Source organism: Hordeum vulgare, chromosome 5H (genome assembly GCF_904849725.1).
Source record: "Hordeum vulgare subsp. vulgare chromosome 5H, MorexV3_pseudomolecules_assembly, whole genome shotgun sequence".
Classification (NCBI taxonomy): domain Eukaryota; kingdom Viridiplantae; phylum Streptophyta; class Magnoliopsida; order Poales; family Poaceae; genus Hordeum; species Hordeum vulgare.
Genome location: NC_058522.1, coordinates 480342150 through 480414238, shown reverse-complemented (window position 1 = coordinate 480414238; position 72089 = coordinate 480342150). Strand labels below are relative to the sequence as shown.

The 72089-nt window shown below is 45.6% G+C and overlaps 3 protein-coding genes across 3 annotated transcripts; all 3 read right to left on the bottom strand.

The window, feature by feature from the left end:
* Positions 1–22202: 22202 nt before the first annotated feature.
* Positions 22203–23072, bottom strand: LOC123397595. Its single transcript, XM_045092130.1, has one exon. It carries the CDS (start codon positions 22990–22992, stop codon positions 22360–22362), a length of 633 nt encoding a protein of 210 aa, XP_044948065.1. The 5' UTR covers positions 22993–23072; the 3' UTR covers positions 22203–22359.
* Positions 23073–27992: 4920 nt separating this feature from the next.
* Positions 27993–28869, bottom strand: LOC123397594. The gene has a single exon (XM_045092129.1). It carries the CDS (start codon positions 28803–28805, stop codon positions 28152–28154), a length of 654 nt encoding a protein of 217 aa, XP_044948064.1. The 5' UTR covers positions 28806–28869; the 3' UTR covers positions 27993–28151.
* A 7434-nt stretch (positions 28870–36303) lies between these two features.
* LOC123397596 lies at positions 36304–37213 on the bottom strand. The gene has a single exon (XM_045092131.1). The coding sequence runs from the start codon at positions 37093–37095 to the stop codon at positions 36541–36543; it is 555 nt and encodes a 184-aa protein (XP_044948066.1). The 5' UTR covers positions 37096–37213; the 3' UTR covers positions 36304–36540.
* Between the last annotated feature and the right edge of the window lie 34876 nt (positions 37214–72089).

The following is a 72089-nucleotide window of genomic DNA, read 5'->3' as shown; positions in this document are numbered from 1 at the left end:
TTAGCCGCCGGGTTCATTGTGGAAGTCTTTCACCCCAAATGGCTGGCTAACCCGGTGTTAGTACTCAAGAAGAATGGCACTTTCCGTATGTGTATTGACTATACGGACCTCAACAGAGCTTGTCCCAAAGATCCTTTCGCTCTTCCCCGCATCGACCAAATCATTGACTCGGTGGCGGGATGCGAACGATTGTGCTTTTTGGACGCCTATTCAGGTTATCATCAGATCAAAATGGCCGTGGAAGATCAGGAGAAGCCAGCCTTCATAACCCCCTTCGGGGCCTTTTGCTATGTGTCCATGCCATTCGGGCTCAAGAGCGCAGGGGCGACTTATCAACGCTGCATCTAGAATTGTCTTCATAACCAAATTGGCCGCAACGTCCATGCTTATGTTGACGACATTGTGATCAAGACCCGTCGGGGGGAGACACTTTTGGAAGACCTTAAGGAAACCTTTGATAATTTACGGGTATATCAGATGAAGCTAAATCCTACCAAGTGCGTTTTTGGCGTACCTGCGGGAAAACTATTGGGTTTCTTGGTATCAGAGCGCGGCATCGAGGCTAACCCAGACAAAATTGAAGCGGTTACCTCCCTCGGGAAGCCGACGAATGTTAATCAAGTTCAGCGACTGGCAGGTCGCATTGCGGCTCTAAGTCATTTCGTGAGCCGCCTTGGGGAAAAGGCGATTCCTCTTTATCAATTGTTGAGAAAATCCGACCGATTCGTATGGACAGAGGAGGCAGACGAGGCGCTTCAGGCCTTGAAGCATCAATTGGTTAACCCGCCGGTCCTGGCAGCCCCAACCGAAAAGGAGCCTATGCTCCTGTATATCGCGGCAAATTCCAAGGCGGTCAGCGTGGCTGTGGTCGTCGAAAGAAAGGAGGAAGGAAAGGAATACCCGGTGCAACGCCCGGTATACTTTATCAGTGAGGTGTTAACTCTTTCCAAACAGCGATACCCACATTGGCAGAAACTGGTCTATGGGGTGTTCATGGCGAGTCGAAAGCTTAAACATTATTTCCAGGAGCACCCGATCACTGTGGTCAGTTCCGCCCCCCTCGGTGATGTCATCCAAAATTGGGAGGCAACAGGGCGAATCGCCAAATGGGCAATAGAGCTTGGGTCTCATCACATACAATATACCCCCCGCACGGCCATCAAGTCCCAGGCACTAATTGATTTCATTAACGATTGGACAGAACTTCAGGCTCCGGAAGATCGGCCTGACCTTACCTACTGGACTATTTACTTTGATGGATCCAGGCAGTTGGAGGGCTCAGGGGCTGGTGTGGTGTTGATACCCCCCAAGGAGATAAGTTCTTCTATGTTCTCCGGCTCATGTTTCCCTGCACAAATAATGCGGCGGAATATGAAGCTCTGCTTCACGGTTTGCGACTGGCGAAAGAGATGAACCTAACCCGAGTCAGATGCTTTGGGGATTCAGATTTGGTGGCGCAACAGGTTTCGGGTACCTGGGATTCTCGGGATCCTATGATGGCGGCTTACAGGCGAGCTGTATCTGATGTGGCGGGCTATTTTCATGGGTACCAGGTTGATCATGTTGATCGGCGACTCAACGAAGCAGCTGATGCCCTCTCGCGACTCGGCTCACAGAGAAAACCGGTCCCCCCTAATGTTTTTTTGGATATCTTGCATAAACCGTCTGTGACTATACCCACGGAGGAGGAATTGGCGATACCGGATCCCGAGTCCCAGCTTGTGGCGGCTCTCCATGTCACTCCGGATTGGGCTCTTCCTTATCTGGCTTATCTCACTCGTGGTGAGTTACCCACCGACGAAGTTTTGGCTCGCCAGATCGTTCAACGTAGCAAATCCCTGGTCATCATTAATGGCGAGTTATATAAACGAAGTGCTTCAGGGGTCTTTCAGCGGTGTGTTTCTTCCGAGGAAGGATGCGTAATCCTAAATAACATCCATTCTGGGGACTGCGGGCATCACGCCGGGTCACGTTCTTTGGTATCAAAAGCTTTTCGACATGGTTTCTTCTGGTTGACGGCTCATGCAGATGCAGAAGATATAGTACGGCGGTGCAAGGGGTGCCAACGATATGGGAGACAGGCTCATGTGCCGGCTCAAGAATTGAGGATGATTCCCATTACTTGGCCTTTCGCGGTCTGGGGGCTGGACATGGTCGGTCCCTTTAAAATGTCCTCTAACAAGAAAACTCACTTATTGGTGGCAGTTGATAAGTTCACTAAATGGGTTGAGGCGGAACCCGTTGGAGCTTGCGATGCCGAGACCGCGGTCAAATTTCTGAAAAAGCTGATTTTCCATTTTGGATATCCGCACAGTATTATCACGGACAATGGTACTAACTTATCCCAAGGAGCGATGCTGGATTTTTGTCGTCGAGAGCATATCCGGCTCGATGTTTCTGTAGTTGCTCACCCGCAGTCCAATGGGCAGGTAGAGCGGGCGAATCAAGAAGTCTTGCGAGGGATTAAACATCGGCTCATGGTTCCCCTGGAAAGGACTCCAGGGTGTTGGGTTGAGGAATTACCTTCGGTATTATGGAGCATCCGGACCACCCCGAATCGATCCACGGGGTTCACTCCTTTCTTTCTGGTCTATGAAGCAGAAGTTGTCCTTCCTACTGACATAAGACATGATTCTCTTAGAGTCGCCGCATATGTGGAGCAAGATAATGAGTTGGTGCGTCAAGATTCCTTGGATGCCCTAGAAGAGGCGCGTGACCTGGCTACGGCTCGTTCGGCTATCTATCAGCAAGATCTGCGGCGTTATCATAGTCGCCGGGTTAAGAGTCGGACTTTCCAGGAGGGCGACTTGGTACTTCGTCTGATACAAGATCGGGCAGGCATGCACAAGCTATCACCCCCTTGGGAAGGGCTGTTCGTCGTCAGCAAGAACCTCCGCAATGGCTCTTATTATTTGATGGATCTTCGGCCTAACCGACCGACTACAGAGGCTGAGTCAACCCGCCCCTGGAATATTGCTCATTTGCGACCTTACTACACTTGAGCTCTTAAAAGCTCCACACTTTTGTAAGTTTTTCAGTTTCATTACGAAGTAATAAAATACTCTCCGACTTGGGGGCTTCTTCATTAAAAAATGCAATTTGTGTCATCCTGTTGCGACCTTATGAGCCGACAGAACCTGCATTTAGGGTGGGTGCACGAGCTTTTTGACTCGCCTCCCCCTGTCGCGACCGTATGAGCCGACGAAAACTGCATTTAGGATGGGTGCACGAGCTTTTTGACTCGCCTCCCCCTGTCGCGACCGTATGAGCCGACGAAAACTGCATTTAGGGTGGGTGCACGAGCTTTCTGACTCGCCTCCCCCTGTCGCGACCGTATGAGCCGACGAAACCTGCATTTAGGGTGGGTGCACGAGCTTTTTGACTCGCCTCCCCCTGTCGCGACCGTATGAGCCGACGAAAACTGCATTTAGGGTGGGTGCACGAGCTTTCTGACTCGCCTCCCCCTGTCGCGGCCGTATGAGCCGACGAAACCTGCATTTAGGGTGGGTGCACGAGCTTTTTGACTCGCCTCCCCCTGTCGCGACCGTATGAGCCGACGAAAACTGCATTTAGGGTGGGTGCACGAGCTTTCTGACTCGCCTCCCCCTGTCGCGACCGTATGAGCCGACGAAACATGCATTTAGGGTGGGTGCACGAGCTTTCTGACTCGCCTCCCCCTGTCGCGACCGTATGAGCCGACGAAACCTGCATTTAGGGTGGGTGCACGAGCTTTTTGACTCGCCTCCCCCTGTCGCGACCGTATGAGCCGACGAAAACTGCATTTAGGGTGGGTGCATGAGCTTTCTGACTCGCCTCCCCGTGTCGCGACCGTATGAGCCGACGAAACCTGCATTTAGGGTGGGTGCACGAGCTTTTTGACTCGCCTCCCCCTATCGCGACCGTATGAGCCGACAAAAACTGCATTTAGGGTGGGTGCACGAGCTTTCTGACTCACCTCCCCCTGTCGCGACCGTATGAGCCGACGAAACCTGCATTTAGGGTGGGTGCACGAGCTTTTTGACTCGCCTCCCCCTGTCGCGACCGTATGAGCCGACGAAAATTGCATTTAGGGTGGGTGCACGAGCTTTCTGACTCGCCTCCCCCTGTCGCGGCCGTATGAGCCGACAAAACCTGCATTTAGGGTGGGTGCACGAGCTTTTTGACTCGCCTCCCCCTGTCGCGACCGTATGAGCCAACGAAAACTGCATTTAGGGTGGGTGCACGAGCTTTCTGACTCGCCTCCCCCTGTCGCGACCGTATGAGCCGACGAAACATGCATTTAGGGTGGGTGCACGAGCTTTTTGACTCGCCTCTCCCTGTCGCGACCGTATGAGCCGACAAAATTACTCTTATTATGATTTGATCTTGAAGGTTTTTACCCTTTCTGCATACCTGTTGAAATTATCCGTAGTTCATGTGTTTTCACAGATAATGTGTTCAAAGTTTTAAGACAGGAGGGTACTAAGATTTGTTTCATCCTTGGCGGATTAAGCATTGTAGAAGACTCTTATAAAGGCGGACCAAATATTTCAAATTGCCTCAAAAAGCGATATAAGGGTTTTTCTTGCAGAAGATATCATCAAAGAATAGTACTGACTATTACATGGCTCGCGGGCCAAATTCAGGAAAGTCTACTTCGCTAAATCCTGGCATGAGCTCTGACCAACTTCGATTTGTAAATCACCCAAGACCCAATTGCACCTGGCCAAAGCAGCAAAGTCGTCTTCGTCGGTCAAAATTGATGCCAAGTCTGCCTCCCAGTCGAAAGGATTCTTGGGTCGCCGAGGAATTAGGTTGGTCACCACGAAGGTTGGCGGGCTGACTTTCTTATTCTTACTGTCATAAGCCGCCTGATACTTCGTTAAATCAAGACTTGCGGCGAGTCGAGTTGCAGCCAACCGAGAATCCTTGACAACTTTCTGGTAATCCTCTTCAACGAACTCCGATCCATCATCTTTAAGCTGAGGGAAGCCAGCGGCTACTTCTTCCAAATTGATCTCCGGGGCATACGCTAAGCAGCGACTCAGGGCAGTCAGGACACCTTTCCGGGCGGCTGACCGAGTTAACTCGCCAATCTGGGGAGGAAGCGTGGACAGACATCCAAGTACCTTCTTGATGGAAGTAATAGGCTCTTTGGCACCCATTACAGCTTTGACCGTCAACACACTGCCTGTGTACAGTTGCTCTGTGAGCGTATAAATCGCCTTCAGCATCAACACACAGTCTTCTTGCAGGTTGGCGATTCTTGGACCTGGAATTTGATAATTAGTAATTTAACATCAGAAATTTGACCAAAAGGAGGAGATAAGGTTGGAGATTTAGGTAAGACTTACCAAAGATGGCTTGCGTCATGTTAGAGATGTGACGTTTTAAGCCGGATAACTCCTGTTGAACAGTCGCCAGCTTCGCTTCAGCCTTCTCTGCTCTCTTCAAAGAGGCGTTTTGGTCAGCTTGAGTTTTTTCTAACTCGGCTTTGAGTTTTTCCAGTTCGACCACAGCCAATTTATACTTATCTTCCGACTGAGTTCGGGCGTCTTGTTGTTCAGCTAAGTTTTTCCTTAAATCGCCCAGCGCCAGTTCGGTCTGAGCAAGGTTTTCCTATTAAAAGTTTAAAATAAAGACAAGTCTCAGAATTATTACAAAGCAATATCCCTGACACTTGGGGGCTAATGTATAATTTTTCAGGAGAAATTATACATATATCAAGACCCGGCTCATCTTTTTTGATGACCCGGCCCTTGGGGGTTACTGGTCGCGAAGCTTTTTCTAAATTTTCAAAGACCCGGCTCATCTTTTTACTGATGACCCGGCCCTTGGGGGTTACTGGGAATAGTATAAAGTATAACAAAGTTTACCTCATGTTTGTTGTTTAACATCTTTAGCAGACTTCTCTCCATCTCATAGCTCGCCTCCAGGCGACTTGCAAAGCCAGAACAGAGTTCCTTAAACTCCAGATTCGCATAGTCGGAAAGCTTCGCCTTGGAGAGCCCAGACTCGGGAATGGCCTGAGAGGAGGATGCTACGTGTTTGGACAGAATTGTCACTGCCGGCTTGGAAAAGCCAGAACCAGTAATGACTACAACATCTGGGTCTTCTGTTGTCATCAATGGGTTCGGCGATTTAGAGGCATCCGTTGTTTCTTTTGGCGACTCAGGAAGGTCCACCTGAGTTGCCGGCTCAGCATGATCCGGATCGTCTTGAGTCGGAGTTGATTTCTTTGGAGGTTCGGAAGTTGCATCAGGAATTGATCCACTGGTTTTCCTCTTCTTGGCTTGTGCCCTAATAAAAGGGAATAAGCATGTTAAGGAATTGAAAAGGTCGTTGTTCCCAAAAGTCAAGGCAAGAGACTTACCCCGGAACTCGAATCATCGGTGGAAGTGTTGACATCACTGAGTCGCCGGAAGTGGGAGGAGAATTCTGCAAGAATTATATATCAATAATACAGGCGGATTACAAATGTGATCCAAAGAAGCACGAATAATGGTTACTTATAAAAAAAGGTACCTCGTTTGGCTTTCTTTTGTTTGTTGCTGGTAAGCTAGATATCAGATCGCCAGAGTGACTTCGTGTCTTCCAGTTCGAGGCATGCTGTGTTTTCTTCAGTAAGAAATTTGGGTCCAAATGGGCATTTGGATGTGAGAAGGGGACTTTCCCACATATTCGCCGGGCCGGCTTAGGTGGAGAAGGAGATGAATCAGAGGAAACAGAAATTACCTCAACAGAGTCTTCTTGGCTTTCGTTGTCTTCATTCTATTACGAGAAGAGTGAGAGATATAAATAAAAGGTCAAAAGTAACAGGTGGCGGGTGAAAAGAGGATGGATTGGTACCTCTGAAAGTGCATCGCCGACTTGAGATTCGTCGACTTCAGATGGCTCAGCCGCAGCAGATTTACCTTTGCCCTTGTTTTTCTTAGAGGGCGGCTTAGCAGTTTTCATGGCTTGCTTTTTAGGTCTCCTGGACCAGAACTTATCGCCTTTCTGGAAAGGTATATGTTATGAAATCATGATGGTAATAAAACAGAGGGGATAAAAACCAAGGGCGGGTCAGCTTTGGTTACCTTGGGCGCCGGGTTAATCTTGCAAAAGGGCTTAAGGCCGATTTGGCCGCACTTTCCTGCGGGCTCACCGGTCAGCTTTTTGATGATGGCAACAATGTCTTTCTCTGTTAGTGCTGTGTGAAAGTAGCATTGGGGATGATCCAGAGTGCCGTCAAATTCACACATCAGACCATCTCGGCGGCTCAGAGGAAGAATCCGCCATTCGACCCAGCAGCGGATCAGGTCAACCCCGGTAAGACCATTGTTCGTCAGGGATCTCAGTTCAGACAATATTGGGATGAATTCCGACTCTTCTTCCTCGGTGAGCTTGTCGGGGAGCTTGAAGTTGACCGGAAGGCGGGTTGGTCTGTAGCCCAAAAGCTTATTCTCACCAGCAGGGGATGTTTCTTGACAGTAAAACCAAGATTCGCCCCAGCCCTTGGGATGGCTAGGCATGATGAGTGAAGGGAACGGACTATCCCTACGGCGCTGAACGTTGACGCCGCCGAGTTCCAAACTGGGGCCATTGTGGAATTCCGTCTGGCGATTCAGATGAAAAAAAATGCCAGAATAGAGGGACGGAAGGCTCAATCCGCAGATAAGCTTCACAAAGGACTTGGAATTGGCTCAAGTTGCTTATGGAATTGGGTCCCAGATCCTGGAGTCGGACGTTCATGAAGGTCAAAGCGTCCCTAAGAAATTTGGATCCGGGCGGCTTAAAACCCCGTTCCAAGTGTTCCACAAAAACTACTATTTCCCCTTCTTTGGGGTTAGGGAGATCTTCTCCCAACCCGGTGCGCCATCCAATGACATCTTGAGGATCCAAACAGCCCTCTTTCACGTAATTAGCTAAGACAGCGTCATCAACTTTGGTAGGAAGCCAATCGCTCTTGAAGACGGCACCCATGCTACAAGTAGGTAAAGGTATGATATTACATGTCTTGGACATCTACTATATGAATCGGAATCGGTTCATGTTAACCCGCCGGACCAAGAGGCCGGGTTGGGTTGCTATGGCGACTTATAAGAGTAGGGTTATTCCCAAAGGCTGTATTTCTGTGGATGGTGAAATCTATTCGTTCCAAAGCACTAAGGGGGGATGAAGGCTACAAACAGTTTTTTCGCAAATAGTAAATGAGGAATGGATCTGCCAAACAGATGTGAAAACCTACGAATATAACTGAGCACGGACAATTTATTATCAGGTGACGCTCCTCGTTTGGAGAAGACATTATGTTCAACAATTCGCGGGTACAGCGGATGATTAAGATTATTCAGGGCAATGGCTACCCTATCGGAGCTTGGACTAATCGATTCGAGGGAGACGAATAACTGTGAGTAAAAAGCTTCGAAGCTACGGCAATGGAGGAAATACAAGCAAGGAATAAACCTACTCCTAAGAAGGTGAACGAAGGCCTAACCTGATGCTCTTGATTAAAGAAGACCGGCGGTGACGGAGATCGTCGGAGAAGCGTGGGGGTCCCGACGAACGAAGAGATCTTCGGCGGCGGCGGAGCTCGAGGTGAACAACGAGGTGGTCGGTGAGGATCCGATCGACAATGGCGGCGAACGGATCGTCCGAGGTGCGAAGCTTGACGACGGCAACGGCCTGCGGGCGGCGCTGAAACTTCTCGAAACGGGGGCGGAAGTCGCGACCGGCGGCAGAGCCCTCGGGAAGCGATGGGGTCTTTTGCTGCGATAATGGGGGGACTGACGAGACTGGTAGGTGGCCAGCGCCAGCCCTGTCCCTTCCGCCTATTTATCAGGACGGGCGCTGGAATCGAGGCGCCGTGAGCGGGAACCGTTGGGGAATAAAAAGATTCGCCATGATGACGTCCGAAAATTTTGGGATAATGATGCACTAAAGATCCGTTGGGATTATGTTAAATTTTCCGAAGATCGAGGGATAAGGAAGATGCCAACAGGAAATGGTTTGGCGACTCAAAGATTTTTTCGGTGCCGGATGGCGAGTTAAAATTTCTGACGTATGGAGGAAGACGAAGGAGTGAATCGCTTCAACTAAAGCGGAAGCATTGGCATGAAAATTCAAGTCAATTTGGGGCCTAATGTTGGGGATATTGTTTATTAAGTGACCCGCCCGAGATGGGCCGGGTTACTAGTAAGGCGATTCATCCTTTGGGCTACTTGGGCTTCAGCCTGGGCGGTTTAAGGCCGCGTGACGGTTATGATTTATGGAAGGTCTCTGGGTTTTGCAGGACGGCGACTTAGAGACCGCGGTGGTCACGATTTGTAAGGAGGAAGGGACTCTTGTAAACCCTAAAGCCTCGACCTATATATAAAGGCGAGTCTGAAGGAGGAGGGGGGGAGAGAAATCATCGAGTGCTAGGTTAGGCGAGTTGCGCCTCCCTTGTAATCGAATCCACATCAATACATACGAAGCAGGACGTAGGCTATTACCTCCACTCGAGGGGCCGAACCTGGGTAACCCGCCGTGTTCCTCCCGTTTAACCCCTTTGAGTCGCCACCAAGGTGCGATGGCTCCCGTACTAAGTCCTTTAACGAGGACATCTGCCGTGACAAAACCACGACAGTACCTATTATGCAATAATGAAATATGAATCAATTTATAACACTACAAAAAGTATTTGATATGTTGCTTATACTAACGGATTTCACGAAGTTTTATTGAGTTTTGTGTGATTGAAGTTTTCAAGTTTTGGGTGTTATCATGATGGACAAAGGAATATGGAGCAGCAAGGCCTAAGCTTAAGGATGTCCAAGTCACCCCAAGGTAATATTCTAGGAAGACTCAAGTGTCTAAGGTTGGGGATGCCCCGAAAGGCATCCCCTCTTTCGTCTCAATCCATCGGTATGTCACTTGGAGGTACATTTTTGTTCATCACATGATATGAGTTTTGCTTGGAGCGTCCTTTGCTTTTGTTCGCTTTTATTTTTAGTTTTACACAATCATCATTTTCTGGATACACCAACTTGAGAGAGACACACGATCATCATTATTTTCTAGAATACTCTATGCGCTTCACTTATATCTTTTGAGCTTAGTAGCTGCTCAAGAACTTCACTTACATATTTTTGAGCATGATGCCATATAGATTTTACAGAAATATTTGCACTCTCGTTCTTCAGTTATATTTGTCTGAGAGTTGATGAATAGTAACGGTAATTTGTATGGGTCATAAGGTTGGTCTAAAAATAATAGGTACTCAACGACTGATAATCAAAACCATCATGTTGCGCATAGAAAGAAACTGTTAGTTAATAATATTGATGTGGTAATATGAAAAAGATGTGAGTGAATCATTGTTGATTTGTAGAATTATCGGTATTAAGAGGTGCTAATTTACTGTTTGTATGAATATTAAAAAGTCATGGTCGGGATGTGTGAGCATTTTATTCCTCGTTAAAATCCTAGTGTTGTTTCGGGTCGGAGGTGCGTGATGGTTAACTCCTCCCAACCCCCTCCCTCGGGCATGAGGGTGCTCCTTTGATTTGTGATAAAACTAATAAAATTTTGCAATACTATATGATTTTATTCATGACTAATGTGAAACCATGGACATACGCAACCTCACCTCCTCATATTTTGTTAGCCTCTTCGGTACCGTGCATTGCCCATTGTCACCTCGAGGATCGGTGCACACTTCGTCGCTGCATCCAAACCCCGTGGCATGATACGCTATATCACACATAAGTCTTCCTATATCTTCCTCAAAACAGCCACCATACCTACCTATTATGGCATTTTGATAGCCATTCCGAGATATATTGCCATTCAAATTCCACTGTTACATCATATGACTAGTTCGTTCATCATCATATTGCTTTGCATGATCATATAGAGCTGACATATCATTTTCGGAAAGCCGCCACTCATTATATTGCTGATACATGTCACGCTAGATCATTGGACATCATGGTACACTACCAGAGGCATTCATATTGAGTCATATTTCTTCATAGTTCTTCATATTGAGTTTTCATTGAGCTTTAAATAAATAAAAATGTGATGATCATCATTATTAGAGCATTGTCCTAAGAGTAAATAAAAATGGGGGAGGCCAAATGAGCCCACCATTATAAAAAATGAGAGAAAAAGAGAGAAGGGACTTTGCTACTATCCTTTAACACAATTGTGCCTCAAAGTGGCACCTTGTTCTTCATATAGAGAGCCTCATGATATGACATTTTCATATGCCAGTGGGAATCACTTTTTCATTATTATAAACTTGGCTTGTATATTTCAATGACAGGCTTCCTCAAATGCCCGACGTCTTCATGAGCAAGCAAGTTGGATGCACACCCCACTTAGCTTTAGTTGAGTTTTCATACACTTATAGCTCTAATGCATCATTTGCATGGCAATCTCTACTCCTTGCATTGACATCTACCGATGGGCATCTCCATAGCCCGTTGGTATGCCTAGTTGATGTGATATTATATTCTCCACTTTTTACCCCTTTGATATCTACCACCATATTCTATTCATATGTCCATGGTTCACGCCCATCTATTGTGTGAAGAATAAAAAATATGCACATTGAAAAAGTACGATCCAATTGCCTAACCTGGACATCATGCTGCTTGACATTTGTATTAATGTGGTGAACACGGAGCCATGCCTTGCTAATATGATAAGATGAATGGGGGTAAACATTCTTTTAGGATCATATACTTTGAAAGATTGATGATTTTATTGTTTGTGATTATAAATATTACTATGTTCATGTTTGTGAAAAGGACGTGGATGTCGCCTAGAGGGGGGGTGAATAGGCGCTTTAAAATAGTTAAGGTTTAGGCTTGAACAAATGCGGAATAAAACTAACATTTAATATGTCAAGCACAAAACCTACAAACAACTAGGCTCACCTATGTGCACCAACAACTTATGCTAAGCAAGATAAACAACTAAGTGATAGCAAGATATATTACAATAAACAATATGTCTATCACAAAGTAAAGTGCATAAGTAAAGGGTTCGGGTAAGAGATAACCGAGGCACGGGGAGACGATGATGTATCCCGAAGTTCACACCCTTGCGGATGCTAATCTCCGTTAGAGCGGTGTGGAGGCACAATGCTCCCCAAGATGCCACTAAGGCCACCGTAATCTCCTCACGCCCTCGCACAATGCAAGCTGTCGTGATTCCACTAAGGGACCTTGAGGGCGGTCACCGAACCCGTACAAATGGCAACCCTTGGGGGCGGTCACCGAACCCGTACACGTGGCAACCCTTGGGGGCGGTTACCGGTACCCATACAAATTGCTCGGGGCAATCTCCACAACCTAATTGGAGACCCCGACGCTTCCCGGAGCTTCACACCACAATGATTGAGCTCCGAGACACCACCAAGCTTCTAGGACGCCAAAGCACCCACGAAGAACAATATCAAGGGTACTAAGTACCAAAGGTAGTAAGCTTCTCAACTTGTCACTTCCACGTATCACCGTGGAGAACTCAAACCGATGCAACTAATGCAATGGCAAGAACACACGAAGTGGTCAAGTCCCTCACACTCAAATCCCTCTACAACAACAAAAGCTATGGAGAAATATGAGAGGAAGAACAAGGAGCTCACAAAGAACTCCAAGATCAAGATCCAAGGGGTTCCCCTCACATAGAGGAGAAAGTGATTGGTGGAGATGTGGATCTAGATCTCCTCTCTCTTTTCCCTCAAGAACAAGCAAGAATCATTGGAGGGATAGAGAGTAATCAAGCTCTAAGAATGTCAACAATGGAGGTAGAACAAGAGCTCAACAGATGGAAAAAAGGCCAAGGGGGAAGAAGACCCCCTTTATATAGTGGGGGGAGGAATCAGACCGTTACCCCCACTCTCTGCCCGAGCTGCAGCGGTACTACCGCTGGCACTCCACCGGTACTACCGCCAGCTAGCGGTACTACCGCTGGGCCCCTGGTAGTGCAAAGGCACTACCACCGCCAAGAAAGTCTTCGCAAAAAGGTCCGTCCACGAACAACCGCTAGGCAGGCGGTACTAAGCTCCTGGAGCGGTACTACCGCTGACCAGGGGCGGTACTACCGCTAGGGCCAGCAGTACTACCGCCAATTCTAGCGGTACTACCGCTAAGTCCACCGGTACTACCGCTCGCCACTGAAACAGCCATAACTTTCGCATACGAGCTCCGAATCGAGCGAACCCAAGCTTGTTGGATTCAGGACGACAAGAGCTATCCAAACAGGAAATCTTAAGACCATGCAGATATGAAAATGGCAATGATATAGAGATGTGAGATCTCTATGAATGAAGAACCGGCAAAAACTCCAACATCGAAAACATCATAGTAGATGCATATGGACTCCGTTTTCGATGAACTCGAGCTTGTGACGAAGATGACCATAAGCTCTAAAACTCACAAAGAGAAACACCAAACAAGAACCAAGAAGTATGATGCAAGGATGCAAATGGTTTGAGCTCTCAACGAATGATACGATCAAGCTACTCACTTGAGAGCCCCCTTGATAGTACATCAATCTATCCTAAACAGAAAACCTATCAAGGGCAAACCTATACCTTGCACCTCGTCCTATTGAGCTAGATGATGATGATCTTGGCTTCCTCAAGATGGACCACCTTTCTTGATTGTGTTGGCTTGATGAAGACTAGTTGATTGCTCCCCCATACTCACTATGGGTGAGCCACTCTTCAGCATATCTTCACAAGTCCATTGCCACCGCAATGGACGGCAAGCTTCAAGCATGATATCTTCGTGCTCATCCACTTGAACTTGCACATCGCAATCTTGATGACTATCACAACTTGACGTCATACTTCATGGGTTGTATGAGACCTTCCCTTTGACGCAAGCCCATGGAAACACACCTAACCCCCACATAGAACTCTCAAGAAGACCATGGGTTAATACACAAATACGTAATGGACAATGCTTACCATACCATGGGATCACTTGATCCCTCTCGGTACATCTTGTACGCTTTGTGTGTTGATCATCTTGATTTGCTCTTTGTCTGAGATCTTGATCAACCATGTGTCTCTATGACCATTATTTGGATAATACCTTGAATGCCATCTTGGTTATCGACGTCATACTTCATGGGTTGTATGAGATCTTCCCTTTGACGCAAGCCCATGGAAACACACCTAACCCCCCACATAGAACTCTCACGAAGACCATGGGTTAGTACACAAATACGTAATGGACAATGCTTACCATACCATGGGATCACTTGATCCCTCTCGGTACATCTTGTACGCTTTGTGTGTTGATCATCTTGATTTACTCTTTGTCTGAGATCTTGATCAACCATGTGTCTCTATGACCATTCTTTGGATAATACCTTGAATACCATCTTGGTCATCATATAAACTCCTTGAACCCAACAGATGGACTTCAAGAAGTGCCTATGGACAAATCCTATAAATGTAACTTAAGGCAACCATTAGTCCATAGGAATTGTCATCAATTACCAAAACCACATATGGAGATATATGCTCTAACAGTTTGTTAATGCATAATTTCTCAATGAGCATACATGCAAAAGATTACATATTGGGTAGCATGTCACGTCAAAAATTCTGTTTTTATCATTTACCTACTCGACGACGAATAAGAATTAAGCTTGGGGATGCTTGATATGTCTCTAACATATCTATAAATTTTATTGTTCCATGCTACTATATTATCATTCTAGGATACTTTTTGAGTAATAATTCACCAATTTATATTATTTTTGAGCACTAACCTACTGACCCGCTGCCTAGTGCTAGTTCCTGTTTTCTGCGTGTTTTATACTTTTCAATTTTACTGTACGAAACAAAGTCCAATTGCCTCGAAACGTCTTTATGATTTTTTGGGACCAAAAGAAAACGTGGAAGCCTAGGGAGAAGATGAGAGGCCACACAAGGGAGGCCCAAGCCAACAGGGCGCGTCCAGGGGTGTCGATGCTCCCTGATGGCTTGTCTCTCCCTGGTGTCCCACCTACGTCCGTTCCGTGGCCTATAAATTCACATATATTCAAAAACCCTAAAGGAGAGGGCGAGACACTATTTCCGCCGCCGCAAGTCTTTGTTCCGCGGCGATCCCATCTGGAGCACTATTCCGGCACCCTATCGGAGGGGGATCAATCACGGAGGGCCTCTTCATCAACCTTGCTACCATCATGATGATGTGTGAATAGTTCACTATAGACCTACGGGTTTGTAGTTAGTACATCTCTCTCTCTCTCTTGATCTTCAATACAACGGTCATCACATATTTGCTTTGATCCATCCGATGTAATACTTTTGTATGGTGCATTTGTTGGAATCCGATGAATTGTAGGTTTATGTTCAGATTATTCATGAAAAGTACTTGAATCTTCTCTTAAATTATTATGATTCTTAATTTCATGATCACCAAAGCTTCCAAAATCTCTCCGATCTATTGAATTGCTATGGCCAAGTAGCTTGAGAGTTCCTCAGTGAGAGGAGTGCGTTGTAGTGGGTTCAACCTGACAGATTTTTGTATCCCAGTGACAGAAGGGGACAAGATACGCCTTTGTGTTGTTTCTACTAAGGTTAAATGATGGGGTTTATTCATTTTGATTGAGTTTACTTTGTGTACATCATGTCATCGTTCTCCAAACAGTAATTTGTTTGTCATGAACTTAATATGTAGAGAGGCAAACATAGAAGCGCTCCTGAAATGGAGTAATAGTAGTAGGTGCAGGAAGGAATCGGTCTATTTTCTTATGGATGTGATGCCTATATACACTCTATCATTGCCATGAAAACCGCATAATTATCCACTTTTCTGTCAATCGCCCAACGGTAATTTGTCTATCCACCGTATGTTGCTTTCATGAGAGACGCCATTAGGGAACACTATCGTCCCCGAGTCTATTCACTTATATATTCATAAAACTTATCTTTACCTTGCTGCCTTTATTTGTCTTTTATTTTATTTTTCAATTTACAATTCTCTACAATTATCTATACACCTCATTCTCTTGCAAATAACGAGATCAAGGGGATTGATAACCCTCTTGCCCGCGTTGGGTGTAAGTTGTTTACTCTTTTGTGTCCAGACGCTGAAGACGGATAAGAATTGATATTCCTATTGGTTTGAGAAACCTTGATTTCTTAACTCGGGGAAATACTTACCGGTATTGTGCTACAATTACCCGTTCCTCTTCACGGAAAACCTAACACAAATAATAAGTATCAGCGCCCTGCTCGTGTCCGTACAATCACGTAAGTTTGGGGCGATGCATGCGCTTGTGCCACACCCGGCGCCACCATGCAGTTATACATGTGCCACCATGCAGTTAAGCGCTGCAAAAACGGCCATGCGGACATGCCGAAATTCCAGGTCGTCCGAGGCCCACACTTTTATTCCCTTGGCCATTTACATTCATCTCTTCCATCTTCCGATCATGCCACACAACACAAGTACCAAACCCAAGACGACAAACAATAGAGAGAGGATGCACATCTCCTCATCTCTTCAACCTTCTCGCGTGGATCAAATGGCGACTGCCAGCGCCGAGCGGAAGTTCATCATTATTGTCAATGTAGACACCCACATCACACACACGAACCTCTCGGTGGTGTACACCAATGGCCCGATCATGACGGAGAACTCCATTAACACGTTGGAGGAGCTGCCTGCTGAGGATGACAAGTACAAGGCGGTTGGCTTCGTCCTCAAGTACACCGACTAGCAGTCGTGTCGGGCATGATCACAAGATTGTCGTCGCCCAGTTGTGCGTGCGCCATCACGTGCTCGTCAACCACTACAGCCTGGCCACATGGCCTTGCTAGCATTTCGGCAGGTTTGTCAACAGTCCCGGCTACAAGTTTAGAATGGTGGACACCATCAACGATCTAAAGGTGCTCAAGACTTCGGGCTTATCGTCCTACCAGAAGCTTGTCAACATCCAATGGCAGTACAGGGTCTCAGGCGACAAGAAGAAGAAGCCGAAGGACTCCATGGTTGACCTCGTCGCAGCCATCATCGACCCCTACTATAGAGCGATGAAGGCTAAGTGCGACAAGGACAAGTCTGTGTGGCACAAGGTCTGGGTGAAAGAACTGGATGAAGAACACATCAACTATGCGGCCAAGGACGCGTACACAAGCCACGGGATGCACAGGAGGATCGTTGACATGAGAAAGTGCCTCCTTCTTGCAGACGGCGAGGGATAGCTACAAGCAGAGCGTTGGCGGCAACCATCGTCACAAGAACAGTATGATTTGATGATCGTCTACTTCTTGTAAATTTATATTGAGGAATGTACATGTGTTGTGTAGTCACTTATGTAATTAGATGTTCAAATTGGTTATGCAAAAATGTTAATGTTCTGTAGACACAACATAGATGTTGTGAAAACAGAGCAAATCACATTTCATACAATTGTTTAGCAGCAACCGTCTGCCGACAATACACACAACTTGTTAGGATGAATCGTTTAGGTTACCATTGGTCTTTTCACATGATTCTAATGAATGAATTGTTTGCTCGGTATCACTCACACCTTTTTATGGCAACTTGTTTGTGTTCTATTGGATCAATGCAAACAGTTTATCCTAGTGAAATGTATGCCGTACTTCGCACACATATGTGTTTTGTTAACCGTTTGTGTTATCTTGCCTAATCACAAACAGTTCAGGACAATAAACTGTATGCCACGTATCACACACGTAAGTTTTTTCTAAATCATATTCGCCATCGCACACAGTTTTTGTTATTGGTGACGGAGTTATAGCTATATTGTTTGCGATTGCTCGATGGCACATAGTTTGGTCGCAGGGTCTTTGATTGATGTGTCACTTTGGACCGTCCTGCAGTAGTGTCCTACCAGCCTGTGATGGGTGATCTATATTCTCTGCATCGATTGTCGCATCTTCTTGACCAATTTCCTACAAAACAATAGTTGAAGTTGCAGAAATGCAAAGTTAAACATTATTCTTCTGCAACTATATCTCTAATCTTGCCAAACGAGAATACTGGTCTTGGCAAGTGAACTAATAAACTTTGCAAAATCAAAATGAAGACACAAAACATTCAACATAAAACATGGATGCAAAACAAAAATAAAGTTAGAAGCATGCAAATTACAAAGCGGAAGGAACGCCGACTCATGTGATATTTTGTGCAAAACTATATGAAAAATTGGTTATTCCCTTGGCAACAACTATAAAACTAAATATTAGTGCAGCAATGCCAAGTCAAAAAGTATTATTGTGCAACTATATCACAGACCATGCCAACTGAAAACACTATGTTGCCAAGTCAACTAATATACTTGTGTAAATGAAAAAAGGATCGGAGGCAAAATAATTCAAACTTATAATGTTAGCTGTTGTAGTTGCTGCTCCAACTTCCCCTTGAGTTGTAGACATCTTGTGTCTCTTCTGTTTAACTAAACAGAACTTTTCAGTAACCTAGATACGTACATAAACCATACAAAACCATTTACTAGAGCCCGCAACAAAAAGAACTGACGAAATCAAAAATAATCTAACGGGAAAATGCCCCTAGGCATGATACTGACCAGATCATCATTTGCCTCTGTGTCGTTATCGTCACTGCATGGTTTGCGCACGGCAGGCCTTTTTAGTTCCGTCAAGCAACATGCCTACCTGAACCCTGCATTGATCAAAAAAAGCATGGTCAAGTATAGGACAGAAGGAAGACAACATAAATAAACTTAAAGGACAAAACATTTAGAGATGAATAATACCTCCATTTCACTGCCATCCATTTTTTGGTCTGCAAAAAATACACACAAAGAGTTTAATAAGTACAACTGTTGATATACTACTGCTGCCTAGTTGCACATTATAGCAGCCCACTTGCTATACTACTGTAGCCTATTCAGAAAACATAAATAAAACTAGTTGCACACTACTACAGTCTAGTTGCATATTATAGCTCCCCAGTTGCACACTAACCCGGTTCCTACTTGTATAGAACTGTCAAGCAAAAAAAACAAAAAGAAAATCATTGACTCATATGCATACCAAATTGGCTACTGTTACTGATAAAATGCACAACAAAAACAGACTAGTTGCACACCGTAGAGAACCCTCGTTGCACGCCACAAAGAACCCCTAGTTCCACACGGACACACAACAAGAGCTTATTACAGTGAACAAACTAGTTTGCCTAGTTTGCATATAAAATTGGCTAGTATAGAAGATAAATGCACATAAAAGTCACCCTAGTTGCAAAAATATAGAGCCAGGTTACACATTATAGAGCCCAGTTGCACAAAAGAAACTAAAATACACTACTGATGTTGATAAATTGCACAACAAGAACAAACTAGTTTAACAAACAATGAAACTCTAGCTCCACAAAGACAAACACAAAACAACTGATTACTGCCCACAATTTATTTTGCCTACTTTGAACATGAAATTCGCTTCTACTACTAATAAATTGCACATAAAAATCATCCTAGTTGCAAATTCGAATATCAAAATCATAAAATATTCGCAAAACACACAAATCAAACATCCAACCACAACTGCAGGAAGAAACATGATTTAGACGAACCAAGCACGACCAAATCAACCACCCATGGCGATGTCATTTTCTACATGATGAGATTTCCCTAGCGGGGCTCCCCTGCAACGAACACACGAGACCACCCTCCTACGCTCGTTCCTCCTTCGTATCTTGGACGTCGCCGCCTACCTCATCACCTCCACCCCCCCCCCCCGCCCCCGCGACTACAACACCGTGCGGCCCCTATTCGCACGGCCTCGAACTACTCGTGGCCGCGCGCCTCGCCCTCACAGCCCTCCTCACCACCTCCGAGCCAAAACGACGCGTGTGCGTCGCCCTCTACCTAGACGTCTATCTCGACCTCGCCGGCAAACCAACTCGGGAAAAAGCGACAGGGCCTTACCTACGCTGCCGGAAACTCTCGTGCACCCCCGACTTCGACCACGCCATCCCTCCAGCTCTCCCTCGCTGAGCGCAACGGCGATGAAGACGGGGTGGATGAGATTGAAGGAGGGGAAGAAACGATCGAGAGGAGAGGAGAAGTACACGGGCGAGAGGAGAGGGTGTGTGGCTCGAAATTCGAAACCGCACCGCCCACTACATCCACTACCGCTGCGAGGAAACAGTCTATGATGCGTAGGGCCGGGGGGGAGGAGCGTGTCGCGCCGCTGGACCAGGTGAAGACTCGGCGTGACCCGACCAGTTGCGACCTGTCGCCTCTCGCCCGTTCGATCCCCTCCGATTGAGCAGCTCGCGTTCGGCTGCTCGTGAGCGCCAGATCGTGTGCACGCATGTTTTAGAGCAACCCCAACGGGCGACCCATTTCGTCCGTCGCCGGACCCATTTCCAAAACGCGTCCGCTTTGCGTCCGCGTCGATCCATTTCTGCCTCAAATTTGAGACTGAAATACGTCGGCGCGGACACGAAGCGGACGCGCACGCGCCCTCTCTGTGTTTGCATGTGGCCAGCCTGGCCTACTTGTCACACAGCCACACACCTACCTCTTCCTGCTTACTTAATTCGCTGGCCCACTCCCACCCACCTCTCTTCTATTATTATAATACTACAATGCTGCTGCCCACTTACTTTCTGTTGGATGCATGTGCCGACCCATTTTTAAAAACGGACACGGATAGGCCGACGGACAAAAAAGGACATAGTGCGCGTCTGTAAGGGTAGCTTCGTTGGAGGTGCCCTTAGATTTTAGGTTCTTTTTGTGATAGCCTAGCCCGTTTAACTGTCCAGTAACGAGTGCATTGACTAGTTTCAAATTGTACTTTCTGGCAGTACCAGCATCTCTATATATCTCTCCCTAATAATAAAGCAAATACGGTTTCTGTTCGTCCATCTTGAAAATTACCCCTAAAGTTTGCATAAATTACCCACCATGCCACTCGTAAGTAATTAAAAACGTTTCACAAAGCGAAAAATCTTGGACTGGACCGGCTCATGTAAAAACCTCCTATATTACGCTCTGCATGCTGGGAGAATTTCCAGCACACCATATGGGCCGGCCCATGCACATCGCCTGCTTTTAGTTCTCTTTATTTATTTATTTTCAGTTCCGTTTTATTTTCTTATTTTAAATAATTTAGAACTTCAAATAATCTTTAATATTTTAATAAACTGAAAATTATAAATCAACATATTTAAAAAATTAAAATGTTTGTGACTTCAAAAACTGCTCGGAGTTTTGTGAAAAATGCTCGCATATACAATAAAATGTTTGCAATTTTAGAAAAATGTTTGTACAATAAGAAAAGTCCATGATCTCAAATACAATTCCATGTATTAAAAATTATTAAAGGCATTTAACAAAATGATTTCTAATTCAAAATATGTTAATGCATTTAAAAAATATCCTAAAATTTTAAAAACAGCTAATGCCTGTTTTGATAGTTTCTTTTTTTTATTTAAATTTTTCAGTTCCATTTTTGTTTATTTATAATTTAAATAATTTAGAATTACAAAAACTTTTGCATATTAAAAAATAGGAATTTTGAATTAAAATGCTGACAAATTTTTATTTTGAATTAAAAATAGGGTTCAAAAAAGCGCCGGATTTTTATTTTATTTTTTCAAATTCCAAAACAATGTGCATGAATTTAATAAATATATTACTGATTTATAAAATGTTTGTTTATTCAGAGAAACTTCATGCGTTTCAAAAAATGTTTGTGAATTTAAAATAAAATCCTCCAACATGAAAAATTATGTTCGTCTTTTCTTGAATTGGTCGCCAATTCGAAAGAAAATATTTAAACCCGTTCAAAATATAAAATATTCATGATTTTTAGTAAATGATTGTAAATTGTAAAAAATGTTCTCAATTTTATAATTGTTTCCATATTTGTAAAATTGTTCACGAAAGATCTAATGTATATAGTAAAACATTAATGCTTCTAAGTCTTTGTGACAATATACATGTGTGAATTTTGAAGAATTAACTGTTGGATGGATCGGATTATTATTGTATGCTTTTAAGAAAAAATCTTGAAATTCAGAATAAATCTTTGAGTTACCAAGATTTTTGACAACCATGATATATACTTTTTGAAAATGTAAAGATTGCTTCAACTTGTGAATAAATTTAAAAGAAGACACATTCTTTTACATTTGTGCACAAAATTTCTAAATCAAGCGATGATATGTGAACATAATGTGCTCACCTCACTGGAGATTATGTTTTTTTTCTTCCGTGACAACGACGGGCCATTTTGCTAGTGAGTTTTCAACTTTTCATGTCAAAAAACATCAAGGAATTGTTGTATGCGGTACATACATGGTTCGATCGGGTCGACCGACGGACAGAAGCAACTTATACAGTAGCTAATAACGGAATTAAATTAAGCACTCCCAAGAATCGTTGAACTCAGAAGTCATCGGCCTCCAAAATCGCGCTCAACCTTTGCGCGCCTGCACGACGTCGACGACGATGACGGCCGTTGCGCCTTCCACCGTAACCATCTCCTTCCCTCGCCTTCCGAACCGTCTCATCACCGGCGGCCTGCACGCTCTTGCGCATGCCACCGTATTTGCCGTACGCACGGCGTTGACCCCATCCACCGCCCCGCTCCGCGACATCTTCATCGTCAGCGAGTGGCGCCACTCGAGCCGCCACCTTCCGCCGCTTCCCGTTCTTGCCGCGCGTGGGGGACGCGATGCCGCTCGCGACGGCCAGCGCCGAGCTGGCCCTGACGGCGAGGGCGGTCATCTCCTGCCCCGAGAGCGGCCGACGGAGCATAGACACGGGCAGCACGAAGTAGAGCCACCCGGGCTGGAGCGCCTCGTCGGCGGCCAGCGCGCGGGCGGGCGCGTCAAGGCGGAGCTCGTCCGAGCTGCACAGGAAGCTCGACGCGCGGGCGGCGTCAAGCAGTGCCTCGCGCGCCGTGACCGGCGCCGCGTACTGCGCCATGGAGCCGTCCAGGCCAATCACCTTCGCCGTCTTGGTGGCCGCTGCCCGCCCGTACCCCGCCGCCGGCGAGCGCGAGGCGCACGAGCCCATTTCTTCCCCTGTGACGACGTGTTGGTATGGTATACGTGTGCCTCTGTGAGCAAGTGCAAAATGGATTGGTTGATCGGTTAATCCGTGGATACTGTTGCGTGATGAAGCCTTTTATAGTGGGTTCATGTGATTATGCGATCGATGACGCAGGCCAGTTCGCCATGCTGTCAGTGTCAACGGGTCGAGACAAGGAGAGCGAACTTGCGTTGCACTCCACTGCGCTGCAGCTGATCGATCGCTTGACGGACAAGTTGGTGCTGGCTGCTTAGTTTCGGTACGTTGTGACAAAGTCGACGTAGAGGCGATCAAAGTAATCCGTGAGGAGATCTCATCTCCTGGTCGAAGGTTCCTGCAGGAAGGTGACACGAAGTACCAATTTTCCTTACTGTCAGGTGGTACGTGGGGGTGGATGGCTAATTCAGTGGTGACAACGACTTTCGGAACAAAATACGTAGCGAGAGCAACTTGTCAGTGCCATGTCTATATTCGTCCGTGCTCATGGCTAGACTCGTCGTCGTCACGGCTGGCGGTAGCTGATTACGACGTTTGAGACTTACTTAGTTAGCTCGTCGTGCACGGGAGTCTCAAACAGTCTTTGCAGCTGAAACGGTTTAGCTAACTGAAGAGGACAGAACCAACATACTCAGGGGCGGACCCAGCCCAAGAATTCAGTGGGGACCTAAGTGACTGGGGGCCTAAATATTTAATTAACTGGGGGCCCAACTAGTAAAATATTAGGCTTTATAACAGTAAAAATAGAAATTGACTGGGGGCCCGGGCCTCCACTCGGCTCAACATAGGTCCGCCACTGAACATACTATATACTAAACTTGTTTTGCAATAATAAAGCATCTTAAAGCAAGGCCAACCGTCATCATACCATTAAAAATGAAGAGCGACCTTCACCGCACGGATTACGTTGACCCCTTGCTAGATGCGTGGCACGAGGCCTCCAAAGCCATCGTGGGCGTTGGTTGCCCCTCGCACCAGCCAATGGAAAGAGGTCTCCGCCTCCGCCCCGTGTAGTCCAAAGGAATTGCGAGACAACTAAGATCCTTGTCACTATGTCCTATTGACTTTTGGAGCTTTGCATCCGCATCGACGCACTTGGACCCCACTTGTTGTCTCTCCAGCTACAGCGGATACTAGCAAGTCTGTTGTTGCTAATTTGGGGTTGCTCGGGCCTCTCCTTGCTACCCAGATGAGAAGTGTTACACTTTGAGATGTAGGTCGTGACCGTCACTCGTTTGGAGGAGGTGGCCCGACCCCTTCACAACATGATGACTACTTTACACGGGTGGACGACTCTGATCGAGGGATTCTTGGAGCGGATGGAGGTTGTTGTTCGCCTGTTGGGCTCCTCACTAGCCTCCATTCATGTTGCATGTTCTGTTGGGAATGTTGTTGGTGTTGAAAATTTCATAGAGAGCAATGTGGCTAGTTACTCGTCTGAGCTCTTACCTTCTGTGGTGCAGCTTGAGGGTGTGACCCTTGTTTTGGACTCGTTTTCGCCTGTGGAGGTGCAAGCAAAGGCCGCTGCGACTGCGACATGCATGGAAGATGCTCCTGGCAGGCTCCCGGTTGTGCCTCCTATCTCCGCGTTGCTCGAGATTCAGGTTGGTTCTGTTGATGGACAGGGAGCATGCCTCTATGGTATTTTCACCCCTCGTGCTCCTCTTCGCACGTCGCCGCTGCTTATCATGCCAAGAGCCTTTGGGAGTGAGGTTGTCATTGATGGCATGGCTCCGGTGATACAGAGTATGCCTGAGCTGCAGATGTTAAGTGTAGAATTCTCTTCGCTATATATCAATGGTGTTCTCGAAGGTGTGCTCGCTTGGGGCGATGTCGGATGCCTCGACGCCCTGTCCACCTTTGTTGGGGCCTAGCAAGTCGGATGAAATTGTTGGGGCCCGAGTGTTGTTGCCTAATCCGGACGTCCTTTTAGCCACCAACATTTGTGAATTCCTTGCCAATTTGGACTGTGAAAATTCTAGAAAGACGTTTGGATGCCTCTTGGAGGAAAAAAAACTTTGAGAAAAAAGCACAAAAAGGGTGGCTCTAAATCTTGCAGGCCCAAAAGCAAGAAGGATAGCACTAGAGGGAAGGCACAAATGGTTCCATGATGGATGGTTCTTGGCTTTCCGAGTTACATATGTGGCCTATTCATGTGTGTGGTTTTCATCAGTGTGTTTTCCTCGAGTTTAATTGAGTTGGATGGTTTTCTTTTGCGATACATTGGTTGTGCGTTGAAGTAGCAGTGTGGGTGCTTCGGTCCCGTGGCTCAACGGTTTGGGAGTAGTTCACATGTGGATGGGGTCATGATTTTGAGCATGGTTTTCACGTTTTTTCCCGGTTTTTTATAAATTAACTCGGCAACTCTCTTCTTCTTAATTAATGAATGAGGCAAAACTTTTGCCTCTGTTTCAAAAAAATAAGTGTACCATCAATAATTCGTTACCAGATCTTCCTAAGGACTCCCTACTCTAGAGCAACTCTAGTGTACCATCAATAATTCGTTAGCTCTGAAAACATATACTACTCATGGGAATTGATGTACATTAGCAGATCTCTAATTGTGCCTTAATTATGAAAAGAAAGAAAAAACTCCAAAATCGGTGAGAAAGTTCTCCTTCCCAAATCACACCCCCAGATTCGGCACCACCGACGGCTCCGTGGCACCAATAGAGCAAGGTGGTCCTAAGGACCATCGTCTACTATTTGTCGTGGTCGTCTAGTGCTGCTGTCATGGAAAACGTGGGAAGCACCCAACTTCCCACTTCATTGCCCACCTCCGACTTGTCCTTGGTGGCTCTCGCACCTTCCTTCAAGCATACCACTCCAGCAAGGAAGAAGATCGCACCCGACTGGCTTTACCTCTCCTCGGGTGCCCTCCAGTTCCATCCCTACAAAACCCTTCAACATCTCATGTCGTCAATCTTGATGTTGGCTTGGACATGCATCACGTGCTCGGTCAAATTCCCAAGAGTTTTTTGAATCTACTTTTTTCTAGTTTTCCTTAGGAAATGTAGATAGATATTGTAACCATGTGATTGGTGAATGCTATTTAAAATTCTGAAGTTGAACTGGAGTATTATTTTAATAAGATCATGCACATGCCCACTATAGTTCACAAAGGGCACCGGTTCGTGTGAGGCCATGTTGGATGATATATTGGAATCCATGGCATTTCCTTCTAAATGACAAATGAGAGGGCCAAAGTGAAACAAGGTGAAGAAGTTTCTAATGTGAAAACTCCAACATCAAACAAGATGAATGTAAGAGTGTCCTATTACAAGGTAGAATAAGGCATTTCTTTTTGGCATGGATGATGTCTCTCTTGATGCACTTATTGGCACTTATCAAACCAAGAACACGTACCTTTTATAGGTTCATTGAGGAGCACTATCGACGCATTGTGAATATTCCTTCCAACTGGACATGACGCTCACTCCTGCACATATGGAGTACAATTCTAGATTGTTGCTATTGGGTGGACACTGTTGTGTTTATGAGACTGAGTTTCCAACATCCAAGTGGAGTTCTAAAATTAAAGGGGAGGATTCAAACTACATCCAAGCACTATACAAGCAAGAAATGAACAGCAAGGAGCAAGAGGCAAGGTTGATGTTGTTGGACGCAAGTGGAATGGGTGACTAGGCAAGTGCCTATTGGGAGCTCACTCTTGGAAAGACTTCGAAGATGCCAAGGGTCGACAATTTGGTGGACGTAGTGAGGAGGGATGTGATGCACTTTTGTTGTATGTTTTATGTTCTTTACTTTTATGATACATGTGTTGTTTTGATAACCTTTTTCGGGTGATATGAGTCGCTTTTTGGTTGAATTCTTGCAATTATGCATTTAAAATGTTGCTGAACTTCATGCTTTTTTGACGTCAATGTTTGAATAGAATAAGATGAGAAAATGGTTTTTATATGTGAAAGAGATGAGAATAAGTACATGGAAGATTAAAAAAATGGGGTGGGGTGAGTACATATGGGCATGGGCAGCCCGGCTGGGCCGGGCCGGGCCTGTTCGTGCCATCGGGCCGGGCTCGAGCCTGAAAAGTAAGCCCGAAGAGCAGACCGGGCCGGGCTCGGGCTTGCAAAACGTATTTTTTAAGCCTAGATCGGGTCGGGTCTGTCGGGCTTTACCGGACTTTGCATGTTCGGGCCGGGTTCGGGCCCGATTTGTTAGGCCCGATGGTCGGACCGGGTCGGGCTCAGGCCTGAGTTTTCTCGTTCGGTCTTTTTAAAGCCCGTCCCGAAACCCGGCCCGACCCGGACTATGCCCAGGTTTAGGGGTGAGTCACAACCTCCCAATACCTAGAATGTTTTTTGGGGATCTGCAATAAGTGTCTCTTGGGATGTAGGCATTGAGGATTTGCTAGAGTTGCTCTTGGGGATCATGTTATTTTGTGTGCACTTCAACCATCTCCCATGTAATCTCCCCGCAATTATGTTTGTCTACTTTTCTCTCTTTTCTGAAAAGAGGGAAAGACTATCGGCCTTTGCATCAGGTGATGCACACGGTCATATACTATAGCATTTGCCAAGTTTTAGCACCACAATAATTTGTACATGTAAATTTTATCACAGTCTACAATTCAATAATATTTTAAATTCAAACCATCAAACATTATGATCCAAATTTGTATCATTTTTTCATACATTCCACATCACCTCACAAAATCATTACATGCAAAAATATGCTTAATTACATCGAAGGTTCGGGCAATCAAAGCTGAACTGAAGACAGAAGATTGTTTAACATTGGAGCAAACAAAAAGCTAAGCGTCAATGCAGCATTCAGATATCTAAACGGAATGCTACTCCCTCTGTTTGTAAATATAACTCTACAAAAACCTATATTTACGAATGGAGGGGAATAGGTTCAAAATTGTAGTACTTTCATGTAGGTTCAAACTTATATTTAGGGTCAGTATCTGTATATATGAGTTTTCACAATACAGATTGAACACGTGCACATCGAAGGATCAAGCATGCTGTACATATAACTCGTATGCAGTATATACACCGGTCGACCAACACAACGTATTGGACTAATTAATAACTCAATCAATCAACTAAACTAATCCATGATAACAAAAAAATTTGCTAACCACTCCCAAGAATCGAACCGTTGAATCGACACCGGGTTGCTCAGAAGTCATCGGCCTCCAAAATGGAGCTCAGCGTTGGGGTGACAGATGCACGGCGACGACGGCGAGTGCTGCTGCGGCTTCCACTCCAGCCAGTTCCCTTCCTCGCCTTCCCGGCTGGCTCATCGCCGCCGTGTTTGCCGTACGCATGGTGACGGTCCGATCCACCGTCCCGTCCGTCGATCTCGTCAGCGACAACGAGCGGCGCCACACGAGCCGCCGCCTTCCGTCGCTTGCTGTTGCCGCCGGGCACCCGGGCCCCGTTCTTGCGCCGCGGGGGTGACGCAACGCCGCTGGCGACGGCCAGCGCCGAGCTCGCTCTGGCGGCGAGCGCGGCCATCTCCGGCCCGGAGAGTGAGCGGCGGAGCGTGGACACGGGCAGCACGAAGTAGAGCCACCCGGGCTGGAGCGCCTCCTCGGCCGCAAGCGCGCGGGCGGGCACGTCGAAGCGGAGCTCGTCGGAGCTGCACAGGAAGACCGACGCGCCTGGGCGGCGCTCTTGGACGCTACCTAGGACCTCGCCCGCCGTGATGGGCGCCGTGAACTGCGCCATGGAGCCGTCTACGTCCACCACCTTCGCCGTCTTGGTGGCCACTGCCCGCCCTGACCCCGGCGCCGACGTCGACGCCGGCGAGCGCGAGACGCACGAGCCCATTTCTTCCCTCGCGATGACGTGTTCGTCGTAGCGATCGTGTGAGCAAGTGCAAAGTGGGTTGGTTGATCTGATGATCTGTTGGTACGAACCGGCGTGTGATGCAGCTTTTTATAGGTGAGAGTCAGAAACTCAGAAGCCATGGTGTGTTTATGCCATGACGCAGGCCAGTTCGTCATCCTGTCAGTGTCAGTGTCAACGGAGACAAGGAGAGTATACTTGCATTGCACTGCACTTGCAGACTTGGAGTAGTACTTGAAGGACAAGTTGTGGATGCTGGCTGCATAGTTTAGTGCTGACAAAGTCCACGCTGTCCGTGCCCGTGAAGCATCAACGTTCAAAAAGGAAATGGATAAACAACACCTATGACAACTTGTTAGCTAACTGTCAAAGTTAGGCTCCAATACTCCACCTTGTACAGGGGTTAAGATTGTTAACTAAGTAAAAAATATGATGTGACATGTTAATTAAGAAGAAACAGAGTAGTATGGTGTCCTCATAAGGAACCAATGCTAAACACGTGTACCTAAATGAAAATACAAATATGAGTCTATACCTACTTAAATGAAAAAAGCTTAGGCTCATCGTAATGGGGTATCATAGGTAGTATCATACATGTCAACTAGTCAATTTTAATAAAGTGACATAGAATTAAATGAAGAAAAAGAGGGTTAAGTATCATATCATGATACCATATCATATTAAATATTGTGCTACTACTCCTTTCGTTTTTAACTATAAGACTTTTAAGAGATTTTACTAGAGGACTACATATAGAGCAAAATGAGTGAATCTATACTCTAAAGTATGTTTATATACATCCGTATGTAGTCCTCTAATGGAACCTTTGAAAGACTTATATTTAAAAACGGAGGAAGTATGTGTCATGTAGTATCATACAGTAGTATCATATACATGATACTGCTAATATATTATAATTTCCATTATAGACAGTCATAAAGTAAGCATCAATGCATTGAAGGGTTTAGTAGGTAAGCATTTTAATGCACTTAGCATTTCATCTAAGCACTCATACATTAAAAGAGATCTTATGAGGGAGTAGTTATGCTCGGCCACGTTGTAGACTCCTAGTCGAAGGTTCGAAGAGGCTGACAGGCATAACGGATGGTGCAAGCATGGCCAGCTTAATAATTAATTAACGATGGAGACGTGACAGCGAGCAGCTTCGGAACAGAATACGCAGTACCAGACAGTGCCATGGATCGTCCGGGGTCATGGCTAATCGTGCCCATCGTCACGGCTTGCAGCAGCTGATTACGACGCATGGGTAGGGCCGGCTCTATATTTTTCGAGGTCTTTGGGCAAAGTTAAAAAATGGGTCATATAGATAATATATGTACGTATTTATGGAAATATAAACGCAAAATATAAAAGTTTACATCCGATCATACATTATTATTTAGAGACGACTATAAATAAAAGAGTAGCAAAATTTAAAAAATAATACTCGCTGCTAGTTTAATTACCTTAAATAAGAACGAAGTTCATATGAGTTCATGGACAATAATACTTCAGCGCTTTACAAAAAATCTTCTTCGGGCATTTCTAGATGCAAAATCGTTGATGAGAGTATCAAGATCAATTTTGTCCAAGACATCCTTCTCAATACAACACATAGCCAAGCCATTCAATCTGTCTTGTAACATAGTTGACCTCAAACAATTTTTCAGGACCCTTTTGCGATTGTCAAGATTATCCCATGCCCTAGGATCATATATAGATAAAAGATAATCATCTTGTTCATCAACATTCCGAGCATTAGGGGAAGGCTGCAAATTTTCCTCTCCTGTATTATCCTCATTCTCATTAACATCAATATCGATATCTGCATTTAAATACAACAATTTGTTGTTAGTTACTTACTTACTTCTACAAAAAAAATGACACTATTTAATTACTTACTATCATCCAAGGAATCGTCATTTGAATTAAGATCATCATCTTTTTCGGGTTCAGATTCTTGCCTTTGATTGTGAACATTAGTTACCACCGGAAAATACCTTTTTACAGCACCTTTTTCTGATTCAATGAGTTCATTCTCTTTCTTTTTTTTGTTTCCTTTTCTCAGAGCCGGACTTGTGTTTCGGCGGCATTGGAACACCTAAGGTTGCAGTTTCCATAGAATTATCAGCTCAAGTGAATAACTGAGTCAAAAGAATTAGGGCACTAGGCTCAGATGATAATTGATAAATCATACCGTGAGTAAAGCAGATGAAATCGTGACTCCGTGAGTAAATCAGATCATTAGATGCAGGGCACTAGGAGGGAGAATCAAGCAGTCTGCGACGCCAGAATAGGGTTCGGGCGCCCTGGGCGCAGAGCCGCAGACGCGCAGTGATCTGCCGCAGCTGCCGATCTCCAATTCTCCACTGCAGGTCGATCTCCACGACTCCACTGCACCTGGCTGCAGTCCTGTTCGGGCCGATGACTTTTGTTTTGAGCGATCTCCACTGCACCTGTGCCCTGGCTGCAGACCTGCAGTCTTCGTCTCTTCGATCAGGGCCTGTCTTCGTCTCTTCGATCCAGGCTCCACTCGTGCACGCAGAACAGGCTTACAGGCGGCCAGATCGGGCGAAGCCGCTAGCGACAGGAGGCCGAGGCGGCTACAGGATCAGGAGGCCAGACGTCGACGGGACCACGTATTGACGTATAGAAGCACGTATACATATCTAATGATGCCCCCCCCCCCCCCCCCACCCCCAACCCAAAACATGGATACTTGGGCGTTGCCCTAGGGCAAGAGCAGATCCTGCGCATGGGACACAAACGGTCAGAGCAGATGGAACCGTGAGTTTCAGCGGAGGCAGGCAGAGCACTTGTAGACCTGCGGGATACGGCATGCTACTTGGAGCCGTCAAAGTAATCAGGAAGGAAAGATGAATCTTTGGAATGGTTAAACAGTGTGTAAGTGGATGTTCGTCGTCACAGCTCGCGGATGTTGATTGCGACGTTCAGGGATAACAACTTGCTTTGACAGCAGGGAATGCTGTAGCTTCATCGAACAGCTGCCACTTGGGTAGATCCCCTGCAGCCGTCACTTGCAGACTTGCAGTAGTATTTGAAGCACAAGTTGTGGTTGCTGGCTGCATAGTTTAGTGCTGACAAAGTCCATGCTGTCCGTGGCCGTGAAGCATCAACGTTCAAAATGGAAATGGATAAACAACAGCTATGATAACTTGTTAGCTAACAGTCAAAGTTAGGGTCATTCCAAAGCTTCACCTTGTACAGGTGCTAAGGTTGCGAGCTAAATAAAAAATCTGATGTGTCATGTTAAGGGTGTGTTCTGAAGTCCTCCACCTCCAAGCTTCCAAAACTTCACAGATGAATCTGTCTAGAACGGTTGAAGCCCGAGAAGCTGAATTTGGGAAGCTGATCGATCCCATATTGTAAAAAGGGGAAGCACGGCCGGCCCAGCTCCACCAAAACGAGAAGCGTGGAGTTCTCTCAATTTACAACAAGCTGCCACCGTTAAAGAAAATGTTTCGTTGCTTCCCCTCGTCGAAAAGAAAATGTAGCGATCGAATCGCTACGCTGGTCTCGCTAGAACTGGTTCGCCGCTAATTGGTCTGCCTTCAGCCAGCCCAACATAAGACTAACAGGCCACAACCCGCCCAAACGGGTTGCAACATGCGAAAAGCTACAGATGGAGCAGAACGCTCCTACGATCGCTACCTGAAGCTAGAAGCGAGGAGTAGAAGTTGAATATGTGAAGTTTTATGAAGCTGGAAAACATCAGATCAGAACAGGCCCTAATTAAGAAGAAGGAGAGTAGTATATGGAGTCCTCAGAAAGAACCAATGTTAAACACATGTACCAAGGTGAAAACACATAAAATATGAATCTATACCTAATTAAATGAAGGAAGCCTAGCAAAAATTAACCACCAATGCGTCGGAGAGTTTAATTACTAAGCATTTTAATGCACTTAGCACTCATCTAAACAGCCATACATTGCAAGATGTCTTATGAGGGAGTAGTTTTGCTCGGCCACGTTGTAGACTCCTAGTCGAAGGTCCCCAGAGGCTGACAGGCATAACGGATGGTGCATGCATGGTCAGTTTAATAATAACTAATTAACGATTGAGATGTGGTTGACAGCGAGTTTCGGAACAGAATACGCAGCAGCAGATAGTGTCATGGATCGTCCGGGGTCATGGCTAATCGCGCCCATCGTCACGGCTCACAGCAGCTGATTACGACGCTTGGGACACAAACGGTCCGAGCCGGGCCAGGCCTAAAAAGCCCATAGGAGAAAATTGAAGCCCAGGCCTGACCCTGTGGCCATATCATCAGGCCTACTTTTCAAGGCCAAACCCGGCCCATATGTTGAAAAGCCCGTCGGGCCTAGGGCCACGGACGGGCCTCTTTCTTAAAATCTCAATATACCAAGCCCAAGCCCAACCCGACCCTGCTGTCGGGCTTAAAACTTGGGCCCAAGACCGTCCCATAAGCAAGCCTGTCGGGCCTAGGTCCTCAATTTTCCGGGCGGGCCGGGCCGAAAATGGTCACGTATAGGCACAACACTTGCACTTGTAAAACTGCGGGATGCGGCATGCCACTTGGAGCCGTCAAAGTAATCAAGGAGGAAAGATGAATCTTTGAAAGTGTTTGAATGGTGTGTAAGCGGATGTTCATCGTCACAGCTCGCATTCGGTTAATGGGTTCGTTATTTATTTCAGGTGCCTAACTTGCTTTGACAGATGCGCATGTTGTAGCTTCATCGAACAGCTGGCAAACATTCTCAATATATTCCGCAAGAATGAGCCCAAAAATAATGGCAACGACTATACACGCCCGACGAAGGACATCCTCCGGTCAAAGGCTGCGAGGGTGGTGGCGGTGGCGGGTCTTCATCCTCCTCGCATGAGTGATGGCGGCGGGCCCCAAGTGTTTCTCGCGTTGCGGGATCTCCACTCCGAGCTTCGTGGCGTCCCTCGACGGCGTGGTTCATCCGTCGGAGATGGACTCCGGGCAACGACCCCGGATTACTTCGGCGACCTTGACTACCGATGTGGCCGCAAGGGCGGCACAACGACTGGATCGCGGGCTTGGTGTGGCTCAGCTACTCATTTTTGTGTGGTGCGGATGGTGGCGACGATGCTCGCTGAGATCTCTCGCCTGCTATAGGAAACCGACGGTGACGCAATCCTTGGGTTCTTTTTTCTCTAAGATGGTGTTCTACCGGTTGCTGACCATCATGGATGTGGCATTTGACGAGTTCCGAAATGCCTTGCCGGAGATCTTCATTGGATGCTTGACGCCTGTAGATTGTTGGATCGTATGGGACGGTCGTGTGTGCCCCTATTTCGGCCCGAGTGGCTTTAGAAGGGTGTGACGCGAAGCTTTGGTATTTGTTGACATTATGGGACACATCAGTATTTTGATTTTCACAGTGAATACAATGGTGGAGAACGTCATGGCAGTTCAGGTCTCAGGCCTTGTAATGACAAATCGAGTCTTTGTGGCGATGAGGACATTGCTTGGTGATTCATGACTCCTAGCAGCATAGTCGAGTACGGAGTCTTAGCTTTCAGGGTGAAACCCCAAGGATTGGCCTTAATTGGTTCTACCTTGCAGTGACCTTGCTGAAGGCATTGTTTTGAGAGAGCACATCTTTTCCAGGATGAAACCCTAAGATCTAGGTTCGGACGATGAAGGTGTGTGTGCACTTTTTTTCTTGGAGGCATCGCTTTTGCAGAGTTAAAACCTTAGTTGTTGTCTAGGTGGTGGTTCATGCTACATCTACAAGGAATTGATCACTATAACGAAATCTTTCTTTTTTCTTTTTCTTTCTTTTGTTTTTTGTTGTGTGCATCTGTGATGTCTTTACGACATTGCGTTGTTGCAGAGGTTGGATGTAATTGGTATCTTCGCGATATTCATATATTTCATTTGTCAAAAAAATATAATTCAGTTTGTTATAGAAAAACATTCATCTTTTGACGATAATCTATGAATATTTTTTATAAAAATCATGATTTTATTAATTTAAAATTTTAAAAATTCAAAGGTTTTTTTTAAATCCGTGATCATCTTTTGATTTAGCACATTTTTTTGGATAAAAAAGGTAAACGACTTTTTATGCGCTACCTGTGTGGGGAGCAGAAAAATAATACTAAGCAGATGAGTAAAATAGAGAACCAAGATGAACGAGTGAGAGGTTCTTTTTCTTTCAAAATATCCCGCTTTGAGTGGGAAAGTTTCCACGACAAGGTGGCTCAAAATGGTCTAAGCAAACTACATGAGTCACTAATGTCGAGAAGAAATTCGAGATCTCTCCTCTTAGAAAAAAACAATTAGAGTTGGGCAAAGAGTCTGAGAAGTGAGTATGAATAGGAAAACGATTGCATACTTGATATAGTCAATGTGTTTGACATTGAAGCGGAATCCCCCCTCTAATTGTCGCAGACTATGATGCCAAGAGGGAAGTAGAGGATTTCTTAGATAAACTTTTGTACGAAAAAGAAATGAAGTGAGCTTAATGCGTTAAAATTAAGCACGTCGGGGAGGAGGGCAATAATAGGAAGTTTTATTTCATTTGATAGCAAGTGGCACACATCAAAAAATGGAAATCTTTCAACTTGAACAGGATGAAGGGGCCATTGTTGGTCATGGCCATCTAAAAAATTATAACACAAATTGTTATCAATGAATGAGAATGCCGTGAAAGATATACCTCAGCTCCTCCCAATATAAAAATGGCGGGTTGACAATACCTTTCTTGAAAAAGCAAGTGTTTGAATCTATTTTTCCGATGGAACGGAATAAGGTCTTGGACCGGGGTTCTCTTCCAAGTTCTATCATAAATGTTATTATGGAGGGCTTGGACCTGAATAAGGCCTGTGTTTGAGTACAATTAGTAATACAGAAAATGCTAGTGAGGGCGTGCCAACCAGGTTCATGACAAGTTGACTCACACTGATAATATATACATTGGTGGCGTGTAGAATCCCATGCACCACTAAATTGAAAAAAGAAGAAAAAGACCAAATCCAAATGTATATGTGGCAGTTTTTTACCAGCTCAACCTGACGGATGGGCCCGGTCAATTAGTGGCGTCACGAAAGGCCTTAGCAGCCATGGTCGGTATTTTTTACCACTATCAATTTTTCGGTGCGCTGAATTTCACAGTGTTCTGTAAAGTGATGATTTTTCGCTAATGGCGATATGATTACGATGGTCCTATGCATTTTACTCTGACATAGAAGTGAATGGGCGAAGATGAACTGAAAACTTTAGGGGCCTCTTTGATTTGCAGAAATTTTTAAAATGCGGGACTAAAAAAAGTATAGGATTGAAGTGGCATGTCCATTCGAACCCTATAGGATTAGCGAAGAGTATTTGATGTTATAGATAAAACAAAGAAATTGTAAAAGAAAGGCCGGAGTGGATGCTAGATTTTCTATGAAATGTAGTAGTACAAAAGATTTCACAGAAAAAATTCCTACGAAATCCATTCCAATAAATCAAAGGATCAACGTAAGAGAAAATCCTAAGGATTTCAATCCTTCAAAATTCTTATGAAATTCCTTTAAATCAAAGAAGTCCTAAAAGTAGAAAGAAGGCGCATATGAAATTGAAGCATCTTGTACATTCGTACACTAGTATGCACTATATATATACACATACACGATTCTCCACCTGGGTTTGGGGGATCGATCCCGCGCTCAAAACTCAAATAATTAACCGCTTGCAAGAATCAGTTCGGCAATTGGGGTCACTCATCAGAGTCATCGGCCTCCAAAATGGCGCTTAACCTTTGCACACCTGCCGGACGACGGGTGTCACGCTTCCTCGTCTTCCCCACCGTCTCACCACCGCCGTTCACCGTCTTGAGCGCATCGCTTTTTCCGTACCCGTGGTGACCCCATCCACCGTCCTCCTCGGCGACGACGAGCGGCGCCACCCGAGCCGCCTTCCGCCCCTTGCCGCCGGCGATGGCGAGCGCGGAGCTGGCCCTCACGGCGAGGGCGGCCATCTCCTGCCCGGAGAGCGGGCGGCGGAGCATGGACGCGGGCAGCGCGAAGTAGAGCCACCCGGGCTGCAGCGCCTCCTCCGCCGCCAGCGCGCGGGCTGGCACGTCGAAGCGGAGCTCGTCGGCGCTGCACAGGAAGCTCGGCTCGCCCAGCGCATCGCCCCCAAGCGCCTCGCCCGCCGTGACGGGCGCCGCGAACTGCGCCAAAGAGCCGTCCAGGCCGATCACCTTCGCCGTGGCCGCCGCCCGCCGGGACCCCTCCACGGACGCCGTCGAGCGCGAGACGCACGAGCCCATTTCTCCCCTTCGACGACGGCCGACGTCTCTACGTGTACGCTTTGCCTCTCGTTGTGCTAACTAATCTTTCTGTCAGAGGAAGCCGATCGGACTGATGATCTATCCGGTGGTCTGGACTCACTCTGGACATGGGGAGAACGATGGAGCTGCTATATATACACAGGTCCAAAATGGCGCGGTGACGCATGCCAATTCGTCATCGATCAATGCGCTCGTGCTGTCAGTGTCAACGGAGACAGGGAGAGCACTCGCTCCTGCGCTGCACTTTGTCCGCTTCAGACCGGTCAAAGCACGCAATCAGTGAGCAGGAAAGAGGAATCTTCGACTTTGGAGCTCTAATAGGGAACACTATTATTATGGCTCCATGGAGGCCGTTAGTGTGTGGTGACAGCGACTCGGAACGCATGCATATACATCGTCATGGCTCGCGGCAGCTGAGGGCGACGTTCGGGAGGCTAATTTAACAACCTCCTCGCGCGCCCATGCAACACGCATGCAAGCAGGCACAAAAGGATCAGTGGGGTCGCTAGTTTAGCAGCTGCCTCTCTTAACACATGCATGTATGGGAGCTTTATAGTTTATGATTAGTTAAGCGGACGAGCATCTCGCAAGAATGAACAAAACAAATATACTCCGTATCATACATATAATTAACTAAGCTTGCGATGCTGGCCTTCTAGCTCCTCAAAAGGGCAGGAACTATGCGTGCTGGCCGCCGGCCGGATCGTGCCCAGATTTTGTAGCTACCATGGTAACCCTGCAAATTTATACACCCTCCGTTCCTAAATATAAGTCTTTTAAAAGGTTCCACTAAAGAAACTACATATGGATGTACATAGACATATTTTAGAGTAGATTTACTCATTTTACTCCGTATTATCCCTCTATTAAATCTTTAAAAAAAACTTATATTTAGGAACGGAGGAAGTAATATATGTGGCCTTCAAACTCTTAGCCGGCACCTAGTGTCGTCAGTCTGATGTTGAGATCCACGTGAGACTTTTCTTTTCCCGGGTTTAAAACCAAACACTGCAGCTCTTTGCATCAGATGATAGATGAGCACTTACCTATAACACGGGTAAGGGCCTCTTTGATTCAAACGTTTTTCATAGGATTTTTGGGGATTAATCCTTAGAAAATTTTCCTACGTAGGTTGTTTGATCCGTATGATTGAACCTATAGGAATTTTTTCCATGTAATCATTTGTACTGCATTCCATAAGAATCATGGGTATTTCTCATTCTTAGATTTTTATAATTCTATGGGTCCAAGAGACTTTAAACAATTCTTTTTAAAAGTCATGAAAATTATATATGAAATCAACCTAGAAAATAGCTAATTCACAGTTGACCGAGAGCTAGCTAGTCACTCCCTACAATGAATATAGGAGAATGTCTGAATAGCATTACAGAGTTCCGCAATTCGGTTTGCAGTATGGACATCAACACATGTATTTTTTGGCACTGTCTCTTCTCTTGTTATTAGTTACACATGCTCTCGTTCGATTAGAGTCATATTGTGTGTGAGAGAAAAAAAGTCTAGGCTAAATGAACGTTAAAATTCATGTGGGATTTTTCTCCCCCTTCGTTACGATTCAAAACAACAATACTATACTCTATTCCCTTTGTTTTAAAATAAGTACCATGGTTTTAGTTGGAGGAGTAGTATTTACAACAACATGAACGGAAGGTAGTAGCCATCTGTGTGCACAAATGCATGCTGATAGCCAGGGGTGAACCTAGAGAGAAAATGATCCGATGTACTAACATATAATCACTCATAAATTTCATCTAAAGATAAAATGTCACGTAATATATTTTGCATAACTCTTATAAAGAAAACAGTTTGCACCAGGTGTCGTGTGCACCCGGATAGCACAACGTGGGTACGTCCCCTCTTGATAGCAGCACGCGGACAGCATTTAGGTAGACTGGACAACATGCGGACAACAAATGCATGCTGATATCAGCCGAGACCATTGGTCATTGAGACAACCCTGAGACAAATCATCCAACCTCATATAATGTAGTAGGGCAAATCATCAAATCTCCCAAACTTCTTGGAAGGTGGCTGCTTCATAGGATCTTCTCCTTCAGCACAGTGTTCTCACTTCTCTGCCCAATCGACGCTTCCTTAAACTGGAATACCAAAGCTCCCCTCTGCCTATTAGTCGACGCCCTAATTAGGTCGACTTGTTGGCCATGGAAGTGGAACACGCAGCACGTGCTGTGTCTGAATGCAGATCAATCAGAGCATAAATGAGTACGTTCAGACCGGTCAGGTGCATGCAACCGCAGACAACGACCGGTCGATTTTATGCTCATGCGGGACCTATACTGATGCATATGGTCGGTTTCCCCGTGCAGCCTACCACGTACAAGTACGATATTAAGGACAGTAAAACCGGAACTATTCCAAGCTCTCTCACGCATCCTTGCTCGTGAGCCGTTGATTTCGCATGTGGAATGTAGATCATCGTCAAATCAATGTTCAGGTCGCGAACTGGGCTGTCTGATGCGCCTCTACTCACGCGTGGGCTACTAACGACCGACTGTCCTGGGGGCTGCTAGTGCCGAAGCCAGTTTGAAGCCCTCTCATTCGTCTATACGAGTTAACGTCCGATCACGAACGAACGGCCGTGATACGCTTATGGCTGGGCTAACCCCATCCCACCTCCTCGCGACTTGCCTTGTCTCGCTCGTCTCCATCTGAGCGATGGTGGCGCAGCAGCTTCCCAAGCTCCTCGGAGCCTTCCCTAGTGCGGACGTCATAGGGCATGTCACTGAGCATCGGATCCCCTTGGAGCCGCAGCCACACTTGCGAGGGTATCGAGCACGAGAGAAGCAAGACGATCCAACGCACGGGGAGCAAAACCGGTGCGAGGGGAGGCGATCGAGGGGATCCAGCGGGACACGCTTCAGCCGATGCGCTTGAGGGAAACGGATCCAACAGACGAGGGGATCCAGCGGGCGTGAGAGATGGTGGCCAGCTGTGCTGTCCTTCTACAATCTTTGCTCTGAAGGTGCAGGCAACTGGTATGGGCTTCACTCTCAAATCACTGGCGACGAAGGGTTTTCTCTTAGATCGGTACAACAGGGAGGAACTTTGCTGCAGAGGACGTCTTGGCAAGGGGAAAGGGCCCGGACCTACATCCCCATGTCTATGCAAATATCACTTCTCTTTATCTTGGATGTTCTAATCTTCAGATTTGTCTACTTTCTACATGGCGAGTAGTATTCCACGACAATCAGGAAGTGGCCACCGTCAGTGTCCTTTTACTCAAAATTATCCATGTTAATCTATGCATGGATGCTCGTCACTGAACTTTGATTTTTTACCGCTTTCTACCGTGAAGTCATTACTTTTTGTTGAATGTTGATCTATGCTACAAATCTGTGCATATGTTCTTTTACTCAGTTTATTCATGTTGCAGGATAGCAATCTTTGCATATGTTATGCCTGAAGGCCAATCGGTCAGTATATTTTCTTCCTATTCCATCTCTAATTAGTGATAGTTACTTCTGGCATGGAGATCGTGCACAAGTTAAAGTTCAGCTTAGCGGGCAATGTAAACTAAAAGTTACATGCAAAGATAATTATACACAATCTGCTAAAAACATCATGCATTTTTATCGAGATTACTGTTCCATCTGAGACACACATGGTTTCATTCTAATCTGCATTGTGTGAGTATGTAAAAATTTGGATTGCACAATATCCATATTTGTTTATTGTCTCCACAAGGATTTTTCTATTGTAAAGTAGAAAGGCGAGAGGAGGATGTTGTGCTTAATGTGAATCAACATCAGTTATTTATTTATTTTGTAATTGTGTATTTCCCTTGTCATGATTTTTTTAACTAAATCCATCTTGATATTTTCCTCAAACAGGTTCCAAAACGATGTCTTCATCTACTCTTTCCTAATGTATGGTATTCACTTTGGATTGATGGGAAACTTAAACTTCTGAAGGATCCTTATCAGCTATTAGAGAGGTAAATATCAGCTTACCTCACTGATTTTCTGTCTGCTACTTGTTGTAACTACTCTGCACATAACTCAATGAGGCTCTGCTGCATCATCGGTTGGGGCTCTGCATCTCCTGTCAATGGGTACACCTGGTGTCAACCCTTTTGCTCTGCTCCTGTATGTATGACCTAGGTTGGTGATCATCTTCTGGTGGAACCCTATGATAGTACTTCATCCATTCTGCAGTGAAATATTATCCGTTGAAGGTGTTGTATTTCGTGCAGGTTGCAGCTTTTAGCTATGGTGGTTTATTATTCTTCTCCCGTGTTGGCAAATAGTTGATGTATCAACATGTTTTCTAAGACAATATTGATGTAGATTATCGTCTGTTTCGTTCACTGTCAAACATATATTCTTTATCTACCCAAACTTAACTTTATTTTCACAAGCCCATGCATTAAAAAATTCCTATCATCCAACTGAAAAAAATTCATGGGCGCTGCAACGCGCGCCATCAATGTTCTAGTTCTACCTGAAAACCGACTCTCGTCCTTCCCTATGGGCGCGGTCGCCGCGCCGCTCGTGGTTTCTTAGGCCAAGTCAAACATATGATTTCATCTGGATGTCCGTTTTGTTCAGATTTCATCCGTTTAGAGCAATTTTAACGGGCTGATTCAAATGGACGGAGATTTTGTCTGCTTGGGTTGGCCTGGCGGACACCACGTTCGTTTTCGCGTTTGGGTCGGCGCATGCGTCCAACGCTGGTTCGATTTATTTTTGCCGACGCGTGAAAAAATAATAATCAAGCATTAAGTCGGTCATGAAGGGCGGGAAGAGTCCACGTGTCCCTATTACATTATAAATGAAAAGGAAAAAACACTAGGCGTCCTTGTCGGCGGCGGCGAGGTCGGCCTGCATTGGACCAGGGGCGGGCTATCCCGGCGCGGGCAGTGCTAGTGTCGGCGGTGGCGCAGCACGGGCGCGCTTGTTCGCCAGGCGCAGCTCCATCTTACCATGAAGGTAGGTGGCCTCCTCCGGGAGCAGCGCGCGGGGATAGACGACGAGGGTGTCCTCGACGCGCGCGTGCGCGTGGCGCATCGCCCTCTTAGCCTGGAGGTAGGCGACCTCCTCCGGGAACATTGCGCGGGCATAGACGACGAGGTTGTCGTTGTTGTCCATGGCTGCTGGCTAGGGTCGTCGACGAGGAAACAGATGGTCGAACATGCTCGGATTAAAAAATGCCGACCGCGGTCACTGACGCGTGGGTCCGAGGAGGGCGGCCGTCATAAATTATGTTGACCGCGGTGGTTGGGGCGGACACCGAGGGGCGCCCATGCGTCCGCTTCGCGTCCGCGTCGACGCATTTCTGTCCCAAACTTGGGCCGGAAATGGGTCGGCACGGACGCGTTATGACAATGGGCCGACGCGTTGGGACATCTGTTTTGTCCGAACGGCCCCAAACGGATGGCGGCGAACGAAATGGGTTGCCCCATTGAAGTTGCTCTTAGAACAGAAAAACACACACATGTGTTTGTTTATGGTCAGGCTGTCGTGGATGCGTCCAACGAAGTCGTGTCATCTTAAACTGTCCTACACACCGATGACCTAAATCCTAGCTTCAGTACGCCGTCGATCCCGTTGGGTAGGGAAAATAGACATGACAAACAAATTTATAAACTTAGAATGTTAACATAATAGCGGCCCGAAGTCAATTTCAAGGATTTCTAAAACAAACTTAAAATGAAAATGACATAAAAATAGAAGCCCATCGTCGTCGTGGCCGCCGTTGCCATCACTTGTTGGCACCCTCCTCGTCCTCATCGTTCGTGAGGTCGATGTACGTCGAGTCGAGCGATCACAAAGGGTCGGTGCCAAGATAGCCTCAGCATATGAATAATGCCTAGTACCCTGTCTGGCCGGCGGGTCACGGCGAGCCCCAACACCAAGGCGAGGACCGGAGGAAGGCACCGATGAGGAAAGTGTTGGGGAACGCCGCATGGGAAACAAAAATTTTCCTACGCGCACGAAGACCTATCATGGTGATGTCCATCTACGAGAGGGGATGAGTGATCTACGTACCCTTGTAGATCGTACAGCAGAAGCGTTAGAGAACGCGGTTGATATAGTGGAACGTCCTCACGTCCCTCGATCCGCCCCGCGAACAATTCTGCGATCAGTCCCACGATCTAGTACTGAACGGACGGCACCTCCGCGTTCAACACACGTACAGCTCGACGATGATCTCGGCCTTCTTGATCCAGCAAGAGAGACGGAGAGGTAGAAGAGTTCTCCGGCAGCGTGACGGCGCTCCGAAGGTTGGTGATGATCTCGTTTCAGCAGGGCTCCGCCCGAGCTCCGCAGAAACGCGATCTAGAGGAAAAACTATGGAGGTATGTGGTCGGGCAGCCGTGAGAAAAGTCGTCTCAAATCTGCCCTAAAAGCCCCATATATATAGGAGGAGGGAGGGGGACCTTGCCTTGGGGTCCAAGGGACTCCCAAGGGGTCGGCCGAGCCAAGGGGGGGAGGACTCCCCCCCCAAACCGAGTTGGACTTGGTTTGGTGGGAGGAGTCCCCCTCCCTTCCCACTTCTTCCCCTTTTTTTTCTCTTTCCTTTGATTTTCTTTCTCTTGGCGCATAGGCCCCTTTGGGGCTGTCCCACCAGCCCACTAAGGGCTGGTGTGTCTCCCCAAAGCCTATGGGCTTCCCCGGGGTGGGTTCCCCCCCCGGGTGAACTCCCGGAACCCATTCGACATTCCCGGTACATTCCCGGTAACTCCGAAAACCTTCCGGTAATCAAATGAGGTCATCCTATATATCAATCTTCATTTCCGGACCATTCCGGAAACCCTCGTGACGTCCGTGATCTCATCCGGGACTCCGAACAACATTCGGTAACCAACCATATAACTCAAATACGCATAAAACAACGTCGAACCTTAAGTGTGCAGACCCTGCGGGTTCGAGAACTATGTAGACATGACCCGAGAGACTCCTCGGTCAATATCCAATAGCGGGACCTGGATGCCCATATTGGATCCTACATATTCTACGAAGATCTTATCGTTTGAACCTCAGTGCCAAGGATTCGTATAATCCCGTATGTCATTCCCTTTGTCCTTCGGTATGTTACTTGCCCGAGATTCGATCGTCAGTATCCGCATACCTATTTCAATCTCGTTTACCAGCAAGTCTCTTTACTCGTTCCGTAATACAAGATCCCGCAAATTACACTAAGTTACATTGCTTGCAAGGCTTGTGTGTGATGTTGTATTACCGAGTGGGCCCCGAGATACCTCTCCGTCATACGGAGTGACAAATCCCAGTCTTGATCCATACTAACCCAACTAACACCTTCGGAGATACCTGTAGAGCATCTTTATAGTCACCCAGTTACGTTGCGACGTTTGATACACACAAAGCATTCCTCCGGTGTCAGTGAGTTATATGATCTCATGGTCATAGGAATAAATACTTGACACGCAGAAAACAGTAGCAACAAAATGACACGATCAACATGCTATGTCTATTAGTTTGGGTCTAGTCCATCACGTGATTCTCCCAATGACGTGATCCAGTTATCAAGCAACAACACCTTGTTCATAATCAGAAGACACTGACTATCATCGATCAACTGGCTAGCCAACTAGAGGCATGCTAGGGACGGTGTTTTGTCTATGTATCCACACATGTAAATGAGTCTTCATTCAATACAATTATAGCATGGATAATAAACTATTATCTTGATACAGGAATTATAATAATAACTATACTTTTATTATTGCCTCTAGGGCATAATTCCAACAGTCTCCCACTTGCACTAGAGTCAATAATCTAGCCCTCACATCACCATGTGAATTACATTGTAATAAATCTAACACCCATACAGTTCTGGTGTCGATCATGTTTTGGCCGTGGAAGAGGTTTAGTCAGCGGGTCTGCTACATTCAGATCCGTGTGCACTTTGCATATATTTACGTCCTCCTCCTCGACGTAGTCGCGGATGAGGTTGAAGCGTCGTTTGATGTGTCTGGTCTTCTTGTGAAACCTTGGTTCCTTTGCTAAAGCAATGGCACCAGTGTTGTCACAGAACAAGGTTATTGGATCCAGTGCACTTGGCACCACTCCAAGATCCGTCATGAACTGCTTCATCCAGACACCCTCCTTAGCCGCCTCCGAGGCAGCCATGTACTCTGCTTCACATGTAGAATCTGCTACGACGCTTTGCTTGGAACTGCACCAGCTTACTGCACCCCCATTAAGAATAAATACGTATCCGGTTTGCGACTTAGAGTCGTCCGGATCTGTGTCAAAGCTTGCATCGACGTAACCTTTTACGGCGAGCTCTTCGTCACCTCCATACACGAGAAACATCTCCTTAGTCCTTTTCAGGTACTTCAGGATATTCTTGACCGCCGTCCAGTGATCCACTCCTGGATTACTCTGGAACCTACCTGCCATACTTATGGCCAGGCTAACATCCGGTCTAGTGCACAACATTGCATACATGATAGAGCCTATGGCTGAAGCATAGGGGACGGAGCGCATATGCTCTCTATCTTCATCAATTGCTGGGCACTGAGTCTTACTCAATCTCGTACCTTGTAACACTGGCAAGAACCCTTTCTTGGACTGTTCCATTTTGAACCTCTTCAAAACCATATCAAGGTATGTGCTTTGTGAAAGCCCTATCAGGCGTTTTGATCTATCCCTATAGATCTTAATGCCTAGTATGTAAGCAGCTTCTCCTAGGTCCTTCATAGAGAAACTTTTATTCAAGTAACCTTTTATGCTCTCCAAAAGCTCTACATTGTTTCCAATCAGTAATATGTCATCCACATATAATATTAGAGAAGCCACAGAGCTCCCACTCACTTTCTTGTAAATACAAGGTTCTCCAACCACTTGTATAAACCCAAATGATTTGATCACCTCATCAAAGCGTTTATTCCAACTCCGAGATGCTTGCACCAGTCCATAAATGGATCGCTGGAGCTTGCACACTTTGTCAGCATTTTTAGGATCGACAAAACCTTCGGGTTGCATCATATACAACTCTTCCTTAAGGAAACCGTTAAGGAACGCCGTTTTGACATCCATCTGCCAGATTTCATAATCGAAAAATGCAGCTATTGCTAACATGATTCTGACGGACTTAAGCATCGCTACGGGTGAGAAAGTCTCATCGTAGTCAACTCCTGGAACTTGTGAAAAACCCTTTGCCACAAGTCGAGCTTTATAAACGGTCACATTACCGTCAGCGTCCGTCTTCTTCTTAAAGATCCATTTGTTCTGAATAGCCTTGCGGCCCTCAGGCAGTATCTCCAAAGTCCACACTTTGTTCTCATACATGGATCCTATCTCGGATTTCATGGCTTCTAGCCATTTGTTGGAATCTGGGCCCACCATTGCTTCTTCATAATTTGCAGGTTCATTGTTGTCTAACAACATGATTGATAAGACGGGATTACCGTACCACTCTGGAGCAGCGCGTGATCTCGTCGACCTGCGTGGTTCAACAGAAACTTGAACTGGAGTTTCATGATCATCATCATTAACTTCCTCCTCAACCGGCGTCGCAACGACAGAGGTTTCCCCTTGCCCTGCGCCACCCTCCAGAGGGATGAGAGGTTCGACAACCTCGTCAAGTTCTATCTGCCTCCCACTCAATTCTCTCGAGAGAAACTCCTTCTCGAGAAAAGTTCTGTTCTTAGCAACAAACACTTTGCCCTCGGATTTGAGATAGAAGGTGTACCCAACTATCTCTTTTGGGTAACCTATGAAGACGCACTTTTCCGCTTTGGGTTCCAGCTTTTCAGGCTGAAGTTTTTGACATAAGCATCACATCCCCAAACTTTAAGAAACGACAACTTTGGCCTTTTGCCATACCACAGTTCATATGGTGTCGTCTCAACGGATTTCGATGGTGCCCTATTTTAAGTGAATGCAACTGTTTCTAATGCATAACCCCAAAATGATAACGGCAAATCAGTAAGAGACATCATAGATCGCACCATCTCTAACAAAGTACGATTACGACGTTCGGACACACCATTACGCTGTGGTGTTCCAGGCGGTGTTAACTGCGAAACAATTCCGCATTGTCTTAAGTGAGTACCAAACTCGAAACTCAGATATTCACCCCCACGATCAGACCGTAGGAACTTGATCTTCTTGTTACGATGATTTTCCACTTCACTCTGAAATTGCTTGAACTTTTCAAATGTTTCAGACTTGTGCTTCATCAAGTAGACATAACCATATCTACTTAAATCGTCAGTGAAGGTGAGAAAATAACGATATCCGCCGCGTGCCTCCACGCTCATTGGACCACACACATCGGTATGTATGATTTCCAACAAGTCACTTGCACGCTCCATTGTTCCGGAGAACGGAGTCTTAGTCATCTTGCCCATGAGGCATGGTTCGCACGTGTCAAGTGAATCAAAGTCAAGTGACTCCAAAAGTCCATCAGCATGGAGTTTCTTCATGCGCTTTACACCAATATGACCCAAGCGGCAGTGCCACAAAAATATGGTGCTATCATTGTTTACTCTAACTCTTTTGGTCTCAATGTTATGTATATGCGTATCGTTATCAAGATTCAATATGAACAATCCTCTCACATTCGGTGCATGACCATAAAAGATGTTACTCATAGAAATAGAACAACCATTATTCTCAGACTTAAAAGAGTAACCGTCTCGCAATAAACAAGATCCAGATATAATGTTCATGCTCAACGCAGGCACTAAATAACAATGATTTAAGTTCATCACTAATCCCGATGGTAGTTGAAGTGACACTGTGCCGACGGAGATTGCATCAACCTTGGAACCGTTTCCTACGCGCATCGTCACTTCGTCTTTCGCCAGCCTTCGTCTATTCCGCAGTTCCTGCTTCGAGTTGCAAATGTGAGCAACAGAACCGGTATCAAATACCCAGGCACTACTATGAGAGCCGGTTAAGTACACATCAATAACATGTATATCAAATATACCTGATTTTTCTTTGCCCGCCTTCTTATCTGCCAGATACTTGGGGCAATTGCGCTTCCAGTGACCCATACCCTTGCAATAGAAGCACTCTGTTTCAGGCTTAGGTCCAGCCTTGGGTTTCTTCGGCGGATTGGCAACAGGCTTGCCGCTCTTCTTCGAATTGCCCTTCTTGCCTTTGCCGTTTCTCTTGAAACTAGTGGTCTTGCTCACCATCAACACTTGATGCTCTTTACGGAGTTCAGACTCTTGGACTTTCAGCATCGCAAACAACTCGCCGGGAGACTTGTTCATCCCTTGCATGTTGTAGTTCAACACAAAGCCTCTATAGCTTGGCGGCAGTGATTGAAGGATTCTGTCAGTGATAGCTTCTTGCGGGAGTTCAATCCCCAGTTCAGCCAGACGGTTTGAGTACCCAGACATTTTGAGCACATGTTCACTGACAGACGAGTTTTCCTCCATCTTGCAAGCATAGAATTTATTGGAGGTCTCATACCTCTCGATCCGGGCGTTCTTCTGAAAGATAAACTTCAACTCCTGGAACATCTCAAATGCTCCATGACGCTCAAAGCGACGTTGAAGTCCCGGTTCTAAGCCATACAAGACTGCACATTGAACTATTGAGTAGTCCTCCTTACGCGCTAACCAAGCGTTCTTAACATCCTGATCAGCCGTAGCGGGTGGTTCATCTCCTAGCGCAGCATTAAGGACATAATCCTTCTTTCCAGCTTGTAAGATTAGCTTAAGATTACGAGCCCAGTCTACAAAGTTGCTTCCATCATCTTTCAACTTAGCTTTCTCTAGGAACGTATTAAAATTCAGGATGACACTTGCGTGAGCCATGATCTACAACACAAATATATTCAAAGTGGACTTAGACTATGTTCAAGATAATTAGAGTTCAACTTAATCAAATTATATGCTAAACTCCCACTCAAAAAATACATCTCTCTAGTCATTTGAGTGGTTCATGATCCACTTACACTATCCCAAGTCCGATCATCACGTGAGTTGAGTATAGTTTCAGTGGTAAGCATCCCTATGCGAATCATATCAACTATATGATTCATGATCGACCTTTCGGTCTCATGTGTTCCGAGGCCATGTCTGCACATGCTAAGCTCGTCAAGCTTAACCCGAGTGTTCCGCGTGCGCAACTGTTTTGCACCCGTTGTATGTGAACGTTGAGTCTATCACACCCGATCATCACGTGGTGTCTCGAAACGACGAACTGTAGCAACGGTGCACAGTCGGGGAGAACACAATTTCGTCTTGAAATTTTAGTGAGAGATCACCTCATAATGCTATCGTCGTTCTAAGCAAAATAAGGTGCATAAAAGGATTAACATCACATGCAATTCATAAGTGACATGATATGGCCATCATCTCGTGCTTCTTGATCTCCATCACCAAAGCACCGACACGATCTTCTTGTCACCGGCGCCACACCATGATCATCCATCAATGTGTTGCCATCATGGTTGTCGTGCTACTTATGCTATTACTACTAAAGCTACATCCTAGCAAAATAGTAAACGCATCTGCAAGCACATATGTTAGTATAAAGACAACCCTATGGCTCCTGCCGGTTGCCGTACCATCGACGTGCAAGTCGATATTTCTATTACAACATGATCATCTCATACATCCAATATATCACATCACATCGTTGGCCATATCACATCACAATCATACCCTGCAAAAACAAGTTAGACGTCCTCTAATTTTGTTGTTGCATGTTTTACGTGGTGACCAAGGGTATCTAGTAGGATCGCATCTTACTTACGCAAACACCACAACGGAGATATATGAGTTGCTATTTAACCTCATCCAAGGACCTCCTCGGTCAAATCCGATTCAACTAAAGTTGGAGAAACCGTCACTTGCCAGTCATCTTTGAGCAAAGGGGGTTACTCGTAACGATGAAACCAGTCTCTCGTAAGCGTACGAGTAATGTCGGTCCAAGCCGCTTCGATCCAACAATACCGCGGAATCAAGAAAAGACTAAGGAGGGCAGCAAAACGCACATCACCGCCCACAAAACCTTTTGTGTTCTACTCGAGAAGACATCTACGCATGAACCTAGCTCATGATGCCACTGTTGGGGAACGCCGCATGGGAAACAAAAATTTTCCTATGCGCACGAAGACCTATCATGGTGATGTCCATCTACGAGAGGGGATGAGTGATCTACGTACCCTTGTAGATCGTACAGCAGAAGCGTTAGAGAACGTGGTTGATGTAGTGGAACGTCCTCACGTCCCTCGATCCGCCCCGCGAACAATCCCGCGATCAGTCCCACGATCTAGTACCGAACGGATGGCACCTCCGCGTTCAGCACACGTACAGCTCGACAATGATCTCGGCCTTCTTGATCCAGCAAGAGAGATGGAGAGGTAGAAGAGTTCTCCGGCAGCGTGACGGCGCTCCGGAGGTTGGTGATGATCTCGTTTCAGCAGGGCTCCGCCCGAGCTCCGCAGAAACGCGATCTAGAGGAAAAACTATGGAGGTATGTGGTCGGGCAGCCGTGAGAAAAGTTGTCTCAAATCTGCCCTAAAAGCCCCATATATATAGGAGGAGGGAGGGGGACCTTGCCTTGGGGTCCAAGGGACTCCCAAGGGGTCGGCCGAGCCAAGGGTGGGAGGACTCCCCCCCAAACCGAGTTGGACTTGGTTTGGTGGGAGGAGTCCCCCTCCCTTCCCACTTCTTCCCCTTTTTTTCTCTTTCCTTTGATTTTCTTTCTCTTGGCGCATAGGCCCCTTTGGGGCTGTCCCACCAGCCCACTAAGGGCTGGTGTGTCTCCCCAAAGCCTATGGGCTTCCCCGGGGTGGGTTGCCCCCCCCGGTGAACTCCCGGAACCCATTCGTCATTCCCGGTACATTCCCGGTAACTCCGAAAACCTTCCGGTAATCAAATGAGGTCATCCTATATATCAATCTTCGTTTCCGGACCATTCCGGAAACCCTCGTGACGTCCGTGATCTCATCCGGGACTCCGAACAACATTCGGTAACCAACCATATAACTCAAATACGCATAAAACAACGTCGAACCTTAAGTGTGCAGACCCTGCGGGTTCGAGAACTATGTAGACATGACCCGAGAGACTCCTCGGTCAATATCCAATAGCGGGACCTAGATGCCCATATTGGATCCTACATATTCTATGAAGATCTTATCGTTTGAACCTCAGTGCCAAGGATTCGTATAATCCCGTATGTCATTCCCTTTGTCCTTCAGTATGTTACTTGCCCGAGATTTGATCGTCAGTATCCGCATACCTATTTCAATCTCGTTTACCAGCAAGTCTCTTTACTTGTTCCGTAATACAAGATCCCGCAACTTACACTAAGTTACATTGCTTGCAAGGCTTGTGTGTGATGTTGTATTACCGAGTGGGCCCCGAGATACCTCTCCGTCATACGGAGTGACAAATCCCAGTCTTGATCCATACTAACCCAACTAACACCTTCGGAGATACCTGTAGAGCATCTTTATAGTCACCCAGTTACGTTGCGACGTTTGATACACACAAAGCATTCCTCCGGTGTCAGTGAGTTATATGATCTCATGGTCATAGGAATAAATACTTGACACGCAGAAAACAGTAGCAACAAAATGACACGATCAACATGCTATGTCTATTAGTTTGGGTCTAGTCCATCACGTGATTCTCCCAATGACGTGATCCAGTTATCAAGTAACAACACCTTGTTCATAATCAGAAGACACTGACTATCATCGATCAACTGGCTAGCCAACTAGAGGCATGCTAGGGACGGTGTTTTGTCTATGTATCCACACATGTAAATGAGTCTTCATTCAATACAATTATAGCATGGATAATAAACTATTATCTTGATACAGGAATTATAATAATAACTATACTTTTATTATTGCCTCTAGGGCATAATTCCAACAGAAAGCTTAGGCGCACGACCATGGCATTGACTAGCAAGATGGAAATCTTTATAGCAATGCCAACACTTTAGTGGCTCCTCATAATCCTTGGTGAAATGCTTGCGGCTGAGACAACGGAAACATCGCCCATCCATCCATTTGAGAGCAAGTACAATAAGGTACAGTCAGGGGCTGTAAGGATTAAAATACCATATGTTTGCTGAGTTGGATGAGAGAGAAGAGGAGAGAGAAGGGAAGCGGGCTCTTCGTGAAGAGCTAGCTCTAGCACGTGTTCCTAGGTATTTTGTGAGAATGAAAGGTGGACCATATATGATAAAAGTAATACTCTTTTATAGCTAACTATTATACAAGCTAGCTATAAGATGGGCTATAAGACAGTTTATAGCCAGCAGTTGGCTATACTATTAACCATGCTCTAAGGTAGGCGACGCGCTTAGCCGGACTAGCCATCGGGCACTGCGGAGGCACAACCTGGCTGCCCTTGGAAGTATCTACACATCCGTTACTCCCTCGCACCTCAGTCCATCCTCCAAGGTCCCCTCCCCTCGGAGCCAAATCAGCCTCCCGGACTACCCTCGATTAGAGGCAGGTCTACGAAGGGGATGGTAGAGCAGCAGCATCACCAAGAACCTCTGTGCTAGCCCGCACCCTGCAGGCACGCCGCGGCACTCCAGCAACGACCCCTGCAACATCGGGATGTTCATCAGCACGCATCCCGGTGACAGGCTCCCGGATAACGATGGATTTGAGAAGAGGCGGAGATCATGGTTGCGGAGGGGGGCTAAGCAGCAACAACAATATCATCATCTGCCAAACCAACACGCGTGTTGTAGGCACCCAGTGGCAAGCCAGCAGTGACCCCAGCGGCGGCGGGCTCCCGGACCTCCATGGACTTCAGACGTTGTGAAGGACCAGAGGTAGTCGAGCCGGTGGACGGGGAGGGCAGCAGCGAGCCGGCCACCACCCCATAGGACGAGGAGAGCCTCGGGTGCAGTGGCGGAGGTGCATCTAGATCAGCCTCGATCCAATTTGAATCCAACACTAGGGACGGGCACTGTGGTGCCAGGGAGATAGATGCAGGGGCGTTGGCGAGGGTGGATGGCTTGAACGGGGGTGGAAGGAGAGCTAGGGGCGGTGGCGTCGCCTGCGGTGGAGCAAGCACATGGGCCATGGGGGAAGGGATAACACCGTTCACGTTGGTTGGTACTGTTTAGAATGATTAAATCAAACTGTCATTTTTATTGATGATAGAGGGGGATTATATACAGGGTGAACCGACGCCAATGCCACGAAGGAAGGCATCCCATCATGAGGGCGTGGGAGTGCTTCGAACGGTTGCCAGGGGCAAACCGCACGCTCATTACAAGGGAGGATTATTCCTAAATAATGGGATTAATTAAATCCTAACACTCCCCCTAATCCTCGCTTGTCCTTGAGTCAGGTCATCTTTGAAATATTCTCCTTCAAAACCCTATGGAAAAAATTGAGAAGAAACATACAATATTCCATGAAAAACTCCTTCTAAAATTCAGTGGAAAAATAAGGAGAAAATGACATATATCGTCCATGCTTGCATTGATATTGCCTCATTAAAAAGCTTTCGTGAGAAACCATGTGGAAAACTCACAAAGGAAAAGAGTGCAATACAAAAGATCTCATGATCTTAACAGGTTATATCCTAGGAGATTTCTCCCCCTGAATTTTGCAAGTCTCGAATTCGTCTCATACCAATTCCATTAACATAATTATGGAACAAAGAACTTGGTAAATACTTAGTAAATAGATCAGCGAGATTATCGCAAGACTTCTTTGCAAAATACTTATCTCCCCCTTCTCTTGCAGATCATGAGGATAAAATAATTTAGGAGAAATATGCTTTGTAATATTGCTCTTAATATAACCTGTTTGTATTTGTGCAATACAAGCAGCATTATCTTCGTAGATAATGGTGGGCGATTTCAGCAAACCAATCCCACTTGAACTTTGGACAAAGTTCATCATTCTGCGAAGCCACACACATTCACGTGAAGCTTCAAACAAAGCAATTATCTCAGAATGATTGGTGGACGTTGCCACTAAGGTTTGCTTTGTTGACTTCCAAGAGAAGGTCGTACCTCCATGTAAGAAGACAAAACCAGTCTGTGATCTCACATCATGGGGATCTAACAAGTATCCAGCATCGCAATACCCCACCATGGTTCTCTCTTGATTTTTCTGATAGAATAAACCAAGATCTTTGGTGCCTTGAAGATATCTGAAAATATTCTTCACACCAACCCAATGCCTTTTTGTTGATGATGTGTTGTATCTAGCTAGTAAATTAACTGCAAATACTATGTCAGGTCTAGTGCAGTTTGCTAGATACATTAGTGCACCAATGGCATTGAGATATGGAAACTCTGGTCCCGATATCTCTTCATCATCACCCTTAGGCCTAAATGGGTCATTGTCTCTATCAAGCGACCTGACGACCATAGGTGTTTTTTGACAGGTATGCTTTATCCATATTAAACTTTTCCAGTATATTTTGGATGTAAGCAGACTGATGAACAAGTATTCCTGAAGAAAAATGTTCAAGTTGCAAACCAAGACAAATTTTGGTTTTACCCAAATCTTTCATCTCAAATTCCATCTTGAGATGATTACTTGCCTCATGTATTTCACGTGTAGTCCCAATGATGTTCAAGTCATCAATATACACGGAAATTATACAGAATCCATCAGTGGATTTCTTGATGAACACACAAGGGCAATCATTGTTGTTTGAGTAACCCTTCTCAAGAAGGAACTCACTTAGTCAGTTATACCACATTCTACCCGACTGTTTCAAGCCGTATAACGACTTCAGTAGCTTTACGCAATACATGTTGCGGTTAGCTTTCGGATCCGGAATATTTAGTCCCTCGGGAACTTTCATGTAAATATCCGTCTTAAGTGACCCATATAAATATGCAGTCACAACATCCATCAATTGGATATACAAATTCATTTGCGCTGCCAGTGATATCAAGTATCGGTACGTGATTCCACTCATCACAAGAGAATATGTTTCATCATAATCGATGTCGGGTCTCGTTGTAAACCCTTGTGCTACAAGCCTCGCTTTATATCTCACCACCTCATTGTTTTCATTCCTTTTACGAACGAAAACCCATTTCCCCCCACGGGGAAAACATTAGGAGGAGTAGGTATTACTACAGTAAATACCCCTCTCTTGGCAAGCGAGCGCAATTCGTCCTCTATTGCAACCTTCCAATTGGACCAGTCTGAGCGTTTCATACACTCTTCCATGGACTTAGGTTCACAATTCAATGCCAGGTCATCTGCAATCTTTGAGGCGAAAAATATGTTAACAATTGTAGTCTTTCTGTTGAATGATTCGCCTGATTCAACATAGTTGATGGAAATCTCATCTATACCTTCTGACTCATTGTGATTTCCCACAACAATCGAGTCAAGGTGTACCGATGTCCCAGCACCAATATTTGTGTGCACAGTTGTGCTGGGTTCTGGATGCATAACATCCTTTAGGTGTCTTTCAACACTAGGTTGAATATCAACTCGTGTTACGGAAAAATTCTTTTTGGGGATTTTATTCCATTTGGACTCCGTTTCAAAATCTCCTCTGAAAGGGGTCAAAAACATGGAAAAAACAGGAACTCACACTTGGCACTGAGTTAATAAGTTAGTCCCAATAAATATATAAAAGGCATGCAAAACATCTAAAGTTTGACAAGATAATAGCATGAAACCATCAAAAATTGTAGATATGTTGGAGACGTATCAAGCATCCCCAAGCTTAACTCCTGCTCGTCCTCGAGTAGGGAAGTGATAAAGAATGAATTTTCGATGTGGAATACTACCTAGCATAGTTGTCCTTTGCAACTTCTTTCACGTGACATGAATGTTCAGATCCGTAAGATTCGAAACAATAGTTTGCTGTTGACATGAAAACAATAATACTTCAAGCAAACTAGCAAAGTAATCATGAACTTTCAAAATAACAAGGCCAAGGAAATTTATCCCTACAAAATCATATAGTCTGGCTATGCTCCATCATCCTCACACAACTAATGTAAATCATGCACAACCCCGGTATTGGCCAAGTAATTGTTTTCGCACTCTTACTTTCTCAAACTTTTTATAACTATCACACAATACATGAGCGTGAGCCATGGATATAACACTATAGGTGGAATAGAGTGTGGTGGTGGTTGTGAGACAAAAAGGAGGAGATGGTCACATTGACTCGGCGTATCAAAAGGCTATGGAGATGCCCATTAATAGATATCAATGTGAATGAGTAGGGATTTCCATATAAGAGATGCACTAGAGCTATAAGTATGTGAAACCTTAAAAGGAAAACTAGATAGCGATACCAAATTATAAGAAAGATAATTCCTGAAGAAATATATTAGAACCACAACCTCCAAGAATTTTCCCAAGAAATGAACCAAATCTGGATAGAAATTGTGTACGTGCTAAAAAGAGGGATGCATGAGTCGTAATGTATGTGTGACTGTCTACCACAAAACTTCCTTGTATGTTCCAATTTGTCTCCGGACAACTTGAAATTTGATCAGCGATTGCAACACAGAGTGGCATTGAGGAAGGTCTCGCACTTGGGCAGCAGAATAGGTCCAGAGCAACAACGGTTGAGAGGCGAGGAATTACGTGTCGACTTGATGCCAGCGGCCGATCATGAAAGGCGCGCGTTGCTGCGCCCGTCTATTATAAATTTAGGATGAAATTATTATTGATATATTTGTATAAGAGTAATCATTTTCTTATGGTTTGCGATGTTTATTTTGTTGATGTTTATTTGTTTTTTTGTTTTGTAAATTTTGTGGTTTTATGGGTCAGATAATAGTAATGTTCTTATTTGTGTGTAATATTTAAATTAGGCTGAAAAGGCGCGCGTTGCTGCACCCGTTTATTATGAATTTATGATTAAATTATTATTTTTATATTATTATAACAATAAATATTTTCTTGTAGTTCTGTAAATTTTTTTTTAAAAAAATTGATGTTGTTATGGGCCAAAAAATAGTAAATTTCTTATGTGTGTGTAATATATAAATTAGGCTAATAGGGGCTTTAAAGGTATTAATACTTTTGCATTAGCAGTATTTGTGTATTGATGTGTATGTTGAACTTTTTCAGTGAGTGTTAAATTTTGTATATTTATGTAGGATGGTAATCGCTTAAGATATATTTGTATTTCAGTAATTATTTTATTGTGGTTTGCGATATTTATTTTGATGCAAAATGTTTTTTGTTTTATTTTTTGTTTTTGTAAAATTTGTGATGTTATGGATCACATAATAGTAATTTTGTAATTTGTGTGTAATATAGTAATTGGGCTGATATGGGTTTGTTTAGGTAGTAATTAATTTTAGTCAGCATATTTAGTGTATTGATGTTTATGTAGAATGTTTTTAGTGAGGTATTAATTTGGTATTTATGTAGGGCATGAATGGCTGTAGGTTTTGCATTAGCATTTGTAAGTTTTTTGACCTTTGTATTGACGTTAGTAGCCTGTTAGGCCGGCTCGTGAATAACAGCACGCGGATCAACTTTGTACGCTGAACCACACGTACTTCCTTGCAACGAGCAAAAAGCTTTCCCATTGCGCTACACAGCTTTCTCACCAAAAACTACTAAAAAGCTACAGCAACTTCTTTCTACTATGCGTACTGTTGTAATATGACAAGAAGCAAAAGGCATACACACCTTTATATAGACATAGGATGCTAATTGCCATGAAGAACGCTTCTCCCAGTAGTGAATACCCATTATTCCATACTATCCTGCAGAGGCCTGGCAGGCGATGATGGCAGCTACTAATGCAAACACTCAGATGTTGTTACAGTTGATCCAGGAGAGAGCCAATCATCAGCAGGGCAATTTCCAGCAGGGTGGCAATCACTTCGCCAATCTGAGTCAGTTCCTGTCAAACCAGCCTAAGACGTTCACTTCTTGCGACCAGCCATTTGATGCAGAAGATTGGATCCGTGATATGAACAAACACTTCAAGTGTAGCAATGTGCGTCCGGAGGACTATGTCAAGTTTGCAAAGTTTCAGTTGAAGGGACAGGCTTCTATATGGTTGCAGCAGCTCAAGGACTCCAGAGGCGACAGGGTGATGTCTTGGGACGAGTTTTGTCATGACTTTAGGTCCCACTACATCCCTTCCAATTTTGTGGAGGAGATGCGTGAGAAGTTCAGGCATTTGAAGCAGGGCAGCAATTCTGTGTACAAGTACAATGTCGAGTTCCACCAGCTGGCCCGTTACGCGCTGCAGGATATCCCGGATCAGAAGAGCAAGATCTATCAGTTCAGGGGTGGCTTGAAGGAAGACTTGCAGTTAGCTCTTGCTTTGCACGATCCTGAGGAGTTTGACAAGTTCTACAACCTAGCTCTCAGAGCAGAGGCCGCCTTGCTCAGGGTGGAAAACTCCAAGAAGCGCTTCAGAGATTCCAGCTCTTCCTCGACTCAGGTGGTTCAGAAGCAACAGAGGTTTTGGGTTTCTCCTCCTCCTCCTCGGCACTCACAGCAGCTGAAGCACTCAGGTGGTCATGGTTCTTCCCACCCACCCAACCCTGGCTTCCAGCAGAGATACCAGCATCAGAAGCAAGGGCCTCCTCAGACTCAGTTCCGGCAGCCAGCAGATGTCACTTGTCACAAATGTGGGCAGAAGGGTCACTATGCGAACAAATGTACTTCTCAGCTCCGTCTGCCGCCTCCTCCTCCAGGAAAACCTCCAAGCAACGCTCTTGTCAAATTCAACCCCAGATCAGCTCGAGTGAACATGGTGAACGCAGCTGAAGCAGGCAACTCCTCTGATGTGATCATGGGTAACCTCCTCGTCAATGATATCCCTGCTAAAGTGTTATTTGATTCTGGTGCTTCGCATTCCTTCATGTCATACCCCTTTTCATTTGGTAATAATATTGCGACCGAGTTCCTTCCCAAGTCATTGCAAGTTGTGTCTCCGGGTATGCGGATGAGCTCTCAGTTGTTCATCCCAGATGTTTCTGTCAAGATGGGCGCTTATGCTTTTCTGGCATCTCTTATTGTCTTGGGCAATTCCGACATTGATTTGATCCTTGGTATGGACTGGTTGGCCATGAACAAGGCGTCAATTGATTGTGAAGCCAAAGAAGTCAAGCTTACCCACTCTTCGGAGGATGTGATTATATTCGCGGCGCGCGATGATACAATCCGTCTGTTCTCCTTGAATGAAAAGGGTGAGAGCAATCCTATTGAGCAAGTTCCAGTGGTCTGTGAATATCAAGATGTGTTTCCTGAAGAGCTGCCAGGCATGCCTCCGCACCGTGAAGTTGAGTTTGTCATTGAGCTTGAGCCAGGCACAGAGCCAGTGTGCAAACGACCGTACAAGCTGGGTCCAGGAGAATTGAAGGAACTCAAGAGGCAACTCGATGAGCAGGAGCGTTTGGGTTTGATCAAACCAAGCTCGTCTCCGTGGGGATGTGGTGTTCTATTTTTCAAGAAGAAGGATGGCTTGGACCGGCTGTGTGTAGATTACCGTCCATTGAACAAGAAGACAATCAAGAACAAATATCCACTTCCGAACATAACATAGTTATTCGAACAGTTGAAAGGTGCTAAAGTATTCTCCAAGCTTGATCTCAGAATGGGCTATCATCAAATTCGCATTCGCGAGGAAGACATTCCGAAGACGACATTCAGGACTAGTTTTGGCTCGTATGAGTATGCGGTCATGTCTTTTGGTCTGGCTAATGCTCCTCCAACATTTTGTCGATTGATGAACTATATTTTCTCCCCATACAAGAATGAATTTGTCTTGCTCTATCTCAACGACATTCTGGTCTTTTCTGAGGCTGAGGAAGAACATGAAAAACATCTCCTAGGGCAATTTTGAGGAAGCCCATCATTGGAATATACAAGCGAAGTTATATAATGAAGATTCCCACTAGCATATGGTAGTGAAAAACCAAGAAGCTCTCAATCATGAAGAACATGGTGCTATTATGAAGCACAAGTGTGGAAAAAGATAGTAGCATTGTCCCTTCTCTCTTTTTCTCTCTCTTTTTTTATTTGGGCTCTTAGGCCTCTTTTTTTTCTTTTTTCTTTTCTCTTCTTTTTTTCTTTTTTGGGATCTTTGGCCTCTTTTTTTTTGTTCCTCACATGGGACAATGCTCCAATAATGATGATCATCACACTTTTATTTACTCACAGCTCAAAGCTTAGAAATGACTCTATAGGAAATGCCTCCGGCAGTGTACCGGGATGTGCAACGATCTAGCTTGGCGTATGACGTTGAAACATCTCGCTAGCTATCTTACGATCATGCAATGGCGATATGAGAGTGACGGCACAAGTCATGAGACGGAACGGTGGGAGTTGCATGGCAATATATCTCGGAATGGCCATGAAAATGCCATAGTAGGTAGGTATGGTGGCTGTTTTGAGGAAGGCATATGGTGGGTTTGTGCACCAGCGAGAATTGCGCTACACTAGAGAGGCTAGCAATGGTGGAAGGTGAAAGTGCATCTATACCATGGACTCACATTAGTCATGAAGAACTCACATATTTGTTGCGAAAGTTTTTATTAGTAATCGAAACAAAGTGCTAAACGCATACTCCTAGGCGAAGGGTTGGTAGGTGTTAACCATCGCGCGATCCCGACCTCAACACAAAGGATGACAATCAATAGATCAATTATGCTCCGACTTCACCATACGTGCATGCTACGGGAATCACTAACTTCAACACAAGTATTTGTAGATTCACAACACCCTACTAACATAGCTCTTAATATTACCGAATCCACGTCTCAAAACTAATTGAGAGGAATCAAGACTTCTCTTTCTACTCAATGCACATGAAGATGGAGGTTTTTGCATCCTCTTTGGGTACCTATCACATTTGGGACTACTTTTCATAGCATAAGCCAACTACCAAGTCACACACCATCGTGCTCTAAAAGATATAAGTGAAGCACACAGAGCAAAAGTATCTAGCTCAAAATATATAAGTGAAGCACTATGAGCAAAAGTATCTAGCTCAAAAGATATAAGTGAAGCACTATGAGCATTCTAGCAAAAATCACGATGAGTGCATGTCTCTCTCTCTCAAAAAGGTGTGAAGCAAGGATGATTGTGTCACAACAAAAAAGAAAAGACTCCTAAGATACAGGAAGCTCCAAGAAAAACACATATCATGTGGTGAATAAAAATATAGCTCCAAGTAATGTTACCGATGGATTGAAGACGAAAGAGGGGATGCCTTCTCGGGGCATCCCCAAGCTTAGCCTTTTTGGTGTCCTTGAATTTGTCTTGGGATGCCTTGGGCATCCCCAAGCTTGAGCTCTTTCCACTCCTTATCTCTTTGTCCATGAGAGCATCAACCAAAACTTGAAAACTTCACAACACAAAACTTAAACAGAAACTCGTGATAACATTAGCACAAGAAAACAAACTACCACTTCTTTTGGTACTGTAGCAAACTTGAACTCTATCTATATTGGTGTTGGGATACTGTATTCTCACTTTTCCATGGCTAGTACCCCCCAATACTAATCATAGTTTCATCAAAACAAGCAAACAACTCAACAAAAACAGAATTTGTCAAAAACAGACGAGTCTGTAGCAATCTGTATACTTCGTATACTTCTGGTACCTCAAAAAATCTAAAAAAATACGAAGGCCTGGGCAAAATGCATATCAACCAGCAGCAAAAAGAATCAACTCAAAAGCTCTTTCTGAATAAAACATAAAAATCATCTCGTGAGCGAAAAGTTTCTGTCTTTTTCCAGCAGGATCAAACAACCATCACCAAGACTAGTCATAAAGGTTTTGCTTGGCTCAAACACGAAAAGAAACACAAAAAACACAATCACAACAGAATCATGATAGTGTGGACACAACAAAACAGAAAGAAATAGATAAATTCATTGGGTTGCCTCCCAACAAGCGCTATTGTTTAACGCCCTTAGCTAGGCATTGATAATTCAATGATGCTCACACAAAAGACAAGAATTGAAGCACAACGAGAGCATCATGAAACATGTGAAAATCACATCTAAGTCTAACATACTTCCTATGCATAGGCATTTTATAGGAAAACAGATTGTCAAGACAACCAATAGTTACCATATGCAAGGAAGAAGAAAGAGACAATAGCAATCTCCACATAACGAGAGGTGATTTAGTGATATGAAAGTTTCTACCACAATATTTTCCTCTGTCATAACAATTACATGTGGGATCATATTCAAATTCAACAATATAGCTATCACATAGGATATACTTTTCATGATCCACAAGCATGCAAAGTTGACGCTCTTCAAAAATAGTGGGATTATCATCAACTAAAGTCATGACTTCTCCAATCCCACTTTCAATATTGTTGCAAATATCATACTCATCATGAGGCTTAAACAAATTTTCAAGATCATAAGAAAAATCATCACCCCAATCATGATCATTGCAACAAGTAGGGGACATAGCAAAACTAGCATCCCCAAGCTTAGGGTTTTGCATATTTTTAGCATGATTGACACTAATAGGATTTATAGTGAAACCATTGCAATCATGCTTTTCATTCAAGGAGCCCTCGTGAATCACTTCATAAATTTCTTCATCACAATTTTCAGATTCACGCATCTCAAGCAAAACTCTATAGAGAAAGTCAAGTGCACTCAACTCACTAGCAATTGGATCAACATAATTGGATCTCTTAAAGAGATTAGCAAGTGGATGAGGATCCATATCACTAGATTTTCAGGAAGCGAAGATGCAAGCATATTGAAGGCACATGGAAACACAAGCAAGCGAAAGAAAGGGCGAACAAAAAAGCAAACGAAAAAAAGGCAAATTGGTGAAGTGGGGGAGAGGAAAACGAGAGGCAACTGGCAAACAAAGTAAATGCAAGAGATGAGTTTGCGACACTTACTTGGATGAGTTCCTGACTTGATCCTCCCCGGCAACGGCGCCAGAAATCCTTCTGCTACGTCAACAAAAGTCCTTCCCCGGCAGTGGTGCCAGAGATCCTTGTGTCGTCTCTTGAGCTTGCGTTGGTTTTTCCCTTGAAGAGGAAAGGGTGATGCAGCACAAGAGCAGTAAGTATTTCCCTCTGTTTGAGAACCAAGGTATCAATCCAGTAGGAGAATCTCGTCAAGTCCAGAGTACCTGCGCAAACACAAAAGAGCTTGCACCCAACGCTATAAAGGGGTTGTCAATCCCTTCAAGATTGTTTGCAAAGTGAGATCCGAAGGCGGAAAGTGCAACGAAGTAAAAAGTGTAAGGCTGAAAATATGGTGTGGAGTAGACCCTCGAGGCCATAGTGTTCACTAGAGGCTTCTCTCAAAATTGCAAGTATTACGGTGGGTGAACAAATTACTGTCGAGCAATTGATAGAACCGCGCGAAGTCATGACGATGTCTAAGTCAATGATCATACATATAGGCATCACGTCCGAGACAAGTAGACCGATACTTTCTGCATCTACTACTATTACACCACACATCGACCGCTATCCAGCATGCATCTAGTGTATTGAGTTCATGACGAACAGAGTAACGCCTTAAGCAAGATGACATGATGTAGAGGGATAATCTGAAACCAATGATGAAAACCCCATCTTTTTACCATTGATGGCAACAACACGATGCGTGCCTCGCTACCCCTTCTGTCACTTGGTGAGGTCACCGCACGGTATGAACCCAAAACCAAGCACTTCTCTCATTGCAAGAATCATAGATCTAGTTGGCCAGACAAAACCCACAACTCGAAGAGAATTACAAGGATATGAAATCATGCATAAGAGAGATCAGAACAAACTCAAATAAGATTCATAGATAATATGATCATAAATCCACAATTCATCGGATCTCGACAAACACACCGCAAAATAAGATTACATCGGATAGATCTCCATGAAGATCATGGAGGACTTTGTATTGAAGATCCAAGAGAGAGAAGAAGCCATCTAGTTACTAGTTATGGACCCGCAGGTCTATGGTGAACTACTCACGCATCATCAGAGAGGTCATGGTGTTGATGAAGAAGCCCTCCGAGTCTGAATCCCCCCTCCGGCAGGGCACCAGAACGTGTCTCAGATGGGATCTTGCACAGACAGAAGCTTGCGGCGGCGGAAAAGCACTTTCGATGATCTCCTAATTTTTTGTGGAATTTTTGGGGATATATAGGCGCAAACCCTGGGGCAAAGGAGGTCCGGGGGGCCCACAAGCCTGTGGGCCGCGGGGTGAGGGCTTGTGGGGCCCCTGGGGCCCCCTGCCTTGGCTCTTAAGTCTCTTGATCTTCTTCCGTTACGGAAAAATTCTTTTCGGGGATTTTATTCTGTTTGGACTCCGTTTCAAAATCTCCTCTGAAAGGGGTCAAAAACATGGAAAAAACAGGAACTAGCACTTGGCACTCAGTTAATAAGTTAGTCCCAAAAAATATATAAAAGGCATGCAAAACATCCAAAGTTTGACAAGATAATAGCATGAAACCATCAAAAACTATAGATACGTTGGAGACGTATCACCCCCCATGCCATTTTAGACAGTCACTCTCTCTCTCCCCCTCGTTTTCCGTGCAAACCCTAGCCTCCCACCTCTCTCTCCTCCTCAGCCGTTGGGCCCGCCGGAGCCCATCTGAGGCCCGCCCGAGCCCGGATCGCGCCGCCCCCGAGCCGGCTCCTCTGCCCGAGCGCCTCCCTGCTCCCGAGCCCCTCTCCTCCCGTGCCCCGCCTTCGGCCGCCGCCAGCCACCGGTGCCCCGCCGTCGCCGCCGGCCACCGGATCTGAGGCCCCCCCGTCGGAGCTCCTAGGCCTGACCTCTAGTCCTCCCAGCCGTCCCGTCGCTCGGAGCCCGTTGTCGGTCGCCGCCTCGCCCGGAGGTCCCCCATGGACGTCCTGCAGCTGCCCCGCCAGCGTCGCCCGCCGCTGTGGTTCGCCGGAGCTGGCCCTTCCTCGCCAATTCTGGGCGGAGAACCGCGGATCTCGGCCGCCGCCATATGGGCGTCGCGAGCCCTGCCTCCTGCGTGCGTCGGATCGGGGAGCCAGCCCCGTCAAGCATCGCCAGCGCCTCGGCCCCGACCGGTCGAGCCGGCCAGCCCCAGCTAGCCCGCTTCGCCCCTCGGCCGAGCGCCTCCAATAGCTGGCCTCCTCTCCTCCGAGTCGACCCGGGCTTGGCCAATGGTGAGCACCCCCCCTGAGACCCTCTTATCCTTCGCCTCTGCACATTGGACTTAAATATCGGTCGTGATCTAGTTCAACCCAACCGCAGATTCGTCCCATTTAGTTTTTTTAGGTTTTACGAATTTATATTTCAGAAAAAAATGCTAGATATTAAAATGCCCGTAGATTTTAAACCGTGTATCGGATCGCGACGTATTGTATATAAAAATTGTGTAGTTTTCCGCGTAGATTAATATTTTGCAACTTGCATGCATGTTTGAAATAGTTTGACCCGCCGAATGCCTAGTTTTGTGTGCTCTCCCAATATGGAATTGTTCCGTATTTATTTTTCGTGCGTGTCCGGATTGCTCAAACCCCATAGATGAAATGCTCATGTTTTTAGGGACCTTTTGCCATGTATTTTAGAGTAGTGTTTGCATATTTTGCATGTAGTATTCCTGTCACTAGTTTATTATACCGTGTTTAGGACATGTTCTTGCATATTCGTGTGGCGATATTATTATTTTGCAACCCCACATGTTATATATGTTTTTGGGGTAGAAAAAACCATAGAATTTAACTGTGCATTTAGTTTTAGCTTTTGAGAAAGTTAGTGCGCGTGATATTTTGCCATGTTGCCCTTTTGTTTATTTTGTGGGATTTAATCCGTGCATGTTATGAATAAGTTGTCAACTAGAGATTTGCCCTTGGATATGTAAGCTAGCCTCTGGTAATTTTGGTTGCAATAGAAATCCATGTTCAGGTGTTGTTTGCTTGTTCTCAACTTGCTAGAAAATAATGCTGTTTTAGAGATGCTGAAATATTTCTAAGTCTGAAATCTGTTATATTTTGTTGCTGTCTTGTCATGATTTTATCTGGTGATCTGTAGCTCTTTTGAGGTTGGTGCGATGGAGTTAGTTGTAGACTTTAAGATTCTCTAGCATGCTGTTAATTTTCATGCCATTTGGAGTCCTGTAGCATATTGGTTTTGCTGCTGTCAATATGCCTTCAGATTGAAAACTGCACTGTCATAAACTGGTATTTTCACTAAGTCTGAAACTGTGTGTGAGATGCCTTTTTGTGAGTTCTTTTCCTAGTGATCCATGCTTACATGATAGGTGTTATTAGTTGTATGTTGTAGTGCTTCTTTCCCTCTACTGTCTCATGCCTTGTTTGAGCATTTTGGATTTGTGTAGCTAGTTGTTCGAGGGCGTAGAAAATGCTATGTGGCTGATTTTGGCAGATTATGTCTATTTCTTGTTTAGCTCGTAGTAGTTGAACCGTTGCTCCGTTTTGGTCGTGTCCTATATGAAACTTGCTTAGAATCTCGTGTAGTTTCATTCTATCTTGCTGGTTGCGTATTTTGAAATGCTTGTGACTATCATTGCACGCATATTGCATTCATGTCATCATATCTTGCGGTGTTCGTATCTTTTGAACCGTAGCTCCGTTGGAGATGTTCTCTATGTGTAAATTGATTGAAACAACGTGTAGAATCACGTGAACCTATTTATTTTTCTGTTTAACAAATATTAAAACATGTTAGTTCAGATCTGAACACAGATGCTATATGTCATTTCCGACCTCATTTAAAATGACTAGATAGGTAGATTAATTACGCTTAACCTCTTGCCATGTTTAACCACATTTAATATTGTCGGTAAAAAATCGGGATTGAACTAAATAATTGGTATGTGGAGTTTCGTCAATATGCAACTCGTTGCATATTGAACTTCACTTAATGTGTAGTGTTTGATTGTTGTGAATTGACGTGCCATGTCTTGCATATAGTCAACCGTTCATGCATCATATGTGTTGTGCATCGTGTGGTGAATATCGTGTATTGATTTTTGTTTTCGGTTTCTTTCGTCTCGATAGAGTTCCGCAAGTGTGTCGGAATGAGAGGATCCGTTCGACTACATCGGTTCGTCTGCTTCACAGAGTCATTCTTCTTCCAAGCGGGATCTCAGGCAAGATGACCATTTCCCCAGATACCATTACTATCATTGCCATGCTAGTTTTATAGTTTCTATAATTTTGTCTTGCTGCCCACCACCTGTTAAATATCCGCCTCCCAACATTGCCATGAAAACCTTCAACTTGTTCACAACCTAGCAAACCACTGATTGGCTATGTTACCGCTTGCTTAACCATTGGATAACATTGCTAGTTGCAGGTGCAGTTGCTTCCATGTGATAACATGGGTTCTTTGTTATATCACCATATTAAATGCTATTTAATTTAATGCACCTATATACTTGGTAAAAGGTGGAAGGCTTGGCCTTTCTAGCCTGGTGTTTTGTTCCACCTTTGCCCCCTTAGTTTCGGCTACCGGTGTTATGTTCCATAATTGAGCGCTCCTAACACGATCGGGGTTGTTATGGGGACCCCCTTGATAATTCGTTTTAAATTAAAGTTGGTCTGGCAAGGCCCAACATTTATGTTCGGAAGTGGATATTTGTTCTTGATTGTCTTCTTGTTCAATGGGCGGTAATCGACACACAACCGTTCCGTACCATCCTTCTTCTTGACAAACAGAACACCACATCCCCACGGAGACGAGCTTGGTGTGATCAAACCCAAATGCTCCTACTCATCGAGTTGCCTCTTGAGTTCCTTCAACTCTTCTGGACCCAGCTTGTACGGCCGTTTGCACACTGGCTCTGTGCCTGGCTCAAGCTCAATGACGAACTCCACTTCACGGTGCGGATGCATCCCTGGCAGCTCTTCAGGAAACACGTCTTGATATTCGCAGACTACTGGAACTTGCTCAATGGGATTGATCTCACCCTTTTCATTCAAGGAGAACAAGCGGATTGTGTCATCGCGCGCCGCGAATATAATCACATCCTCCGAAGAGTGGGTAAGTTTCACTTCTTTAGCTGCACAATCAATTGATGCCTTGTTCATGGCCAACCAGTCCATACCAAGGATCAAATCAATGTCGGACTTGCCCAAAACAATAGGAGATGCCAGAAAAGCATAATTGTCCATCTTGACAGAAACGTTCGGAACCATCATGTGAGAATTCATGATCTTACCCGAAGACACAATTGAAAGAGGCTTAATCAAATCACGAGTAGGGAACCCATGCTTAAATGAGAATGGCCTTGAGATAAACGAATGCGATGCACCAGTATCAAACAAGACTTTAGCAGGAAAATCATTGACTAGGAGATTACCCATGATCACATCCGATGAATTTTCTGCCTCAGCTGCATTCACCATGTTGACTCGAGATGATCTGGGGTTGAACTTCACAAGAGCGTTGCAAGGAGGTTTGCCTGGAGGAGGAGGCGGCAGACGGAGCTGAGAAGTGCATTTGTTGGCATAGTGACCCTTCTGCCCACATTTGTGACAAGTGACATCTGCTGGCTGCCGGAACTGAATCTGAGGAGGCCTGTGACAGCCCGATGCCGACGTTCCAGAAGATTCCCCTCTCTTTCCGTTTTCGTCGTGTGTCTATTTATATTGGTCGCATCATCATCGCATCATGCGCTTCATCAGCATTGCATCGGCATCTCCGTTGCCGCCAGTTTTCAAAACTTGCATCCGGTGTTAGTTGCCGGTTCGCGTCGTTGTTCGTTCCGAGCCTGACCGCACTCGCACGCGCCCGCGACACCGTCGAAACCATGTTTTTAAAGTGCGTTTAAAACTTTCTCTGGTCGGGTTGGGATTTGATGTGCGGTCTTATTTTAATATAGTCAGGCCGCCTGTTGAATTTCGTCTCGATCGGAGACCGTCTGGTACCCGAACGGTCGACCGTAGCGGCACCATCTTCGGTTATTCGTCGGACGTCTGTCGGTGTTTTAAAATTCGTGCCGCGCCGCCCGTCCTCCCTCTCGTCTTTGGATATTCCCTCTACACGGCCACGTAGCTCGTCCCGCGTTCAGAATCGTCCGAATCCGACCCCGCGGTTGGCTCCGGATCGCGATTCCGGTTAACCGAGCCCCCCCCCCCCCCGTTTGTCTATATATAGTTCCCCGTGTGTTTTAGACAGCCTCCCACTAATCCCTCCTCGTTTTCCGCTCCACCCCGCCAAACCCTAGCCTCTCTCCTCCCACCTGTCTCCGTCCTCCAGCCGCCGGCCCGCTAGGCCCGCGCGCGGCCCGCCTGAGCCCATCTCAGCCCGAGCCGCCGCCGCCCCGGTCTGCCCCCGTGCTGCCCGAGCTCCTCCCGACGCGCCGCTGCTCCTCCCCGCCGGCCACTGGCCACCGACCACCGCCGGGAGCTCCTCGCCAGGAAGCCCCGCCGGCGAGCACCGCCGCTGCCGGATCTCGCGCCCCTAGCTTCGTCCCCGTCTGCTGCCTGCAGCAGCCGCCGCGCCAACCTCCCTGCAGCTGCGCCGTCGCCCAAGGGTGCCGCCGGCCGGATCCGGCCAGATCCGGTCCGGGGAAGCTTCTCCGGCCAGCGCCACTCCTCGGCCTCGCCAGTTCCCGTCGGCCCCGCTGCCCTGGAGGTCGCCGCCGCCAGGCCTAGCCTCGTCGGTTCGGGAGGCAACACCCCTCCGCGTTGACCGACCGAGATGGGCCTCGCCCGACAGCCCGGCTGCCTGGCCACGCGGCCTCCCCGTGGGCCGCCTCCCTGCCCGCTCGCTGGCCCAGTCGGCCACCGACTCCGGTCGGCCCGATCCAACCGCCCCAAGCCGGCCAGCTGCCTCCAGATCTGGGCCTTGGCCCGCAAGGTGAGCCCAGCAAGCCCTATCCCTCGCCCCAGGCGTGTAATTGCTACGTTGCACCACTAGATTCGGCCCGTTAGATATTTAGGTTTTTTTCTTTTCGGTTTAGTTAATTTCAGGATTTAGCTAATTATTTAAACCCCCGTAACTTTTAAACCGTAAGCCGGTTCGAGACGTGTTATATATGGTTTTGTGGTAGTTCCGCGCGTAGATACGAATTTGAAACATGCGTAATTGTTTGACACCGTTTAGAGTGCCTAATGCATCGTTTTGCGTGCTGTCCTATATTGTTTCGCCCCGTATTTATTTTTCGCGCTAGACCGTATTGCCCGTATGGCGTGTTAGAAATGCCCATGTTTTAGGGACTTATTTGCCATGTATTTTAGAGCGGTCAATGTATTTTTACGTGTAGGGTTTGCCGGTAGTTATTTTCCCGTATATAGGTCATTTTCCCGCATTAATGTGTGGCTTTATTTTGTGTTGCAAACCCCACATATTTTATATGTTTCCGGGGTAGAAAAATCCCATGGATTTTTCTGTGCAATTAGTTTTAGCTTTTGAGGAAGTTAGTTCGCGAGATATTTTGCCGTGATGCCCTTTTGTTTAATTCGTAGGATTTATTCCGTGCGTTGTTTCACGGAGTTGTCAACTAGAGAGTTGATCTTGGGTGTTTAGACTAGCCCCTGGTATTTTTGGTTGCAATAGAAATGCATGTTTAGGTGTTGTTCGACTGCTCTCAAGTTGCTAGAAATAGTGCTGTTTTAGATGAGCTGAATTATTTCTAAGTCTGGAATCTGTTATATATTGTTGCTGTCTTGTCTTGCTTGCATCTTGTGATCTGTAGCTCTTTTGGGGTTGGTCCAATGGAGTTAGTTGTACCCCTTGTGTTTCTCTAGCATGCTGTGAAGTTTCATGCCATTTGGAGTCCTGTAGCTATAGGTTTTGCTGCTGTCAATATAGCTTCAGGCTGAAAACTGCACTTTCAGGAGGTGTTATTTTCACTAAGTCTGAAATAGTGCGTGAGATGCCATTTTGTGTCTTCTTTTCCTAGTGCTCCTTGCTGCCATGTTAGTTGTGGTTAGTAGTTTGTTGTAGTGCTTCTTGCCCTCTTCCGTGCCATGCCTTGCTTGAGCAAATCGGAGTTGTGTAGCCGTAGTTGTGGGGCGTAGAAGATGCTATGTGGCTGATTTTGGCAGATTGTAGTGTTTACTTGTTTTGCTCGTAGTTTTCGAATCGTAGCTCCGATTAGATCGTGTCCTACATGAAACTTGCTTAGAATCTCGTGTAGTTTCATTTTCTCGTGCTGTTTGTATGTTTGAGGTGCTCGTAGCCGCCGTTGCACACATTTTGCATTCATGTCATCATATCTTGCGGTGCTTGTATCTTTTGATCCGTAGCTTCATTGGAGATGTGCTTTATGTGTAGATTGCTTGCCTTGACGCGTAGAAACACGTGAACCTATTTGTTTTTCTGTTTAACAACTAATTATATGCATTAGTTCAGATCTGGACAGAATTGTAAATTAACATGTGAGATCGTCTTGGAGATGCTATATGTCATTTCCGACCTCATTTAAAATGCCTAGATAGGTAGTTTAATTTCCGCTCCACCTCTTGCATGTTTGAAAACATTAATATTGCCGTGTAGATAACTGGGAGTGAATTAAATAATTAACGTGGAGTTTCGTCAATATATAACTCGTGCATATTGAACTTCACTTAATGTATAGTGTTTGATTGTGTGATTGTCATGTCGTGACTTGCATGTATTCAGTAGCTCATGCATCATTTGTGTTGTGTCTCGTGTGGTGAATTCTGTGTGTTGATTTGTGTTTCCGGTTTGCTTCATCTCGATAGAGTTCCGCAGCGTGCCGGATTGTGAGGACCAGTTCGACTACGTCGGTTCGTCTGCTTCACGGAGGCATTCTTCTTCCAAGCGGGATCTCAGGCAAGATGATCATTTCCCCAGATACCATTACTATCATTGCGATGCTAGTTTTATCGCTTCTATCGATTATGTCTCGTTGCCTATCACCTGTTAAATAACAGCCTCTCAACAATGCCATGATTACCATCAACCTGTTTGACCTAGCAAACCACAGATTGGCTATGTTGCTGCTTGCTTAACCCGGTGATAGCGTTGCTAGTTGCAGGTGCAGATGCTTCCATGTGAAAACATGGGTTCCTTGTTATATCACCATATTAATGCTATTTAATTTAATGCACCTATATACTTGGTACAAGGTGGAAGGCCCGGCCTTTCTAG

Coding starts and splice junctions, on each gene's coding strand:
- LOC123397595 (XM_045092130.1), bottom strand. CDS start 22,992: ATGGGCTCGTGCGCCTCGCGCTCGCCGGCGGCGGGGTACGGGCGGGCA.
- LOC123397594 (XM_045092129.1), bottom strand. CDS start 28,805: ATGGGCTCGTGCGTCTCGCGCTCGCCGGCGTCGACGTCGGCGCCGGGG.
- LOC123397596 (XM_045092131.1), bottom strand. CDS start 37,095: ATGGGCTCGTGCGTCTCGCGCTCGACGGCGTCCGTGGAGGGGTCCCGG.